The 72089-nt window shown below is 37.9% G+C and overlaps 1 long non-coding RNA gene across 7 annotated transcripts; it reads right to left on the bottom strand.

Annotated features, from left to right (window-relative positions):
• Positions 1-20818: 20818 nt before the first annotated feature.
• LOC140533549 (uncharacterized) lies at positions 20819-62035 on the bottom strand. 7 transcript variants are annotated; one of them, XR_011976971.1, is made up of 10 exons: positions 61959-62035; positions 54492-54571; positions 51804-51859; positions 50354-50432; positions 47821-47907; positions 36030-36192; positions 28604-28678; positions 23075-23180; positions 22208-22422; positions 20819-21539 (listed from the first exon to the last, which is right to left on the bottom strand). It is a non-coding gene; the product is annotated as an uncharacterized lncRNA (long non-coding RNA). The 7 variants fall into 7 exon arrangements; XR_011976973.1 differs by lacking the exon at positions 20819-21539 and having other exon boundaries at positions 21662-22422; positions 50354-50429; XR_011976968.1 differs by lacking the exon at positions 20819-21539 and having other exon boundaries at positions 21663-22422.
• Positions 62036-72089: the final 10054 nt, after the last annotated feature.

The following is a 72089-nucleotide window of genomic DNA, read 5'->3' as shown; positions in this document are numbered from 1 at the left end:
CAATTTCTTGGATCACTAAGGTTAATAAGGGTCAGAGGCTGGGTTTGAACCCAGGTCTAGCCCTCTCTATTATGTCATGCTCCCTCTTCAAACACCTGAACACAAATTATTGTAATATAATGTACAAACTACCATCAGTGGTGAAATAGGAGGAAATTCTACTAGATGGTCCCTGCCTACCTTTTAGTCCTCAATCTATTATCTCAATCTTCTCATTAAGATTCATGATTAATGCTAAGTGGTATAAGTAAATTTTAAAAAGTTATGGGAGTTCAGAGGAAGAACAGATCACCAGATAAGAGGAGACTGTTAAGTTGAAACTTAAAGAATACTAGTAGGCAGGAGCCTTGACATTTCAAGGTATGTCGTGAGCAAAAAGCCTAGAGGCAGCAAAACTAGGATGTTTGGGGTGGGAGATGGGGGGACTAGCAAGTGGTCAATTGCAACTGACTGTTCATCTACTAAAAACAAGTCTAGTCAATTCAAGAAATGTTTATTAACTGCTTACAATCTACTCTGGTACACAGTCCTAAGTAATTGGGATAAGAATATAAGGAAAAAAAAAGAGTTTCTGCCCTCAAGAAGCTTACCTTCTAATAGGTAAAAACAACATATAAGAGATTAGAAAAGTATGAGTGCAAAGGGGCCACATGATGCAAAGTCCAGAGAGTTAGAAGTAAAGCTGGGAGAAGAGTGAAGCAATGAGGATGGTAGGCTCAGGCAGTTCCTCAAATTGAATGTTCCAGGAAGAGCTCACCAATTGGAAGAGGGGACTGCAAGGAAAGAGGGATTTTCCAAGGTGAAAAGACTTCAGAGGAGGAGAAATCTTCCAGGATTAGTAGGGAGGGGAGGGAAACAATCACTTATAAAAATATACTATATAATGTATGTAGTGTGCTATATAATGTGCTATGTTCTTTACAAACATTATCATATAATAGAGACATACTGGGGCACAGTGGAGGGGTCCAGATAATTAGCAGTGAATATGGGAGAAGGGTGGAGTGAACATGGCTGGCCTGGGCACTTCTTCAAAATGGAGGTTCTAAGCAAGTAATGAAGAAGTAAAATTCTGGATATGAGGATGGGGTGGAAATTGACATCAACTGGCACTGTCCAGAAGTATAATGAGGTGTCTTAACAGGTAATGAGTTCTCTATCACTAGAAAACTTCAAGATGAACCTAGATGCCAACAATATTTTTTTTTAATTTTTATGTTTATTTATTTATTTTAACATTCATTTCCGAAAAATTTTGAGTTCCAAATTGTCTCCCCATCTCTCCCCTCCCCACCCCAAAACGACTTGCATTCTGATTACCCCTTCCCCCAAACTGCCTTCCCTTCTATCGCACCCCTCCCTTCCCTTATCCCCATCTTCTCTCTTTTCTTGTAAGGATGTCAACAATGTTAAAGAAGAAATTGCTTCTTGGTTATACCTTTGATGCATAACCACTGATATCTTTCCAACTCTGACATTCTTTGATTTCTGTCAAGCTAGGTAATCTAACCTTTCCACTATACCCACCCAACGCCCACCGTCAAACCACCCTATTATAAAATAACAGTAGAGCATGTAGAGATTCTTATCTTTTACCAGCAGCATGGACTGGAGCTTGAGTTCTGAAATAAAGTATTTCCTCCATCTCATTTCTTTATCTCCATCCCTATCTCTTTCTCTATCTCTATCCTTACACATTTGTGACATAACCAAGCAGAAAATGAAAAATTGCCAGTTATTTGAAAGACAGTCATAGAAAAGGAAATAACAGATACCAGACACGCCTTGATTTCATCCTCTGGGTAATCTGTTACAATAATGAGGTAGAATAGAACCGAGGACAACTGGTAGCCCAAATGGTCTAAACTACTGTAATTTTTCAGAAATTTTAGAGTCTTAATCACTGTCTTACTGTTCTGGTCCATGTTAGTTTGTTCTCCCTTTGTTTTGCCTGTGTTGATTCTTCAAACTGGGTTTAACAGCTCTAGCATTCTCCTGGGAGGCAATTCTTGATCCCCTGAGGCTCCTGCTATCCTTATTTATAATATTAATGATAACTGTAACCACCACCTGGGTAGTGCTAAAAAGGGCATTATCTTAGAAAAGTAAAATTCATTGCTAGTTTTTTTTCCTTTTTTTTGCACACTGTTATGCATGACAATCTTAATGGGGTGCTTCCTACCAACTGGTTCACAAAATTCTTGTCATTTTTTTTACCAGATTAAATAAAACCAGTCAGCAGAGTGTGTAAAGCATAAATTACAGATGGCAGTGGGGCAAAGACATTGTGTGGTGAATAAATTAAAGTCTTCAATTATAAGACCAGAAATGGAAGCAAGGGGAAGGAAAGATGAGCCAGCGAGAGAAAAATATTTTCAGGTGACATCTGAAATTAGATGAATACATGAGACACCAAGACCCACAGAGGCAGAAATTTCTGCTAAGTAGAGAGTTATCCCCACTACAGGAAAGAATTTTGTTTGTTGACTAGTTTTTGTGAATGAGTATTTACAAAGAAATATATGTTGCATGTTTTTTTTTTCTTCTTTCATTGGACTCTGATGTCCTAAAGAGGATAGTTTTATTCTTTTTGTTATTAAGTGACTTTAATTGGATTTAATTCATTTGGATTTTGGTAGAAACCTGAAAAAGTTATACATGTACCAGTGCCTTCTATAGAAATACTCTGCTCTCCTGTACTCCCCACAGTTGGGAGGTTAGATGGTAGTAGACTCAGATAGCCCAAGGTGATGAAGGATAGGAAAGGCATAAGAGGGAATGGGTCACTGCCAGGGTTATGGGAGCATTAGTGTGTACCTATTACAGAGATAGAGGACTGGAGTGAAAAATGGTGTAGAATGGGGTCATGTGGAGCATGGGACTACCAATCATCATGTTTTCATTTGGGGAGGGGAAAGCCCTGTTTATAGAATTAACAGGTTGTGTGCATTGCCTGATTAAAAATGTATAAAGAGTCTCCATGGTATGGTTCAATTAAAGTCTTCTATTAACTTCACATTAGCCTTGAATTAAATTGGAGTTCTCCTTAAGGTTTGGAGACCTAGACTCTTCTAGCAGAAGAGTCAATGAGGAAAGAATAAATTCAGTCTTTTTCCAGCCCACGTTCCCCTAAGTTTTAATGGAAATAGGTTGAACACAAGGTCTATGCTTATAGAAACTATGTTTAGAAAATGTATTACCGCAGGGACAAAGGATAGAAGTTTTCTTTTCACCTCGTGCAGCAGTACAGTGAGCTGCACAAAGTCTAGGTCACTATCCTAGGGTCTATCCTTGTCTATTTGACCTTGACTAAACTCTTTGCCTTCCTCCTTTTGTTTTCTTTACATGAGCTTTACTTTGAGTGAATGGAATACTGTAGTGATAGCTATATCTTTGAAAAGCATTATAGATGGACAGTGAAATGGACCCTACTTAGAATTGTATAAGTAGGTGATGTTGGACCACAGTTACTAAGCTGCAGTTCTGTCAATGCTCCCAAATAACTCATTACCTTGAAAGTCCAGCTCTTTATCACTAATATTCTCCCTGTGATGCTATGTCATCATGAATCATGAAACCTTAGAAATCATGGAATAATTAAAATTGCAAGTAAGTCAAGTTAACGGGTGAGAAAATATACTATTACAGAGAACTTTTGGATTTAGATTTTATTCGGACTTTCTCTACCACCTGAGTCCTCACCATGCCCCAGCTCTGCGTTTGAAAGTTTTGCTCCAACCCTGCCATTCATACATTGGAAGTAGCCTCCATCCCTGTAGCAGCTCCCTCTGAATGGTCCTTCCAGAACTATGTAAGGAGGATGCTCAGGCCAGCCATGTCTCATTCCGCTCCAATCAATCAGTCAATAAACACTTATATGTGTCAGTCACTGTGCTAAGCTCAGTTTGTGCTCTGTACTTCCTTTTCCATTCCTCCCCTCCCACTCCCCATTGGTTATCACCACTCTCTTTTTAGTTTCTCTTATATGTTCTATCTTCTCTTACTAAATGTAATGCTAATGAAATGAAATATCTTCATCATGCGTTAATGGGCCTGCCTATTAAGGGAAGCTTGATTAAGGGAGGCCTACACCTTTTGTTAATTTCCAGTGCACTGATTCTCAAGGGTTGTGATGCCCTCTGTCTCTGAAAAATACGTAAATACTCTGAGGTGAAGTTTTATTTTGGGGCTTACTCATTGGAAGTGTTTGTTTGGCCAGATGAGACTACGGGCAGCCACTAAGGAGCCTCCCTGTCCCCCTTTGAAAACCCAGATGTTGGTGATTCTTTCTCTGGTAACTAGGTATGTATGGTCAGACTGTTATCTGTCTGTTTATCTGTCAGACAGTTGGAAGCCCTGTCTGTTGGTTGATCTTTCTTTCTCTGTTTTCTCTGAAGTTCAGGGTGCTGACTTTTTCCCCTGAACTAAGTGAATAATATATATGTGCTTGATTAAAGTGATTATTGATCCCTCAAAAGTTGCTTTCCTTTTAGAAATGTAGATCTAAGAACCTGTGATAGCAGACCCTCCTGTGTATGTCCGTGTGCTTGCTTTTATGCTAGAATGTATGCTTATTGAGAGTAGGAACTGTTTTCTACTTGTATATGTATTTCTACCACTTGACACAGTGCTTGGAACCCAATAAGCCCTTACATACTAGTTAGCTCATTGACTAACTATAGACAAAGAGGGAATTTGTTTTGTTTGACTATGAATATTTGTTACAAGAAACTCATGGGTTTTTTGCTCAATGGGGATAATGCAAAAAAATAAATTTCTGTTATTTTTTTAAAAGGAGACGGAATCTTTTTTTAAAAGATTCCAACATCTACAGATGTTGGAATGTCACACGCATTTTTAGATGTGATCACTGTATGATTAGTCTTATTTAATTGTACTTTGTTTCAAGAGATTTGCAAAGTAGGAATAATCTGTAAATGTTTGAAATGCAAAAACAAAACATAAGTGAAATGTTTTTAAAGGAGAAAAAGCTAATAATAAGATATATGGTAGTTATTGAGTCTACTGGAAGACAGGGAGATAAACCATTGGCTGAATTCTCCACTGCTGTTAAGGAGGCTGCTTGCTCTTCAAGTTTGTTAGGGGCTAGTACACTTGGTATTTTCTAAGCCCTGGGGATACCTGGAAGCTAAACTCCACACAATATAGATACAATGTTACACAATAAAGAGCAAGAATTTAACGGGAACCATGAGGCACATGAATCATGGGAGAAATTATCGGTTCAAAAATTAGAATTTGAAACTAGTATAAGTTGTAATCTATCAAATATGTGAATACCATGTAAAAAGTTTTAGCTCAGTACAAACAGATGAATTTATACTTTACAAAACTATTGCTATATAATGAAGATGGAAACCTTAACCATAATCCCTGAAAATGACACATTTATTCCTGAAAGGAAGATGGTAATGGTTAGTTAAAGCAGGTCTAGCAAGGCCTCCCTTGACCCAAGGCCAGGTGAATTTCCCAGCTCCTAGAAAATTGGAGAAAATAGAGAAAAGGAAGATGGTTGATTCCTCTTCTGCATTCTGAAGGAATGTCCTTCTATCATCCACCTCCATCCCAAAGAATAGTTGAAAAGATACTCTGTTGCCTATTACCCCAACTTTCAGAAGAGACAGAAAGAGATAGACAGAAACAGACAGAGACAGAAGTGGGGTGGAAGAAAGAGGGGGAAGAGAGGTGATGGCTGTGCTTTGTCTTTCATTTTGGAAGAGAACCGTGACATCAGAAAGATGATGGGACGACTTGTGACTGGATCAGATTTGAGTGAGGCAAGGCTGTGCCAAGTCACCAGCTTCACTTTCTCCTCCAAAACCATTTGGGCCCAGTGGCCAGATATTGATCAGGATGAACAGGGATCATCCAGGCTGCAGTGGGAGATCTTGGCCTTTTTAACCTAAGGTCTTGTCCAGTTCTCATTTTGTGTGAGGCAGCACCCATTCAATGGATAGGCCTGTTTAAGAAGTAATTCACTTTAATCAAAAACAAACAAAAACCATCCAAGTGGGAGGGGAAACTCTCAGGATTACTGGCCAAAGGGGAAAAAATTACTATTTACAATGACTGAGCCAGGAGGGACCAAAACATACCATTTCAGTAGTGCTTGGGCAGGAACCTAGAGACAGAGAGAGAAAGGTAAAGAGAGACAGAGATGGAGACAGAGAAACAAAAAAGAACCTTCTTCTCCCCCAACCTGAGGAAAAGGACGCAGAAAAAGAGAACAAGCCTCTGCACCTATACTCAGCCAGAGAGGGAAAAAACAGTGACAGCAGAACCAACAATCTGGCACTTATCTTGTGTTGTTAGGGCTTTTAGAGGACTTCTTAAAGCGGGAAAAGAAAAAGAAACTTTTAAAAAGTACAAAATAGAAACAGACACAGAACAATATAGAAAAATACTAATCGTCCAATTGAAGGAGTGACCGTAAAAAAAAGAAGAAAAAAGTGTGGAAAACAAGTCAGATATTCTAGATTTCATCTTCTTCCCTTCTAAAGGAATTGAGTCTCAGATCTCAATGTGATGGATGATAACAAATTTTTGTAGTTCACAGTGGGTCTTCTTTTTAGTATTTTATTTTCCCCCAGTTACATGTGCAAACAAGTTTTAACAACTGTTTTTAAAACTTTGAGTTCCAAATTCTCTCCCTTTCTCCCTTTCCATATCCCCTCAATGAGAAGGCAAACAATTCAATATAGGTTACACATGTGTAGTCATGTAAAACATTTCCATATTAGTCATGTTGTGAAAGAAAACATGGACAGAAAACTCAAGAAAAATAAAGTAATAAAAAGTATGTTTCAATCTGTATTCAGACACCATCAGTTCTTTCTCCGGGGATGGATAGCATTTTGCATCATAAGGCCTTCAGAGTTGTCTTAGATCATTGCACTGTTGAGAATAGCTGTCATTTATAACTGATCATCTTACAGTATTTCTGTTACTTTGTACACAATGCATTTCACTTTGCATCAGCTTATATAAGTCTTTCCAGGTTTTTCTGAGAGCACCCATTTCTTATAGCACAATAATTATTCATCATAATTATGTACCACAATTTCCTCAGCCATTCTCCAACTGATGGGCAACCCCTCAATTTCCAATTCTTTGTCACCAGAAAAAAGTTGCTTTAAATATTTTTGTACATATAGGTCCTTTTTTAAAATCTCTTTTGGGATACAGTGGTAATATTTCTGAGTGAAAGAGTGTGTATGTTTTTATAACCATAGTTCCAAATTGCTCTATAGAAAGATTAATCAGTTCACAACCCCACCAACAGTGCATTTTTCCCACATTCCCTCCAACATTTTTTCATTTTCCTTTTCTGTCCTGTTAGTCAATCTAACAGGCATGAGGTAATATTTGATAATTGCTTTCATTTGCCTTTCTCCTATCAATAGTGAGTTAGAATATTTTTTCATATGGATATAGATAGCTTTGATTACTTCATATGAAAACTTCATATCTTTTGCTCATCTATCAATTGGGAAATGGCTCTTATTTTTATAAATTTTACTCAGTTCTCTATATGTTTGAGAAATGAGGCCTTAATCAGAGAAACTAGATTCAAATCTTTTTTACAGTTACTGTCACTAACTGTATTTTCCTCCATTCTAGTCACCATCACTATTTGTTCTACTCTCTCTCCTTTCACTCAGCTCCTCCTCAAAAGTATTTTGCTTCTGAATGCCTTCTCACCCAGTCTTCCCTCCCTTCTATCAGCCCCTCTTATCCCCTTCCCCTCCTACTTTTCTGTAGGATAAGATAGATTTCCATATCCAATTGAGTATGTTATTCCCTCTGAGCCAGTTCTGATGATAGTTCACTCACTTCCCATCGTCGTTTCCCTCTTTCCCTCTACTGTAAAAGCTTTTTTCTGACTCCTTTGTGTGAGATAATTTATTCCGCTTTATCTTTCCCTTTCTCCTAGTACATTCCTCTCTCACCCCTTAATTTTATTTTTTAGATATTATCTCTTCACATTCAACTCATACCTATGTCCTTTGTCTCCTACTCTAATAATGAGAAAATTCTTATGAGTTATAAGTATCATTTTTCCAATGTAAGAATGTAAAAAGTTTAACCTTAGTAAATCCCTTATGATTTCCTTTTCCTGTTTACCTTTTTATGCTTCTCTTGAGTCTTGTATTTGAGAGTCAAATTTTCTATTCACCTCTGGTCTTTTCATCAAGAATGGTTGAAAGTCTACTGCTTCCTTGAATATCAATTTTTTTTCCCTGAAAGATTACACTCAGTTTTGCTGGGTAGGTGACTCTTGGTTGTAATCCTAGCTCCTTTGCCCTCTGGAATATCATATTCCAACTCCTCCAAAGCTTTAATGTAAAGGGTGTCAAATCTTGTGTTAACCTAACTATGACTACACAATACTTGAATTGTTTCTTTCCAACTGCTTGCAATATTTTCTCCTTGACCTGGACCTCTAGAACTTCTTTAGAATATTCCTGGGAGTTTTCATTTTGGGATCTCTTTTAAGGAGGTGATTAGTATAGTCTTTCAATTTCTATTTTGTCCTCTAGTGTATTAGGGCAATTTTCCTTAATAATTTCTTGAAAGATGACCTCTAGTTTCTTTTTTTGATCATGACTTTCAGATAGGCCAATAATTTTTAAATTACTTCTCCTGGATCTATTTTTCCAGGTGAGTTGTTTTGTCAATGAGATATTTCATAGTCTTCTTTTTTCATTCTTTTTGTTTTATTGTTTTTTGATCTCTCATAAAGTCATTAGCTTCTATTTGCTCAATTCTAATTGTTAAGGAATTATTTTCTTCAGTGAGCTTATGAAAAATAAACCTTTTCCATTTGTATAATTCTACTTGTAAAGGTTTTTTTTAAGTTTTTTTTTTTCTTCAGTGAATTTTTGTGCCTCTTTTTCCCATTTGGCTTAGTCTGTTTTTTAAGGTGTTATTTTCTTCGATATTTTTTGTGTCTCCCTTACCAAGATGTTTTTTATCATTTTCTTGCATCACTCTCATTCTTCTTCCCAATTTTTCTCTGCCTCTCTTATTTGGTTTTCAAAATCTTTTTTTAGCTCTTCTGTAGCCTGAGACCAATTAATATTTTTCTTGGAGACTTTGGATGTAGGATCTTTGACTTTGTTATCTTATGCTCAGTGTGTGCTTTGATCTTGTCACCATAGTAATTTTCTGTTGTCAGAATTTTTTCTGTTGTTTGCTCATTTTTCAAACCTATTTCTTGACTTTTAACTCACTATTAATGTAGGGCTCTGCTTCCAGAGTAGAGGGCACACTGTCCCAAGCTTCAGGGATTGTGCAACTGTTTTCAGAGATACTTTGAGGGGCCTGTAAGTTTTCAATTCCTCCAAGGTGATCTAAGAAGAAGTGTTTGCTATTCTCCTGGTCTGTACTCTGGTCTGTGAGTGACCACAAGCTCTCTTTTCTACCCAGAAACTGTGAAGAGGGTTTCCTCCTCCACTCTGGTCACAAGCTCTGGTGTGCTAGTGCTCCTTGTCATCTTGGGACTGCCAATCAGGACTATAATCCTGATCTGAGTATGGACAAAGCAATATAGTCCTGCTTTTGTGCTATCAAAGAGACCCCTGTAATCTTCTGACCAATCGTTTAACCCCTTTACTGTCTGTGGGCTAAGATCTCTGGAAGCAGCTGCTGTCACCACTGATTCAATGGCTCCCACAGCCTGCTCCTGGTTTGCTGGCACTTTGTCTGTGCCAGACAGCCAGTATTGGGTTTTGTTCTACTCTCACTCAGGTAATACAGACATTTTCTATGACCTCCTAAGTTGTCTTTGATTGGAAAATTATTTAACCTTATCCTTTTGTGGATTCTGCTGCTTCAAGAATTGTTTTATGGCATTATTTAAATATGTTCAGAGGAGTTTTGGGGAGAGCTCAATCAAGTTTCTGCCTTTTCCTTGCCATCTTGGCTCTACCCTCTTACAGTGAGTCTTCTACTGCTGGATGATGATGCTAACAAGAATACCACAAAGATCATCAAGGACATATTTCAGATGATAACACCTCCAGTACAGTCAACTGTTCTTCATCTCATGTCAGGATGATTTGTGTAAAGTGTCTAAGAGGCCATAAGGCTCTTGCATGCAATCTGCCTGTCCCATATTCTAAACTGATACCAAGGGTCTTCCTGTACCATTACCCAGCTACCAAAATCTCCCCCTTTTTCAGAACCTGAGAACATCCATTAAAGGGATGATAACAAATCTTTGGTCCCCACTTAAGGACTGCCCCCTTCTTTCACATGGAGCTAAATAAAGACTTTCTTTCAGGGACTCAAAATTACCAACCAGATAGCTAGGTTGTTCTCTTTCTGCCAAAGTACACATTTGTACTTATATACGGTACACATATAAGTACACATATTAAGCGCTTTTTCATCTTCCTCATCCTGTTAGAAAGCAAGGTACTTGCTAACTATGCTGTCCTTTGGTGTCCTAAAGTACTCTCTAAGAAAGTGCTGTTTGAACCATCCCAGAGGAAAAGAAGTCCAGCAATTATAAGGAACTTGAGCTATTTCTCCAGGATATAGAGTCCTCTGAAGGGGCAAGGACCTTGAATTTCAGACCACTCTGTATTGGGGAAGGATAAGGAAGGGCAGGAGAAGGTCATCTGAAACTATGTACAAAATCAATCCATTCTTCTCAGGTAAGACTTCCTGGAGACTTGATTCAAGAAACTACTGAACAAGACAGCCCTTCCCCTTCTTGAAGTAGTATTGATTTCTCACAAAAATGACTTCTGGTAAATTGGACATTTGAACTGGGTGGTCAGGTGCATAATGATGTAGGTGTTGATTAGCGGAGGCAAACCTCTTGCCCTGAGATGAGATAAGAGAGTCATTTTACCAGTTGGGGATAGATTGAAGGGCCATTTGGGCTAGGCAGACACTCCAATTGACATAAGGAGCCTAGTCCCACAGGGATAGCTGCCTTGTCTTTAGTTAGGGGACATCATATGTTCTCATTCTTAATAGAATATGACATCACCACTCTAACGTCTAGATGGCAATAGATGCACTCTCCAATCTCTGCTGTTCTTGTAACGTTTCCGCTCTTGTTATTTCACTGGAGAGCATATGATGTCTCCAATGGGTTCTGACCATACTCCACAAACAACTGTATGCAGGGGAAGTCATTGACTAAATTCCTCCATTGATCCTGACTTCAAAGGAGAAAGCTTTTGATAATCCACTCTTATTCTCTCCAGGCTCCAGACCACTTAACCATCCTGCATTCAACTGCCAAAATTATCTTATTAAGACATAGCTCTGCCCATGTGTCTTCTCTGCCTTATTGCTTTCAATGACTTTCTCTTGCATCTAGGATAAAGTGCAAAATGTTCAGCCTGGTATTTAAAACACTCTACAATCTGCCTTCAAACTACTTTTCCAGGTATTTCTAATTACTCTCCTTCATTTGTTAAATAGTCTATACAAACTAGTCTGTTAGCTTTTCCCCAAACCCAGTATTCCATCTCCCTTTTCCATGTTTTTTCATAGGTTACACCCATGCCTAGAATAAGCTTTCTCCTCCACTCAGTCTATTGGAATTCAAAGTTTCCTTCAGACTAAGATCAGTTACCACTTCCTTCAAAAAGTTTTTGATTTTCCCAATTCTCAGTGATCTCTTCCTCTTCTAATTACTTTGTGTTTTCTTATATGTGTGCAAGGTGTACACCCTTCTACCTTCTCCCTTCCTTCCCCAGTAGAATATGTATATGTTTAGGGCAGAAATTATTTCATTTTTCTTTGGATCCTTCCTCAACACCATATCTTGAACATGGTTGGCATGAAATATGTTTTTACTGAATTTAGTTGACATGAGTGAACATTGGAGCAGGCTACCCAAGACAGGCTCTGAAATCTCTCTTCCTGGAAACCCTTAAGGATAATGAAGACTGTCAAGTGTGTTGGATGGTTTGAGAGTTTTGATCCAGAACTGGATGACCTAACTTGACAACTTTCACTCACCCTAGGGCCCCAAAGCACAATGAAATGCTATAGGTTAAGATATTAATATATCAGTACTCCAAAGGATCTGTCACATTCTTAATGTTACTATTGCCCTCAACAATGTGGAACACAATCCTTTTCTAATGGTGTATCTCTCTGATTATATCTTCCTGCACTCTAATTCATCATTGGTAATAACTATAGCCTATTTATGCTCCTGATATACCTATTTCCCTTTGACTCCCCTACAATTATGATTCCTTGAAAATTTTGATATTCCAAGATTCAGAGATATGTAGGACTACACATTGGTGTTAAAAAGTTGGACTTTCATTTCAAAAAATTTGGGAGGGTTGAAAGTGCTACATCACTGCCCAAATGCAATCTTGCTTGTTCTAATCTCTTTGGTTATGGACTCAGTTCATTGTTCATCTGTAGTACCTGTCCAAACTATATGGAATTATGAACCATTTCTATGGTCCATCTGTATAACTGAATATCACAGTGTAGAAATTATGCACTTTTCATCCATTTTGTTACTTCTGTGTGGATAGTTAGACTGAAACCTTCTGGGTGATTATGGATTTCATTTATGAAGTTCTGAGAAATTCTAGGACTTGATGTAATCAGCCCAATGACATTTGTACACTTGGACATATTCTACAGGGAATCCCTCTTCCATTTGGACACTATGAGTATCTCTTCTATTATAGAGGCAAACAGTTTTGGAGATCATACATTTTCTTATTCTTCATATCATATTAAAATATTAAACTAGATTTAAAATGAAAACTAGTGAATAGTGGTGTTGTCCACACCCTTGTGAAACTCCCCATTGGAAAAAAAGCATTTAGCCTAGGCAATTCATATGTTGTCAGTTTATTTAAAATGCAGTCTAGGAAAACGTCCCCCTAAGCTCCAACCATGAATGCCTTTCTTGTGTGAGTTTTTCTGCTGCTTCCCAGAATTTAGCCTCAGGCCCTAGCATTACTGCATAATGCAAAAGAACTGGGCCTCCAGAACTAATCACAGGGAGGTCTTTTTCCCCCCTCTGTGGCCTTTAGGAAAGTAAGTTACTAGCAGATATTGGTGCTTAGGACAAATTTTCAGGCGCCAGAGAAATAACTAACCACTAACACCAGCCCCCAAATAAAACCCCAGCATCATTTGGGAAAAAGGTTTACTAAACACTTGAGGTCAGATTCCATGTATTTAGCATTAGTAAGTGAATAATTATTAATTAATCGGTGTAGAAACAAATAGCTACCTCCAGTTTTTCCAGAGACTATTCACTACCAAATTGTTCCCTCATTACTAGTAACAACCAATTTAGATGTGTGTTATTGCATCAGTTTTATTAATGCCACATTCCAAAGGCTACCATAGCAATAAAACTGCATACGGCTGTTGAAGGAGGTTTGCTGGACGTATTAATAATGCATTTTATGGTGGAGGTTAATATTCGGTGTCTCAAACTGAAGTGCTTTATAATCAGGACTGGCAAAAGAGAAAGCTTAATCAGTAATGATAACCCATCACTCTTACATGTTCTAATAATAGAGTCCTGCATCCCTCTACATCTTGTAATGATCTATGTGTGCACACTACAGTTGCCAAAATCTTATTATTAAACCATATTATTAATTATAATTTGCAAGATTGCTCAATAAGAAGCTTAGTTATATACTTCTACATGATTTATGGATCCCTTTGAAAAGGAAGCAGGTACCAGAATCTTTTTGTTTGTTCTAAATTTGGCTCTGGGTAAAAGGTGGGCTGTAAGCAAGTTTTCCCGGTGGCTATTTCAGCTAATTGGGGATTTGACAAGGTAGACTGTCCTATCTCCTACTATTTTTTTTAGAGGAAGCTAGGGAGGAAGGGAAAAGAGAGTGGAAGAATTGCTAAGAAATTTTCCTTTTTAAAAAATTTGTAATAAAAACTTTTAACTCAGGAAGTTATATACTTTGTCACTTTACTAGATCAAATAATAATAAAAACAACTAGAATCGACCCAGTTCTTTAAATTTGAAGAGCATTTTATAAATATTATTCTATTTGCTCCTCACAACATCCTTGGGAGATAGGTCCTATTACTCTCCCCATTTTTACATATGGGGAAACTGAGGCAGGTAGCAGTTAAGTGACTTGTCCAGAGTCACATGGCTATTGTTTGATACCTGATTTGAACTCAGGTTTTCCTGATTCTACCTCTAGCACTCTATCCACTATGCCACCCAGAAGAATAAGGAAAAAAAATATAAGAAACACATAAGAAAAATTAGATTATGAAAGATAATGCTCTGAAAAATACTCTAGCTAGGGGTCCCCTTATGGTCAGATAATCAATAAGCATTTATTAAGCACCTACTATGTGGTAGACACTGTGCCAAGTTCTGGGGATACAAAGAAAGGCAAAAGACATTCCCTACTCTCAAAGAGATTACAGTTTAGTGAGGGAGACAAAAAGCAAGCCAATATGTACAAATAATCTCTATACAGAACAAGATGAACCTTGTCACTGGAACCAGATAGCCCAGGAGGAGAAAGTGAGGCAGGTGACCTGCACAGCCCTCCCTCACTCAAAACAAAGTCAAGTGCAAGTCATGTCATTGTTTCTCTAATGTCGTGGTCTTCTTTGAAAATAAAGGATGAACACAACCTATGAGCAGATCAAGCTGCCTGAATGGGGACTCAGCTAGCTGGGTAACCCAGCTCATACTCTCCCTTCTGTCTCCCTTTCCCCTTCCTTTGGGGTTTCCTTCCTAAATGCCTGCCTGCCTTCCTTCCTTCCTTCCTTCCCTCCTTCCTTCCCTCCTTCCTTCCTTCCTTCCTTCCTTCCTTCCTTCCTTCCTTCCTTCCTTCCTTCCTTCCTTCCTTCCTTCCTTCCTTCCTTCCTTCCTTCCTTCTTTCCTTCCTTCCTTCCTTCCTTCCTTCCTTTCTTCTCAATTCCCAAAGCCTTGAACTCAGTGCACTCTGAAGCTGATAGGGCGGACAACAATAGATCCCTGCCCAAGCTCCACTTAAAGGCTGGTTCAGAGTGATTATCAATAGTAACAGATTTTGTTTCCCTCTCAGCTTGATTTGGCCATTTTTTTCTTTAGTTCATTGAAAGGACCATTCCCTGACACCACTTGGGGAGGTCTATCTGCTCCATGGGCATTACCTCCCTCTAGGTGAGTACCTGAAAAGGCCAGCCTAAAAAGACCAAGGTCTCTCATGACTGGGCCATCTGCAGTCATCCTGATGAATATCTGGTCCCTGAACTCAGATGGCCCAGGAGGAGAAAGTGAGGCAGGTGACCTGCGCAGCCCTCCCTCACTCAAAACAAAGTCAAGTGCAAGTCATGTCATCATTTCTCTGATGGCATGGTCTTCTTCGAATAAAGGACAAACACAGTAACAACAATACAGGACAAACAGGAAATAATGAAAAGAAAATAATTACAATAATAGAGAAGATAATAGGTATATAATAGATACAATATAATAATTAGAGAAGATAATAGAATTTTCGTTGGGGGGAAGTGTGGTCATTTATTTTGGGGAAGACACTATAATTAAGAGTGATTGGGAAAGGTTTTCTGTAGTGGGAATTTAGCTGGGACCAAGGGAAGCCAGGGCCACAAGGAAGAAGAGATGAGGAGACAGAGGGCAGTCAGAGAAAATACCCAGAGCCAAGAGATGGTGTTTCTTGTTTGTGGTACAACCAGGAAGTCAGTGTCACTGGATCAAAGAGCATGTGATGGAGGGGAAGGTGTAAGAAGACTGGAAAGGTGTGGGGGAAAGGGAGGGGAGGTTATGAAGGAGTTTAAATGAATTTAAAATATAATTCAACCTAAAAAATGGATTTCTAGGCATCTTTAGGATTATAGACAATCAACTCCTTAAAAATAGGTACTGTTTCATTTCTGTCTTTGAAACTCCAGCACCTAATACAGTTTCTGGCACATAGTAGGTACTTAAGAAATGTTTGCTAATTGATTGTTGAGGTATACATATGGCTAAAACGGACTAGAGAGACTGGGGTACGCTAGAGGGAGGAGGGAAGCTGGAAAGAACACAGTGCACATGTTCTGTTTTACTCAGAACCATTGAGATGTTAAGTAATTCCAGCCCAGCCTGGTGAAATACTAACCTGTAATAGATTTTTAAAACAATCTCTCTGTATTATATCTATAGCTCTTCAAAAAGCACCATACAGGGCTTTATATAAAATAAGGGTCCAGTTAAAACTGTTTGATAGATTAAAAGAAGAGAGCGAGATAGCTCTGGCAATCGCTAGGTAGTCTATTTCAAGCCCACAGGGAGGCATAAGGAAAGAGAACCTCGCTATCCCTGTCTTCATACCAATTCTGGAAAATCATGTGAGAGAGAGACAGAACTCTCCATCAGAACTGAAGTTAAAGTTACAGAGGGAGTTCACTGCTGCTTCATTTTGTCCAGAGCATCTCGAGAAAATCGCTCTGAAGAGGAATCTCTTTAGCTAAAGGTGGAACATGGTAGACATCTGTTGAAGGATTTTTGAATGGAAGAAAATCAAAATTTATGTCAACAACCTTCTCCCTCTCCCCCACTCCTTGTGTCCCTCAGCCCAAGTACACATCTTAATGAACCTCCCTAACTCTTTCTTAACCCATTCCTTTCTCATTTACCTTTGCAAGTAATTGATTGTCTAGCCCCTAAATGGTAATCACTTATGATATTTGATGAGTCTGGGGACACGTTGGTTCCAGGTAGAAGTCATACTCAGAACCATGTGGAAAAATAGGACCTTAGGGCATAATTTGGGAGATAAGTAGCATCCATTGGAATAAACACCTTTCATTCTCACACAGCTACCAAAGATCTTTCTATCAATAGAAAACATTCAGTTCAGTACCCAACCTTTACCTCCAATGTTCTTATATCTCCTGTCACTGGCTGGACTACTGGCTGACTGGACTGTCATTATGCCAGCTAGTGAAAGTTAAAACATCTCTGGCACATGATGACCATTGATAGATCAGTCAGCCAGTCACAGAGAGAAAGAGTGGCACTCTACCCTTGCATTTTTTATGTGTTCCATAAATGAAGCTCTATCCAATGCAATTCTTTCTCTAAGGTCCTAGTTACCCATAGAGTACAGACAAGCAGCAGAGAAAGTTAACACTTGAAGTGGCCAGGGTCAGGGGTCATCTAGAGGAACAAGCTGGCCCTCTGATAATTTCTTGTTTTAACCAAATTGTCTTGCTAGGTCATTTACTAAGCTTAGATGTTTCTGCTGCTGACCTGGTAGTGGCCTTTAAATTTCATCACAATGAGGAGAAGATGTAGTTATCCCCACTCTAGTTACACATCGGTTGGTCAGACAATCAATAAGTGGAAACACAATTTAAAAGATATTTCACTAGAAGTTGTGATGACTTAGGTAACCTGCTTTTAAGACAACTAACAGCTATACCAGTCTTATGTCTCAGGAAACGTATATTAGTATTTATCCTCCTTGGTACGTCTCAAGATGAGGTAGTCTCTCATTCTGGTTCAAGAATTTCCAAACTGAGATGTCATCAATTGACTTGTGTAATATTTTTTAATGAGGAGGCTATGGGCAATACATGGTACTTAATTGTTCCAAAGAGCTCGGCAAAATCTGAATTGGCAACACCCTTATTCTAGGACATCCCCTTCTAATCCCCTTGCCATGGCAGGGGGGAGGGGGAAGGAGAAAAACAAATAAGTAAGAGAAAAAGAAAATTTAGTGATGGAATACTCTGGAGTCTGTATTAGCAGCTGGAAGATTTTAATTTATTTTTATTATGAACTTAATCTTCAATAAATAGAAACCTTTCAATAGATAAAAGTACAAGAAACTATGAAATTCTGTTACATACATTTTAAAAGAATGTATACACGCATATAAATGTTAAACTTAACAGGATATTGACAACATTGTCCAGTTTGTGTCTCCCTTCTGCAATTCCCTTTCTTTTCTTCTTTGCATTTTAAATAATGTTTTATTGATTTTTTAAAAGGATCTATTACTACCTACTTATTTATGATTTGAATGCAGAGGACATTGAAGAATCACCTGTACTGCCCCAGTTAGCATGGTGAAGATTATAGGTTTACGTCATCTAAACTGCTTACAATTCCCAATACTTTTTCCCGATTCTTATCCAGCTTTTTGTTTCCATCCAAAGGGAAGAACCAGCATGAAATTCCCACAAAGGGATGACCGAGCGGTAATAATTGGGCTTCTTCTTGTCAAAATCACCAGACATAGGTCACTCCATGTGTTAAAAATGGCAGTAACTCCTTACAGTGAGAGAAATGAAATGGCTCTAAAGACAGGTCAGAGGATAAAATGGAGCGAGCAGATGAAAGAGGATTTGTGGGTGAAACATGGAGCCAATGTTTCCATTTTCCTGTCACTCCTGTCAGAAGGCAATTGCTCCTTTGTTCATGTAAATGACAGGCTTTTAACAGGCCGGCCTCAGCCATTAATTTTAAACAAAGGCTGTTCTCAGTTCCTCTCATGTGGGTCTCAGTGTGTCAGTGAAATCACACCAAGTTGAAACTCTTTCCATTGGGTTCCGGTATTGCCTCTCCCGCTCTCAGTGGTCTAGGTAGATTATTTTTAGAACAAAAGAGGTGTGGGTTTTCAATTCTTTGTATCAGTGTCTTTTTCCATTCATCCAAAATTCCTCTTCTACTAATCTTCATAATCTTCAGAAACATAGATTGTTAAAGCTAGAAGGTATAAAATCTTAGACTTGGAGATTTCTTCTGCTTGAGCCCCTTGTTTTACAGATGGGGAAATGAAGGCCAAGAAAAGCTAAGTACCTTTCTCATGGTCGCACAAGTTGTAATAGACAGAATTAAGATTCAAACTCTGGCCCTCTTACTCCAAAGCCAACATCCAACATTTAGTGAGTATTAGTCTAACCTTTCTTATCTTAAGAAGAGAAAATGAAGCAGAAAGAAGTAAAAGGATTTGCCCATTATTAGCTCATGAAAGCCCCAGGAAGAGAATCCATCTCTCCCTAACTCCTAATCTAGTTTTCATTCCATTATCCCATGATTCCCTAGATACGATATTCTTTGTTGAAGATGCTTGAGCACCTGGGCCAACCTTATATTCTGCATCCTCCCATTTTATCACACCCAATCTTTGAATCTCATTTCCTTAACTTAAAGGAAATCTGGTTCAAAGGTGATACCATTGGACAGTAATATAGGCCTCTGAGGAAACTAATTCATTCTGGCTTTATCACCACTTTCTCAAGTGAGCCTGGATCTTGGATGCCACAAATGTTGAGTGAAGAAGGGAAATGAGTATCTGCATTCTTCCTTCCTCCCCCACAACATACACATAGTCCATATCAAAGCACTAGGATAGATGCTGCAAAAATCAATAGACTGATGGAGTAGAGATCACAGGTCTCCCAGTTCCAGAAACAGAAATGGAGCCTAGAAGTATCTCAGTAATACCCATATACAAGAAACCACTCCAAAATATGTCAAATAAACATAACATGAAGACATACCACAAAGGTACCATTCTGTGCAGAGGTACTCATTCTCCTACTCCTGAAGAAGTTTAATAAATGATAATATGGAACTCACGAAAAAGTGAGGACCTGTCAATTTCCTCAGGCAGAGGTTCTTTTTCTTGTGCCTAAAGTGAATAATTATTCAGCTTTTTTTTTCCACAGGGGACTGTAGAACTAATCATAAATTAGCATCCTGAGTGTCCAAGACATTTTTATTTGTTTGCAATTTCTTTATTCGTTGTTACTAGACTATTTGCAAGTATCTCTGTGTGGGAAATATCTTCTACATACTTAATGTGAAAGATCCAGAGTCCAAGTTGGGTGCAGAGCTGGAATTTAGACCACAAGGTGTAACTGGACCCTCTTCTGTTTTGGATTGAAAGAGGAAGCATAAAATCAAAGAGCCAAGACAGATGGATTTTGCATTTTCAGAGTCAGCTAAGCTGAATGATTAGCCAGAAAAGGCGTCCCCATCTTTCCATTCACTCAGGTTCCCAACATTGTTGTTATCTTTGATGCCTCACTCTCCCATCTCGTTTTCTAGGCCATTGCCAAAGGTTATTTCTACCTCCACAACATCTCTTACACCTGACCCCTTCTTTCTGCTCACAGGGTTGCCAATGGCATTCAGGCTTCATCACATGTCTCCTGGACTATTGGAATAACTTAAATAGGTTTCAAGTTTCTCTCCTCTTAGCCACCCATGCATCCATGCATCCATCATGCATCTGCTAAAATGATTTTTCTAAAATGTAGGTCATTGCCCTACTGGGTAAACTCTAAGGTTCTCTATTGCCTCTAGGATCAACTATAAACTTTTCTGTGGGACTTTTAAAGTTTCAAAAAACCTGATCACAACCTAGATGTATTGTATATTAATATTTATTTACTAATAAATTCAATAATTAATATTTATTAATTAATATTATATATACATATATTCCGGATCTATTATACATCACAGCCATTTACATACTCTATAAGTCAGCCAAATTGGACTTCACATTAATTCTCACTCATAGAATTCCACTCATCTTCATGCTTTGTAATCACTGTTCCCCCTTCCAAGCCCCTTACTTCCCAGAAACCCTTATGTTTCTTTTCTTTTTTTTTCTTGAAACTCAACTCAAGCACTAACATGAAACTTTCTCTGATGGCCCTACATGCGAATACTCCCCAAAGCCCAATAAATGTTGTCTTATGGAGCATCTTATAGACCATCTTATAGAGCAGCTAAGTAGATAAAGCACCAGGCCTTGAATCAGGAAGACCTGAGTTCAAATTCAGCCTCAGACACTTACTATGAGACCATATGCAAGTCACTTAACCCTGTTTACCTCAATTCCTCCTCTATAAAATGAGCTAGAAAAGGAAGCAGTAAAACACTGCAGAACCTTTGCAAAGAAAACCCCAAAAGGTGTCACAAAGAGTCAGACTTGACTAAACAACAACAAAAAATGTTTTGTATATACTTGTGTGTATTTTTGTATATATGCACATATTGCCTCTCTCAATAAAATATAAACTACTTGAGGGCAGGGACTGCTTCATTTTAGTCTTTCCAGAACCCGGCAGAATAGCTGGCATGTAGTAGGTACCTAATAAATAGTTGTTGATAAACTGACTGACTGACTGACTGATTGATTGATTGATTGGGTCAGAGACAGAAGATAATATCAAGGTGAAATCAAGGTCGAAAGCTGAGGTTGAAAATGAGAGTGGAGATAAGACTAGAAATAAACGAGGTTTTCTATTGGAAATGTTTGGTGTGATCTAACTGGTCACAGGTACCTATTGCAGTAGCATATTCTCGTTGGCTCTGTTCTCCATACTCTTTGAATGCAATCAGGCAACGTATGGTGCCTCAACTGGTCCCCTTGGTCTTCTCAGAATCCACAGGGCTGGGGGGGGGGGCGGTTTACCCCATTAGATGGAGTCTCTTTTGTATCATTTCTGCCCTCATCAACCTCCACGGAACTCACAGAACAATGGACAAGCTACCTGGTTCAACAGCGACTTCCTAGGACAAAGCAGATTGGAACTCCTGGACTTATTGTGATTAATATGATATTGAAGGCTCTCATTATCCATTCATGTAAACTAATAGTAGGATCAATACAGTTAACAAGTCAATAAGAATTTGTTAAATACTCACATCTCAGGGTCTGTGATAAATTCTGGGGATACAAAGAAAGGCTAAAATGCTCCCTGCCCTCAAGAAACAGGGTTTATAGTCAAGGAAATGTCGTTATCTCCAATTTAACTTAAGCAGCATACAACAAAATGAATTCATTTAAAATATTTAAAAATTATTCAAGCTTTAAGGACTCTCAGAGGCAATGAAGACTAGGTTCCTCTTCTAGTGGAGTTCATTTAACTCATTTATGATCTTTTTGGTATAGTAATCAAACAATTTGATTGGGCCATTTGAAGATACAGGTTTTTAAAGTGCAACGGAGAAGTTAATGGTGTATGTGAACAAAACGAATAAGGAACTAAGAAGGTAAGGAGTAAGAGATTTTATCAAGAAAGGAGGATGGGCTGGTCATGAGCCAAGAGTGAAGGATGACAACTGGGCAGGAAAAGGCTCTTCTGGTACCCTAGAGATGAAGCTCCACTTTTCATCAGCATCTCTGTTTGGTTTAGATTCCATAAAACAGCAGGCCCCACCTGGGATAAGCTGATCACCTGAAATTTCATGATCATGGGGATACTCAGGACCTCGGTGACCTCTCTCCTCTGATTGGCGGGTTGGGTGTAGCACTAACTCCCAAAATCATTCTTTATAGAGAGTTCTGAACTTTCAGAACTTTCCAGGTGACTCTCCATCAGCGGTTCTGCTTGGCTTCCATTCCACAAAACAACATGTCTTCTCTCCAGGTGCTCCTTGGTGGGAAATCCCCCTATATAGACACACACACACAGAGCATTTTCAATTTCATTTTTTATGTTGTCTTCTGTTACCAGGTTGATTGTAAGCTCATTGAGGGCAGAAACTATCGTATTTTGTTGTATTTATCTGTATCCCCAGCACTTAGCACAGAGTGGAACATAGTAGGTGCTCAATAAATATTGATTGAATTGAATTGAATATGAACAAGAAGTGAAGAAGGTCTCCAGTATATTGGGCAAACCAGCTATGATAAACTTTTGCGAGAATATGGACAAGACTTTTACAAGATGGGCGGGCATGGATGGATTTCAATCTTTATTGTTGTAAGGAACTCTCAAAATGAATCACAGACAGACATATTTTGGTTCAGTGAATAGAGAGCTGGGCCTTGAGTTCCAATCCACCCTTAGACATTTACTAATTGTGTGACTCTGGGTAAGTTGTTTAACCCATTTGCCTCAGTTTCCTTAACTGTAAAATGGGATAACCCAAAAACACAGGGGTTATACAGAGGATCAAATGGGATATTTGTAAAGTACTTAGTACAGTGCCTGACACAGAGTAGGCACTATATATATAGCGTGCATGTATATTATAATAATGATGACATGTATACATATATAAAAGTACATTATATACATACATACCCATTTTCTTCTTACCCTTTGCATTATAGCTTCCTATTCTTCCACTTTGCTGAATCTGTTCTTATGAAGTTTCAAGCTGCAGTTTCTTCGACTGTAGAATGGGTAGCAAAACAATCTTGTCCTATGTAATTGTTGTAAGGAAAGTACATTTCAGACCTTAAGGCACTATGTAGATGTGATTTTTAAAAATCAAATAGACATTATTCAGCAGACTAGAGCACAGTTACTGAATATCTCATAAAAATAACCAGACGCAGAAACAGTAATTCAAGTCTTCTGATGCCAGAAAAGAATGAAGACACCCTTAAGAGTAGAAGATTTTCTCATGTTTTAAGCAACAAATCTGAAGGGAGTTAAAGAAGCAAGAGAATGCAAATTTTCCTTCCAGGACTCTAACGTTATTGTTTGTTCACTTAAAAAATAAACATTGCTTGGGTCTCCAATAAACTACTCTAGCCATGTGATTAAATTTGGTATTTATTGCCCCTTGGAGTGAAATGTTACTAAATAGGCTGTGTTATGTGATTTCATCCTAATTCAACTGGAAGGACTAATTTGTGCTGTTTAAAGGCAAATTTCTTCCTTTCATTGTGGGACATATAGTAAAGTAAATGAAATTGGGGTATTGGGATACAGAACATGAGACACTGACATTGGGATACAGAACATGAGAACAGTGGGAAGTGGCAGCATAACTAGATAACAGAGTGCTAATAACATTGATATTTCCATATGTTATTTCACTTAATCCTGGGCGGGGGGGGGTACTATTATTGTGGCCATTTTACAGATGAGAAACCTGAAGCAGACAGAGGTTAAATGACTGGGTCATTTAATGACTTTAAGTGATTTACCCAGGGTCATGTAACTTGTAATTATCTGAGGCTAGATTTGAACTTAGGTCTTTCTGACTTCAGGTAAAGCATTCTATTATTGTACTACCTAGGAATCGCAATCACTGGAAATCTTTGCATTGAAGCTAGGCAGCTCTTTGTCCAGACTATATTAGAAAGGAGACTTGATTATCAGAAAGTTACAAAGTGATAATAACTGACATTTTTGTAGTGCTTACTATATGCCAGGCATTGTGCTAAGTGCTTTCCAATTATTATCTCATTTTATCCTCACAACAACCCTGGAGGCAGGGCTATTACCATCTAAATTTTACAGATGAAGGAACTGAGGCAAGTAGGAGTCAAATGACTTGCCCAGGGTCATACAGTTCATAAGTGTCTGAGGCTAGATTTGAACTCAGGTTTCTCTGACTCCAGATAGTATTTTATTAACATGCCACCTAAGGATCCTTGTCACTGGAAATCTTTGCATTCAAGCTGGATGATCCTTTGTCCAGAATGGGGTATAAAGAACCCATCAGGGAGTTAGAGAATAATGCAAAGACTCCACAAACAGAGGGCAATACCAAACAAATAAAGAGTTGAACCTGTTTCTAAAGGGTAAGGGATTCTCTCTACTGATAACTAGCAGTGAAAAATTGCCATCTAGAATCTCCTTAAAGACCTCTAAGGATGAGAAAACCCATTCACCATCCCTTAAGGAAACCCATTCTACTTTTGAACAACTCCAATTATTAGTAAATTTTTTTCATATGGAACCTCAATTTGTCTCCACCTATTTTAACTTCTACCCAGGCTACTCACTCTCTGAAGTCAGACAGAATAAGTCTAATACCACATTCATATAGTAATCTTTTAATACTTAAAGAAAGTTACTGTCTCCCTAAGTCTCCCTAAGACATTGCTTCTCCAGGTAAACATTCCAGTTTCTTCAATGGAGTTTTGAGTGAGAAGAAAGCATAAAAAACTGGGGAAATCAAGGAAGCCTTCACAGAAGAATGGCAAGTTTACAGATCTAGCAATCCAATTTGGTTGGAACATAGAGTTCATGAAGAATTTTGTGGTTGTATCGTTTTCAGCCATGTCCCACTCTTCATGACACCATTTGGAGTTTTCTTGGCAAAGATAATGAAGTCATTTGTCATTTCCTTCTCCAACTCATTTTACAGATGAGGAAACTGAGGCAAACAGGTTGAGTAAATTCTTGCCCAAGGTCACATAGCTAGTTAAGTGTCTGAGGACAAATTTGAACTCATTCTGACTCTAGCTGAGCACCACATTGTTGCCCTGTATGAAGAAGAATAGTTTGAAATAAAGTTGGCAAGATAGATGAGTCATATTGCACAGGATATTAAATACCAGAAGGAACACTTTTCTTCCTAACGGCAATAGGGAGCCATGAAGGGGATCAGAGCACAGAAATATCCTGGTCATACCTGTGGATAAACATGATTGCTTACACTGGTAACTCTGTGAAGGATAGATTAAAAGGGAATAGAAATTTAAGTTAGAGTGAGAGAGGAAGGCTTGAAATAGGGCAGTGGATGTGTAGGGATAGAAAAGGTGATGGTTGTGGAAGTAGAACTGACAGCATTTGATAATTAATTCTAAATGGCAATAGGGTGAGAGATGAGGAAAGAGAGGGCTCTAGGAAGACTTCAAAGCTATCAGCCTGAGTGACTTTTGCAGGCTAGCAGTACCTTCAACAGAAATAGGATATATGCATCCCTTCTGTTTTTAATGTTTGTATGCAAGACACATTGTCGTATTTGATTATCTCAGCAAGAGAAATTCCATTTAGTTCCATTTTACAGATAAAGAAACTGAGGTACAAAATGATTAAGTCACATGACCATGTACAAGCAGTCTGGATTCAAACACTGTCTTTCTTGCTCTAAATCCCGTGTTCTTTCTACTACACCACAACAGCTTCTCTCTCCTCTTCTTTCTAGCTAATTGTTCACTAGGTACACTCAGGCTGATTCCAGCTAAGATATTTTTATCTCAGCTGAAGGTTGTTTAATGTCCTAAGTAAACAAAGAAACAAATAAAAAAATGAAGAAGATGATCAAAATGAGAAAAAGAAGACTGGGGTGGGAGAAACCTTAATAAGTCGTTAGGGATGTTCTGAACCTCTGTCTCTCTCTCTGAATATTTCTCTATCTCTTTCCCCTCCCTCACTTCACTTTGCAGGGATCCTAGCTTCTTCCTCTTTGCCTTCTTTTTCCTTGTCTCTATCCCTTCTTCTCTCCCTTCCCGCCCACCCCACATTTTTTCTCTTTCCCATCATAATTACATATGTGCATATGCTCATTTCTATCTACAGATGGCAGCAGCTTTCTAAAGCAATTGTCAATGTCACTTAGAGGGTTTGCATCTGGGAGATATTCTTAGGAGCCCTGGACAGTGCTGTAGGGTGTACTGTGGACAGAAGTTGTAGTAAGCTGTATTTGAGAGACTCTCCTGAGTGGGTGTGTGTGTGTGTGTGTGTGTGTGTGTGTGTGTGTGGTGTTGTGTTGTTTGTGTGCATAGTTAAGGTAGGGTCAAATCATCATCATCATCATCATCATCATCATCATCATCATCATCATCATCACCATCAACATCAGCATCAGCCATTGGAATAGTGCCGGGTGACAAAATGGAAAATTTTGACTTTTTCTTTGTAACTTTGGACGGAGACTCATTAAAAACAAGCTGTACCCCTTGTGTGTCTGTGCCATTGTTGCTTCTAACATATGCAAGCTCTTATCATTTTGCAGCAGCTTCCAAGCAAAAGGAAATCATTGCGCAGCCCACTCTGGTCTATAATCAGTTAAGCGCACATATCCAAATAGATGCCTCTCCCACTAAACCTTAAATAAAGATAATTTATGCTGAGCAAACAACAGGGAGTGCATTTGCCCAAATGCAGATGGCACTGCCTGATAGCAGTGTATTATAGGGGTCATTAAGCGTGAAGGTTCAATAACGTCACATCGAAATATGGTCTTTTACAAGACAAATAGCTGATACTAGCGCTATTGAGTCTGTCTTTCTGCATTCAATTTGGCTACTTTTCCAAATAGCTCTGCAGACTGTAAGTCCTAATCGAGCAACCAGAAAAGCTCAATCCACCCTATAGAGACACCCCCACATCTGTTCAGAAAGGATTTAATTTAAACAACCAAAAAAAAAAAAAAAGACTAGAGGCTTGAAAGAAGTAGAAAGTAGAATAAGTGATTTCCTTTAAAGCCGAGAACAGAAGCTTTGCACAGTGTCTTGGGATTCTACTATCAGACAAAAACAGCTTTCTAAAAAGCTTCACCCCTGAACCTTCCCATTCTACCCCTCACTCTCAAGATAAGGAACAGTGATAGATGAACTAGCTTAGACCTGGTTCTTCGTTTGCCTGCCTATGACTCTAATGGCTTTAACGGGTTTCTGGCTCAGTGTTATTCCAACAACTTTGAATTGGAGGGGAATTTTAGGATCGAATGAGCTATTTGTAATATTCAGGCACTTAGGCTAGTACCTGAAACATAGCAGGTACTTGATAAATGTGTGTTCCCTTCTCCCTCTCACCTTTCGAGAGGTCATCTAGCCCAACCCATGCCTCATTTTGCAGATGAAAATATCTAGGGCCAGAGGAGTAGGTTGACCTGTCCAGGCCTCCTGACCTTTAGTCCACAACATTTTCCTTTGAATTTGCACTGTCTTACAAGCTTCTTCTGTATGTTTTATGCTGGCAATGCCAGTGACCCACTGGCTCTGCCAGATCTTTACATTATAGTGAAACCCTGATATAATTTCCACCACCTTGAGAGTTTACAGGGTCATATGTCAAGAGGTGGAAGTCATCTATAAGGTCATTTAATCTATCCCACACATTTTACAGAGGGAGAAACTGAGGAAAATCTTGTAAGACAGCTCCCTGACTTCCTTCAAGTCCCAGCTAAAATCCCACCACCTACAGGAAACCTTTGCTAGTTCCTCTTCATTCTGGTGTCTCCATTCTGTCGGATATTTCCAATTTATCTTGTATATGAAGTGTTTGTTCAGAGTTCTCCTTTACCTTTCTTTTATCCCTCACACTTAGTACATACAGTACCTGAAATATTACTGGTTGATCATTCTTGAAGAGGACCAATGACTTCCTGATGCTAAGGTACAATGTGTCCAGCTGGGACTGATCGGACCACCATGAGCTTGGAAGACTCCACCATAGGTCAGACTCAAATAGTTCATAAGAACATTTAGTAGGCATATGAAGAATGTTCATTAGCTGATTAATTAGGTATTAGGTGGTATTTGAACTCAAGTCCCAAGATTTTGCGTTTGTCTCTTTCTTCAGCTTTCCATCTCCTTCCAAACTTCAAAATATTTTCTAACATGCCTCCTTGTCTCAACCAGTTGGTCAGTTCTGCAAGGGGGTTGCAGATATTCAATTTATAAAATGAATCCCACAAATTTAAGTTGATATTATATTTATTAGCTATACCTCACAGTTATCTTTTAGGTCGCTGACTGTTTGTTCAGCAAATATTTACTGAGCTCCTAGTATGTTTAGCACTGAGTTAGATAAATAATAACTCATATTTCTGTAACATTTTAAGACCACTCTTCTGTCAGAAATTCAAACAGGCAGGCCATTTAAATAATGGTATCTTATTTTACAACTGCAGAAACTAAGTCTTAGAGACTAACTTACTTGCCGATGATCACAGCTAGCAAAGCCAACCCAAATCTCTTCACAGCCAGTGTGCCTTCCTCTTCCTTCCGAAATCTTTGCATGAAGACAAAATTCTTTTAGAAAAATTCTAATTTCTTTTCTCTGTTCCTGTTTTTTTTCTTTTCTTTTCTTTGCCTTGGCAATAGTTAGCACAGTGCTTGGATCAAGGTAGGTGCTTAATAAATGCTCGATGACTGGTTTGGGGTCTTTGTGATTTTACTTAGCTTACAGTAGCTTGCCTGTGGTTTTTTGTTCTGTAACTGATTTGAAATGAAACAGAAAAAAAAATAAACAAATGTATATATGGAGGAGAGACAATAGAATAGAGCTGATAGAGGATTTCTCTTGAAGTAGGGAACACTTGGTTCAAATCTTACCTCTGACACAAAGGTTCCAAGACCTATTAGTTATGAAGCAACTCAACTTAAACTGTTAGGATCCCAGGCAAATCTCTGAGACTATAAATTACAGGCACTATATGAATGTAGGGCATTTCTATCTTGAGCCAGTCCATATACAAAGATAAAACCCTTCTATGTGTCAGTGTGTACACGTTCATGCATACATGTGCCCTACAACAAAACTCATCTTCATTAGTCTCTGAAGCTAAGCTTCGAGGTTTAGATTTTCAACTATGTTTCTTGGTAATCAGATTTTCTATCCCAGGAAATGGGTGTAATTCTCTACCAATACTGCAAAAAAACAAAATTGTTTTTCAGAAACTGACCCTGAGTAAGTGGAAGTCAATGCCAGCTCTGAATACAAATCTGAGAAGTTAGAAATCTCAATTGCTGTTTTTCCCCATGAAAGGTTTTGCAGCCACTAAACAGTTTATCTCCATGACAACCATAGGAGGTAGGTTTTTCAGTTAGAATTTTCCCCCTCTTCACATGTGAGGAAATTATAGTTAAAAGTGATTTGCCCAATGCCACACAACAGGTGATTTGATGGACCAGCCTTAGAACCAAGCATCCCTCGAGCTTTCCTGTGGGGTTAGGCTGCTCCCACAAAAGCAAACCAACCATGTTTTCATAATGTTAGATCCTCCAGGAGGCATTGAAAGGCAGCTTGTACATGAAAAAATGTGTGTCTCTACTTTTAGTAGTAGCAAAAAACTGGAAACATAATTGGTATCAATTATTAGGAAATGGTTGAATACAGTGGGGCTCATGAATGTAATAGAATATTATTGCGCCATTAAGAAATAACTAACATGAGGAATTCAGAGAAGCGTGCAACACTTGTATGGAGTGGTGGAGACTGAAAAAAGGGTTCAAGAGAATAAGGTAATTATTCCAAAAAATAAATGAAAATAACACCGAAAGCTATGGGAACTCTCATTAAGCGCAATGAATAATTTTGGTTGCGAAACTGCCAGGCCAGGTCACACTTCACATTCCAATTGACAGTCTGCTCCAGCCACATTTTTATCCTTTGACCTGCCGCTGACCTCTCCGGAGACCTAAGTCTGAGGGAATATGTCCACTCCACTTTGGAAGTCCTGCCCCAAGGCAGAACAATCTGACTGCTGAGTCACTTAGTGCAAACTCAGTCAGTCAATAAGCACATGAAGTGCCAGGCACTCACATCAGCTACTATATTTTAGCAATACCAGGCCATTGGATCATGCCATCCACCCTGTGCCATCTTATTACCATCTGAACCCCTGTAGTAAGATGAGAACATGCCAATTTACTATCCTCTGACTCTACACTCATCACCTCTGTGACTACTCAGACCACGACACCCTTTCCTGGCAACCACTCCCCTGCATGTGTTATCCCTCCCTGTTAAAAATGTAAGATCCTTAGGGGCAGGGACGACTACATTACTTTTGAATTTATGTCTCTAATGCTTAGTACAGTGTTGAAGTGTTCAATTAAGTATCTAATAAATTAAGTCTTTAATTAATGTGTTTAATAAATGTTTTTCATTCATTCATTGTCTAGGGAGAAAAGAGGTTATAATATACATCTATCTTCTTTATAATGAAATGAGAGACAATCGCAAAATTGTCCCTTTGATTTCTCTATATTAATTGGATAGGTTGAATGAATATACTATAATTAATATAATATAACTATATTATATTATATATGTATAATATAATATGTAAAGTGATATAATATAATTTAATACATTATGCATATTATGTTGCAAATATAAAGTAATTATATAATCATGTGTCATATAATATAATTGCATTATTTTATAATACATGATTACATAATTTAATTATATTACTATATTGTATAATATGTAATTATACAATATAATTATAATATAATATAAATATAATAATAGTATAATTTAATTGGAAGAAACAAAACTTTTTGGTGGTTCCAGTTTTGACCACTAGTAGCATCTACAAGTCAACATAGCATAAGAGCAACTAGAAACTGATTTAGCATACTATCTTCCACTCATATGGATATCTCCATGTCCTATATTCGAATTCCGTGTTTAGAGTGGTAATATCACCCACATGGGTGATATTACCAGTATACTGTTTACATCAATGAACAAAGATTCATTCAATGCTTACTATGTACCAGATAAGCTGCTAAACGCTAGATACAAAAGTCACCTCTGCCCTCAAGGAGCTTATGTTCTCTCAGGGGAGACAAAATGTATGTGTATAAGTATATGAATGAAGCATTTGTGCAGTGCTTACTGCATTGCAAAGTCCTGTGGTTAAGTGCTTAGGGCATACAAGTCCTTGCTCTCAAGGAGTTCATGTTCTAATGAAGGAGAAAACACATATGGAAAATTTTAGAAGGCAAGATGGAAGAGAGGTAAGAAGCGCTGAGGTGAGCCCCCTTCCACATAACTACTTTAAAAAGATCTAGAAAATTCCCTTGACTGAATTTTGATAGGGAAATCCAGAAAAACTCGCAGTGAGTCATTTGTCCAAACCAACTCAGCTCAGGGAGACAGATAAGGAGGTCCATGGACACCGGGGAAATGGAGATCAGGGTTGGGCCAGTAGCACACCTCATGTGAACCTTCTGGTGCTCAGAAAAAGGCTGTGTACCAGGGCAAGAGGAGGCCCCAGACCCAAACAAGGGTACTCTGCAGACTTTTATGAGGCACTGCAATAGTGACAGGTAGAAGCTGGCAGCTTTGTTGTCTGCTGCTCTATTCGAGGTCACAAAAACAAGACAGAATGAGGCATTCCTGGTTAAAGATGCTTGAGGTGGGATATTGAAAAAGGAGGAAGTTCAGAAGCAGCAGCAGCAGCGGATCCCAGACACAAAGAGAGTTCTCATCTCCAGCATCTAGCCTAGTCTACAAAAGATTAACCAGTGCAGGAATATCAGACCAAAGTGGATCCTAAAATTTTGTTTCTTCTGAACCAACAGAGACCTCCAGCTGTCTGAGAGCAGTTGAGCACAACAACAGAATCCTATTGCTCAGACCCAAACCCAAACTTGCAGAGCTCAGACCAGGGCTAGCAATCAGATTTTCCCTGGATCTGACTACTTTGGGAGCACTGAAAGCTTTCTGGTCACCAACAGACCCTGTAATACCATAATATTTAGCATCTCCAAGCAGCAACAGAACCAATTTAGACTTCCCTTCAGAAGTGCCAGACTTCATCAATTCAGGAATTAGACTGGAAGAATGAGCAAAAAAAAAAAAAATTACGCCACAAAGAACCAAAGAATGGTGGCAAGGAAGCTCCAGACACAAATCCAGAAAAGAAGCTTCAAGCAAACACTCAACTAGAATTCCTGGAAGAAAAGTAGTAAGAGTTTTTATTTCTAAGAGTTAAAAATATTTTTGAAAATGAGAAAGTATTAAGAAGAGCCATGTAAGAAAGAATTGGAAAAGGAATTAATATCTTGGCAGAAGAGGTTCAAAATCTTGCTCAAATAATAAGCTCCCTGAAAATTAGAATAGAATAAGTAGGAATCAATGACTCCATGAAGCAATAAGAAATATTAAAATAAAGGCAAAAGACCAAAAATGGAGAAGAAAATGTAAGGTATCTCATTGCAAAAACAACTGCTCTGGAAAAAAAAATCAGGAAGAAAAATAAGAATCAATGGACTCTGAATTATATCACCAAAAAGAGAATCCAGACCTCTTACTTCAAGGAACCTTAAAACTGCCCAGATTTTTTTAGAACCAAAGGGCAAAGTAGAAAGAGAAAGAACTCGGTCACTTCCTGAAAAAAAACTTCAAAATGAAAACTCCTAGGAACATGATGGTCAAAATTCACTTTCCAGGTCAAAGAACAATATAGCAAGCAGCTAGCAAGAATAACTTCAGCAGCAAGACAGAGTATGATGTTACAGGGGAGAAAATGGACCTTTAATGAGTGAACTTTGGAAAGTTCCTGAAGAAAAGACCAGAGCGTTGTAAAAACATTAAAGAGCAAACACAGGAGTGAAGATGAATGAAAGGTAAACATGAATGAACAAGGACAAAAAAATGGGGGGAGATTAGACAAGGATAAACTATTTGCATTCAAATATGGGGAGATGATACATATGTCACCTCTGGTCCTCATCATTATCAGAGGTCATAGAGTCAGTCTGATTCAACAAGGTCTGGGAGTGGTTCTGTGATGCTTGATGATCATAAGAATGGAAAGAGAGGGAAGAGGAAAACACCAGGGATGTGAGAAAGGAAAGGAAGTTTAGGGAAAATTATCTCAGATAATCAGAATGTGCAAAGTACAGAGGAGGAAGAGGGGACAGGGGAAGTAGTTGACACTTGAACTTGACCCTCATCTGAAATGATCAAGAGGGTACACAAACATACTTCACTCAACAGGGGAAAAGAAAAGAAAGGGGAGAATGGAGGAAGGGGTATTAGAAAGAGGGTATAATCTACTTTAAAGAATAGATATTTACTAGATGAATGACCTTGGGTGAGTCACTTAACCTTATTTGCCTCAATTTCTTCATCTGTAAAATGAACTACAGAAGGAAATGGCAATCAAATTTGCCAAGAAAACCCAAAATGGGGTCACAAAGAATCAGACATGCTTGAAAATAATTTAACAACAACCACGACAAAAGATTAAAGAGGGAATAGTCATAAGCATGAAAATCCCCACTCTAAAGATTAAAAAATATATTTATAGCTTTTTGTTGAGGTGACAGAAAATGGGAATCTGTGGGGGCATCCATAAATTAGGGAAAGGATAGTCATCTTATAGTTTCTAAGTGTGATGGAGTACTATTTTGCTGAACTCTTATCAGCATAATGACTAACAATAATTCCAAAGGACTAGTGATAGATAAAACATGCTACCCATCTCCAGATAGAAAGGTGAAGGACTAGCAATGCCGAATAAGACATATATTTTTGGATATGGGCAATGGGAAAATTTTCTTTAATTAGCCACACGTTTGTAATGGATTTTGTTTTGTTGTGTTTTCATTTGGGTTGTGGGGGAGAGATTGAGGTGGGAGTATAAGAAGGTAGATTTTGCTGATTAAAAGAAAATATTTTAAATCTTTTTTCTGAAGTTCCAATTGTTTAGTCAGATAGAAAAATTGTATCGTCCCCGGGGTATCAAAGCTAGATATATACAGAATAGATATAAAATGCACATAAGATAATTTTGGTGGGGAGCAGCTGCTCCCTGTATTTTACTAGCAGCTGAGGAAAACAAAAAAGACTTCATGTGGAAGGCAGTACTTGGGCAATCTTAAATGAAACAAGGGATTTTTAAGAGTTCGTGGGGATTGCAGAATGTCTCCCATTCCAAACATGATAGATAACCAGAGTTCAAATATGGACACAGAAGATGGAGAACTTACATGTGTGAGAAAGTAATATAGCCAATTGACTGGATTGTAAAGTACATGGAGGGGAGGGAAATATAATAAGGCTAGAAAGTTATATTGGGGCAAGGTTGTAAACTCAGAACTTTCTATTTGATACTAAAGGTAATAGGCAGGCAATGGGGTTTATTGAGTTGGGCGGTAACATGATCAGATCTGTATTTTAAAAAAAATCACTTTGTCATTTTAGGGAGGATCCATTGGAGATGGAGAGAAAATAGGGATGTATATATGGATCTGGGAATCATTTCATGCATAGAGATGATGATAAGTAAACTAAATGAGAAATAATAAAAAGAAAAAAGGGCTCAAGAAGGAGCCTTAGAGTACAGCCACAGTTATGAAGTGTGATATGGAAGGTGAACCAGAGAAGAAGACTAAGAAGGAGCAACCGTGTCAAATACTGTAGAGAGTTCAAGGGGATTGAGAAAAGGCCACCAGTCTTGGCAATGTAGAGAGCAAAAGTAATTAAATTTCATACAGAAATTTTTTTTACTTTTGTTTAAGACATCCTGAATAAATGGAACTAATAGTCAATCCATCAATTTTGTTGTTATTTAGTCATTCAGTCCTAGCCAGCTGTTCATGACCCCATTTGTATTTTTCTTGGTATCTTTGCCAAGTGGAGTGGCTTGTCATTTCCTTCTCCAGGTCATTTTTACAGATGAAAAAACAGGGTTAAGTGACTTGCCCAGGGTTACACAGTTAATAAGTATCTGAGGTTGGATTTGTACTCACGTCCCCCTGACTCCAAGCCCAGCACCCTATTCGCTGCGCCACCTAGCGCCTAGCCAATAGTATTATTGATAGGAATCTATCAATAGGCATATAGTAAACCCGCACTAAGTACTGGGAACTTTGCTATCTGTTGGTCATTAGGTTGGGCTAACAAATGAATTCATTCCTGAAAATAGCAAACAGTAAAATAAAAATAAATAACCATTAGTATGAGATCATTTAGGACCAAATCTAATCTTGCCTAAACAATAAACTACATATTGTTTGGAAGTTGCTTCTAAGCAAGGACGTGCTAGAGTCAGCTCAGGTGAGAACTGATGGTTAAATCTTCAGCACAAGCATTTACACCTTGGAAATGGGCAAATGCTACAAATCAGGGCTTTATTTAATGTTTTTTTAAAATTGTCTACAGTTAAGAAAATCCTGGGGAGAATACGAATAATGCAGCCTAAGTTTAAAAGTGTATCATGTCTGCTTTTCTTTTTCCTCGAGTCAGTTGTTAAACATTCACTAGCACACACCTGCTTTAAACCCTATAATTCTATGATCCTTAAAATGTATCCCATCACCAATGATGAGCTGTCTGAGTGAGGATTCTTTGGAGGCCTGGATTCTAATCATAATTATAATAGGGGATCATCTTTACATCTACCATTAACATAGCTAATTTTATCTCATCTGTACTCAATTCATTTTTTGCATGTATTTCTTTGCAATAGTTAGATCTCTTTCCCATCGTCCTGCTTCTCTGCATTATTAAGAGGAGTTATTCCAGGGCACCTCTCAAAACCTCGGCTCTAGTCCAATGTTGTTCACAATGTACTTGGTTCCCTTTTCCTCCCTCCCACCATTTGTAACTACAGTACCACGTTATGTGAAAATTGTCAGCATTCACTTTCATTTTCCTGGTGTCATCCTAGTTAGAGCAAAGAGCAGGTTTAGATCTTCATTCATTTGCAGTCCTCTGTGTTCATGCAGTGCCATATAATGCGAAGCCCCCGGCCACTCGAATCTCTTTCTGTGCAGACTCTTTGGACAACATTAAAATAGATTAGCAATAGTCAGAGTCACACATTGACCAGGGCAATGAAGGCCCACTTAATGTTTTTGGGTTCTTTTGCTCTGAAAGTGCTTTTCTCTTTGCTTTTTAAATCATGTCTTCGTATACGCCGTTCCCTGCACCAACCCCTGTAGCTTTCAGATCAAATAATGCTTTATCATGTGAAACACTATTGAATTATAGAACTTCTAAGGCTGTTTAGCACCCTCTGCCATACTTTGGCTGTGCCTGAGGTTACTGAGGCAGAATTTTCTTTTTTTTGTCACGTTTTATGCTACTTTTTCTTAAGAGCCTCATTCTTCTTCTAAAACATAAAAATGAGGAAAGGCACACTCTATCTTAACTCCACAGAGGCAAAAGGGGAAAAACAAAAATCCTTAAATAGTGTATAAAGCCAATTTAAAACAGAGCCACAGCCAGAGATTTGGCCAGACACAACCACAAGCCAGGGAAAGCAGGAAAAAATGCATCCTTAAATCAATTGTATACTTCATGATGTGACAATAAAAATAAGACATCAAAACTCCAATGAGTGGGAGGGGAAATTAGAACATCAGAGTTAACAGAGACCTCAATGGTACAATCCATGGGAATTGAGGCTCATTTTCTTTCTACTCTACCAGAAGATCATCTCTCCCTCATAGCACATGGAAGGGAAAGGGGTTCGGAAGGGTAAGGGAATAAGCATTTACATAATACATACTGCATACCAGGCAAGGTGCTAAAAGCTTTACAAACATAATTTTATTTGAACATTAGTACGGATGGTCCTTTGCTTTGCTGTGGGAAAGTATAACTGCTAGTGAAGGTGGGGAGGAAGGGAGAGAAGTTAGTCCATCTTGCAAAGAGAAGGAAAGAGGATGCCTTGGGACTTAGAGACTTTCTATGTGAGATAGAAAGAGAGAGGGATGGACAAGCTATTAGCCTCATAACTCCCCAGAAGCTAAACTTTCTTTTCAATGTTCCTTAGACTCTCTCTGAGCTCACAATCCTCTCAAGGTCTCTTGACTTTCTAGAAGCTATGGTAGGATTGGGGAACCTACAGCCTCGAGGCCACATGTGGCCCTCTAAGTCCTCAAGTGCAGCCCTTTAAACCAAATCCAAATTTCACAGAACAAATTTTAATAAAAGAATTTGTTCTGTAAGACTTGAATTCAGTCAAAAGTCCATACCTGAGGACCTAGGAAGGCCACATGTGGCCTCAAGGCCACAGGTTCCCTACCCCTGAGTTATGGGATCTCTGAAGAGATATGTGTGAATAGTTTAGTCACTTTTTCTTCATATAATTCCAGATTCTTTTCTAGAATGCTTGCATAAAGTCACAACTCCCAAGTATGTTTAATTTGTGCTTCTCATTATGAGTGATTTGGAGCTATCTTTCATGTGGCTGTAAATAAGTTTGCATTCTCCTTTCAAGAACTGTATCTGTAGTTGGGAAAAGTACTTGTTTTCACTTTCTTTCCATTTTTAGAATGATATGATCTGTTGTAGTTAGGTCAAGTATCCATTTGGAACTTTTTTAGTCAATCCTCAGTTGCTACTTTGGTATACAGTATAAAATGGGGATTTAAACTTTGTGTTTTTTGTCAAACCATTTTCTACTTTTTCTAGCAGTTAATGTTAAATGGGAAGTCTACTCCCAAATCATTCATGTTTTGTGGTTTATTGACAATTTGTCTACTGATTAAAATTGTTGCTAATTCTTGTTTATCAAGTCTATTCCACTGGACCATTTTTCTGGGTTTGTTTTATTTTTTTAACAGTTTTGCTGATTACTGCTTTGTTAAATTAGTTGAGGTCTGAATGTACTATCCTCTCCCTTCTTTTCTACTTTTTTCATTAATTCCCTGGAGATTCCAGACCAGGGTGGGGAACCTGTGGCCTCAAGGCCACACGTGGTCCTCTTGGTTCTCAAGTGCAACCCTTTGCATCCAAACTTGACAGAACAAATCCCCTAGACCTTTTGTGCCTCCAAACTAATTTAGCGATAATTTTATCTACATCAATAAAGCAACCCCTTGGTGGTTTGAGAGGCTAAATACCTAGGTTAATTTAGGTAATGTCATTATTTGTATTACATTGGAGTAGACTAACCACAATGAATGAAAATATCAGTTATTTATTTCTTTATTTCTATTGAGTATTTTATAATTTTATTTTTGTGTCTTGAAAGTGTCTTCATAGCTTCACTCTCATGTATCATATAATTAACTTGAATGAAATTTTTATTTCCATCATTTCTTATGCTTTTTATTGTTATTATGTAGAAATGCTGATCCTGCCACTTCCTGAAGCTACCACTTATTTCTACTAGTTTCTTTGCTGAGTCTCTGGGGTTTTCTAAGCACTATTACATCTCATTAATGCAGCTAATTTGATCTAATCTGTACTATTGATTATGCCTCCAACTTCTTTCTCTTAATGTAGCACTTCTAGAATTATGTCAAATAAGAGGAGAGAAAGGAAGAATTATTACACTTTCATTTATTGTGAATTTTCCACATTTATTTTCTATTGCAAATAACTACTAGCATTTGTTTATATACATATATATTTAAATTAAATTTTTATTTCCCTTTCGTGGTTAGGCTTTTTATAGCTTTTAGCATAAGTGATTATCTGAACTGTCAATGTCTTTTTTTTGAATTGGCTTTTATTTTTTAATATAATTGATTATATTGCTTTCCTAATGTTTTTTCTTGCATCCATGGTATAAATCCATATTGATTCATAGAGAATAGTTTTATAGTATTTTAATGTAGTCTTTTTTAAATAGAATTCTATTTAAAAATGTTTGAATCATTATTCATTAGTGAAAGCACTTTGTAGTTATCTTTCTCTGTTTTGTCCCTCTCAGATTAAGTTATTAGGACCATATTTGTTTCAGAAAAGGAGCTTGACAGATTGTTTTCTTTTTCAGTTTTTGAGGATGTGTGTAGCACAGATAATTAATTGCATTTTCAGGATTTGATAGAATCAACTTTTAGGAAAAGGATTTTTAAAAAATAGTCACCAAAGGGGCTACAAAGAATTTCACTGATATTCTATTTCACTGATATTCTGTTGTTTAAGATTTCTATTTGTTCTTTTTCTTTTTGTTGTTGGTTTTTTTTTTTTTTTTTTTTGGAAGGGGAAGGCAAGGCAATTGGGATTAATTGACCTGCCCAAGTTCACACAGCTAATAAGTGTGTCAAGTATCTGAGACCTGATTTGAACTCAAGTCCTCCCAACTACTTCAAGGTCAGTGCTCCACTCACTTTTTCATTTGAGTATTTTAAATTGTAAATTTGCGTAGCTAATCATTCATCTTCAAATTCTTGATTTCCCTCTGATACAATTATCTATGGGAAATTCTGATAATGCTTTTGATTTCTTCTATTCATCGTGAATTTACTTTGTTAATCTTTTCCTTCAAATTTGATTTTCTTCTTATAAAAATTAGAATGAGCTAAAAGTTTATTAATTTTTTAGTGGTTTTTTTTTTGAAGCTTAGTTTTCCTGATCATTTATAATCTTTTGCTTTACATTTTTTCTTTTGAGATTGATAACTTGTTAACTTTCTAGTTTTTAAATTGAATGTTTACCTCATTATTCTATTTTGCAAATATATGCTTTCAGAGGTACAATTTTTCCTGTCCATCCTGCTTTAGCTGCATCATAAAAATAGCAGAATGTTGACTGGTTTCTCTCTTTCACATAGGTTTTTCTTTGTTTCTATTATTTGTTCCTTGACCCTGTCATTATTTGGGATATCATTACTATCTTCATTTATATGTGTCTTTCATTTAGCTTCCCTGGGTTAAGTTAAATATTCATCATAAAATTTTTATTGTCATGATCTTTAGAATGTGCCTTAAATATTTCTTTCTCTTTAAGTATATGTATAATTAATTTCTCTACATCAGGGCTTGCTTTTGCAAATGCAAGCATTTTGCTGAAAAATATGTATATTTTAATGCTTCTATGAAGAAAATGTCATGGTTTTGAATCTAACTTCTTCAACAGACTGTTCAATTGTATGTTTTCCTTTTATCATTGAGTTAGATTTCTCCTACTTTTAGAGAAAATCATTAATTTCCAAAAATTATTGAGTTATGTCCAATGACTTTCTACAATTGCAGGTTATTTGGTGAATATATTTGATATTTTTGTTTTCTCATTGTCTATAATGTATTCAGATAAAATGTATTTTCCCTGTTTATGTGTTGACATTACAAATTCCTATTTTAACCTTGTCAGATAATATGATTGCAATTCCTGCTTTTTTTAATGCCTGACACATAGCAATTTTTTTTACCTTTCATTTTCATTCTTTATGTGTCTTTATTTTTTAAAAGTGTTTTGTATATGTAGCAAATTTGAGGGTTTTGCTTTCATATATGTGCTAACATGATTTATGTTTTATTTAGTTTTTAATTTATTCACATTAAAGTTATGATTGTTACTCTTCCCTATTACTGTCAAAAGCACACCCATCCTTCCAAACCTCCATGCTTGCAAAGTCATCCTCAATTTCTATTTCTCACCCCTCCCGATATCCAATCTGCTTTCAAAGTCTATTGATTTCATCTTTTGCAGAATCTTTCAAATATAGCCTTTTCCCTCCTCTGATAGTGTCACAACCCTGATCTAGGACTTCATCATCTCATGCCTGAACTAGTACAATAACCTGCCCTTCCCAAGTCCTTTCCACCCAAGTCCATCAGATTCAGCTGTCAAAGTGATTTTTCTAAAGCTCCAAGGAGGTTATATCACTCCCTAGTTGGTAAACTCCAGAGGTTCCTTATTGCCTCCTCCAAGATCAAATACAAAATCTTCTGTTTAGGATTCAAAGCCCTCTATCATCCAGTCTCTTCTCTCTACCTTCTTAACCCCCATATACTCTGCTGTCCAGTGACACTGGTCTTCTCACTGTTCTATGAAGAAGACAGACGAGACTAACCATTTATGAGAAGTCTTCTCAGCTCCTCTTAATTCTGTTCATGTACATCTTCCCAGGTTTCTCTAAGAGAACTGTTTCTTCTTCTTCTCTTACTTGATTTTCATAATCCTTGTTGAACTTTTTCATGGTCTGACACCACTTCATGTTTTTCTTGGAGGCTTTGGATGTAGGAGCTTTGACTTTGTTGTCTTCTTCTAGTTGTATGTTTTGATCTCCTTTGTCACCAAAGTAAGATTTTATGGTCTCAATTTTTTTTAATGATGGTCACTCATCTTCCCAGCCAAATATTTGACTTTCTAACTCTTTGTCAGGGTAGGACTCTGCTTCCAATGGGGGTGGCGGTGTTGGTCCATGCTTCAGGGGTTTTATATCTGCCACTTGATTCCCCACTGTCTGTGGGCCCAGAATTCTGGAAGCAGCTACAACCACTGCTGCTGCTGCTACCATTGGTGCTTCCTCCACACTGCCACCACCCAGCACTGGGGCTGGACCCTGGCCAGACTGCAGACTCCTCTTTCACTCAGTTCCCACAGAATTTTCCCACTGACCTTTTTTTGGTGTTTGTGGTTGAGAAGTCTGGAAACTGCCACAGTTTCCTATGATTCACTCCTCTGAAGTCTGCTCTGGCCAGTCTGTGCCTGTGCAGCCCAGGTCAGACTTCTCTCAGCTCCCTGCTCGGTGTAATATACCCTTCCTATTGACTTTCCAGATTATCATGGGATGGAGATTTGTTTCACTTTGTCATTTTGCGGGTTCTGTAGCTCTAGAATTTGTTTAGGATAATTTTTACAGGTGTTTGGAGGGATTTGGGGGAGAGCTCAAGCAAGTCCCTGCTTTTACTCTGCCATCTTTGTTCTACCTCTATAATTTTTTTAAAGAGAAAGAAAGGAAGGGTACTCTCCTAAAGGTGCCCACTTACCTATATAGAGTGCTCTTCTTTCTTTCCCACCTTGAACCCTATAAAAATGTTCTTTGATGGCTTCCCTTAATTTGCTCTTTTGGGAGATGCTCGTTATCCCACCTCCCTATCCCACTGGTTTCATTTTACTGTTCCTACCCTAATGTAGAATATAATCTTACATTATTGTGTAATGCAATCCATACCAAGAGACTAAAATAATCACTATCCCTTTGCTGTTCATAACCAGGTCAAGTAGCAGTCCATCTGTAGATTCCCTTGGTCTCTTTGGATCTCTGTTGCCCTAAAATCATCTTGGACCCTAACAGATGAGCTTTCATTTTACCTTGCCCAGATCCAGGTCTCCATCTCACTCCTAGATTATCAGCAAATCCTCACATGCTCTTGCTTTCTAGCCCCATTCTATATATTCTCTTCCCCCTAATAGAATGTAACTCCTTTAAGGGAAGGGGCAGTCTTATGTGCCTGTATTTGTATTGCTAGTGCTTAGCACAGTACCTGACATGGTGCTTGACTCTGAAAAACAAGCCTACATATGGTTGTTCATGCTGGTTGCATTTTACAGGGTGAGCTAGAGTTGAAGGAAGCTTTAAGTAATTCAGCTTTCAGATGTTCTATCATTAAATGTTTTCTGTCTTTTTATCTTTCACCTTGAATTACTCTATGTTTGGCATAGATTTATTTTTATTTTTTTTGAAATTTAAATTTTGGGGAAGTTATGCTAAAAACAAATAGTCTAACTTTTGGACAATCATATGTGCCAGATCATTGCCATGCTTCAGCTGCCTTCTTATCTCAGAACATTCTTCTCTCTCTGTGCCTCTCTTCTGCCTTTGGTGAGTTCTTCCCAGAACCCTCTTTTTAAGAACTATTCAAACTGATATTCCTCTATAGCTAAAGGCTTTTCTCCTGGATATCTGCAAAATATGTTACATGATATTGAAATCCTAAAATTTATAGAGATTTTCTCCAGTTACAATCTGCGAATGCAAAATCAATTATTGCTTTTTTTGTCTATATTCAAACATTTGGTGCAGCTTTCTCATATTAGGTCTTGCCATATGTTATTCAGTTTTATTTAATTTATTAAGGTTTTCTGGGAAACCTATGCTCCTTAAGTTAAATGTCTTCAAAGTCACTGACTTTACTTGTAGAAAAGTTCTGTGTTCTTTCAAAGTTATTGTCCTTTGCTTCTGTTGTCCAAATTCTCTCCCACATGTATTTTTGAATTCCAATTTGGCATTCCTCTTTTTGGAGCCTCTTCTCCCTTGGAGAAATTTTCCATTCCAAGTTTTAATTTGTCTCATTTTGCCATTTGTCTCACTTATTTCTTCTTCAAATACTTTGATTTGGCTATTTATCTTCTTTCTTCTTTGAGTATCTGGGTCTCACCCTAAAATCTTCTTTGAAAAGTTTTATTTTTCCTTTGGAAGAGACTGGAAATTCTTGATGCTAGTCAATGCTCTCTAGGACATCCACAAAATTCTCTTTTCAGCTGGGTTTTAGAAATTAATTTCATTTTAAAAGAATAATAATTATTCATCATGTATTAACTTTTTAAATTTTTACTCATTTCTTTCTGTTTCTTTGAGTCTCAGTATTGGCTGATATGATAATAATATTCATCATCGTCATCATCACCATCATCATCATCATCCTCGTCATAGCTAGCCTTTATGTAACAATTTAATGTTTGTAAAGCATTTGGCATGTATTGTCTCAAATATCCTCACAACAAGTCTATGAGGAAAGTATTACTAAAATTTCATTTTGCCCAAGATGTAGACTGATACCTAGCCTTTTTCTTTTGGACTTTTTGTCTTTTAGCCTTTTCTTAATTCCACCAGCCTCTCACTTCATCATTTATCTCATCATCATTCTGGCATGTACCTTCTATTCTAACTAGAACCCCAGGGCTAACCATCCTCAGCATCTGAGTTAGATGGGAGGGGGAAGGTAGAGAAACCCAGCTGGATATTTGGCTACATGAAACAGAGAGGGCTGATCACAGGTTTTTAGTCTCCTTTTTTATAAACAGAGAGGCGCTTTCCCTTGTGGTAAGCTTAGTACTGCTATAGCTCTCCCTAATTCCCAGTTGCACTCCTTTTATGAGTTTGGGCAGGATCAGTGTTTTCTGCTTCTTATGGGGGGGGGGGCAGTTCCTAAATAAAAAATTGCTGTAGAGGAACCTGGTAAAGTTTAACCCCACTTGGACCCTGAAAAACAAGCCTATAACTTTGTTCATGCTAGCTACATTTTACAGGGTAGGCTAGAGTCGGATAGGACAGGAGGAAGTTTTAAGTAATTCAACTTTCAGATGTTCTATCATGAAATATTTTCTCATCTTTTTATCTTTCATCTTTAATTATTGTACACTTGGCACAAATTTCCTTTTTTGAAATTTAAAGTTTGAGGAAGTTATGCTAAAAACAAATAGACCAACTTTTGGACAATCATATGATCCTTCCATTGTGCACTATGAATCTCTCACACTTAAGCAAAGTCCCAGTTGTGCTTCTTGCTAGTTATAGCTCTGGTGCAATGAGATATGTAAGTAAGAGAAGTCCAAATACATTCCTAAAGTATTTCCATTTTTATTGCACATATATAGGACTTATAAGTCTTTTTATCCACATTTTATGACAAGACTCAGAGCCTATCTAAGTGGCAGGTGAATATTTTTCAGCCTGATCCTTCCTTCTGAGTCATAGTACAACAAAATATTTTCTGAAGCCATAGGGCAGAAAACTCTTTCTCATTCCACTTGAAATCTTTCTTGATCCTCCATTCTGCTGGTGTCTTCTTTTTCCTCCTTTCCCTGATTGCCTTGGATCTATTTGGCACATAGTTATTATGTACAAGCTATTTCCCCTAGATACATTATAAGCTCTTTAAGGGAAGGAACTTTATCACTTGTGTATTCATGCACTAAACTCATAGTAGGCACTTAAATGCCTGTTGATTGGTGAATTTTCTGCTTGCCTTCTATCTGAGAATTCATCCTGCAAAGCTGTGTAAAAGCCACCAACCACAGTCTTCAAGATTCACTAGATAATAGTGATTAAAAGACCTGATTCAAGTGGATCAATGCTTTATTTCTGTTTGATATCATATTCATAGACCCTTAAACATTCTAAAGGATGTTAGGCATCATGTGGCTCTTTAATCTTATTTTACAGATGAAGAGTTTGAGACTGAAAAAAATGAAGCAACTTGCTCAAAATTACAAAGCTTTACAGCATCCTTAGAACCTAGGTTTTTCATTACCAAACTACTGTTTATAGTTATAGTATCATATATATATATATATATATATATGATACTATATATCATTATAGTATAATGTGTCTCCCAATACAGATATGGGCACTGAGGTCCTGGCAACAGTCAGATTCAATTCAATTAAACAGATATTCACTAAGGATCAAATGAGATAATATTTGTAAAAAAAAAAAAAAAAGTGCTTAGCACATAGTAAGTACCATATAAATGTTTATTCTATTCCTTTTCCCCATCTATTTTGTGCCAAGAGCTGTACTAAGCAGTGAAGATATGAAGATAAAACTAAAAAAGGAGTGCCTGCCTTCAAGGAACATACATTCTATGAGAGTATTCAATGTTTTTTTTCTGTTTAATAAGCAAAAGCTAATTTGGGAAGGGAAAGATCAATGACAATTAGGTTGATTTCCAAAAGGCTTCTTATAAGTAGACATATCTGAGCTGAGACTTGAAGGGCAATAAGAACTAGAAATAGAAAAATTCTCAGATAAGATTTTTTAAGCAATAAGAGATAGAGATAAAAATACTCCAAAGGGAGTATATTCCAGACTATGCCCAAAGACCTATAAAAATGTACATACCCTTTGACCTAGCAATACAACTTCTAGGGCTGTATCCCAAAGAGATCATAAAAATGGGAAAAGGACCCACATGTACAAAAATATTTATAGCAGCTCTTTCTGTGGTGGCCCCAAACTGGAAATTGAGGGGATGCCCATCAATTGGGGAATTTCTAAACAAGTTGTGGTATATGAATGTAATGGAATATTATTGTGCTATGAGAAATGATGAGCAGACAGATTTCAGAAACCTGAAAAGACTTACAAGAACTGATGCTGAGTGAAGTAAGCAGAACCAGGAAAACATTATACCCAGTATAGATAGAGTAAGTAAGAGCCACAGCATGTGAAGACTATATCTGATAAACTTAGCCCTTCACAGCAATGCAAGGACCTAAAATGTTTCCCACAGATTCATGATGCAAAATGCCATCCACATCCAAAGAAAGAACTGTGGAGTCAGACCACAGAATGAAGCAGACTATTTTCTCTTTTGTAATGCTTTGTTTTATTTGTTTTTTTCTCATGGTTTCTCCCATTCATTTTAATTCTTCTATGCAACATAACTAATGTGAAAATGTGTTTAATAAAAATGTAAGTGTAGAACCCATAGAAGACTGCATGCTGTCTTGGGGAGGAAGGGGGAGAAAATTTAAAATTTATGGAAGTAATTGTTGAAAACAAATTATTTATTAAAAAGGAGTATATTCCAGGCATGGGAACATCCTTTCTCACACCTCAGAGGATAAAAATGGAAAGTCAGTTTCAACGAATAGTAAGTAGTCTTGCTAAGCTGGAACATAGAACTAACACACAAATGGAATCATGTGAACTAGGTCTAGTAAAATAAGCTAGAGTCAGACTTTGCAAAATTTTAAACACCAAAGGAGGAGCTTGCATATATCTTCGATACATAGGGAATCACTGAAGATTCTCGGGCAGAGAAATGACATGATCAGATCTGTGACTAAAGACAATGATTTTGACAGATGCTTGGAATATGAATTGGAGATGGGAGAAGCTGGAAGCAGGGAGCGCATTTATGGGGCTATTGCAATAGCCCATAAATAAAGGGATGAGAGTCTGAGCTAGGAAGGTGGCTGGGTAAGTGGAGAGTAAGGCATTGATGAGAGGGATATTGTGAAAGCAGAATCAACAAGATGTGGGAACTCATAATTTATTCCTTGGAGTAACTCAGGTTGTCCTTGTGAAGTCACAGCTCTCATCACAACTCCTGAGGACTTCAACAAACAAAATTAAGGGGAAAGCATTTATTAAGTGAAGAGTACTGTGCTAAGTCCCAGGAATACAAATAGAGAAGCAAGACGATGCCTACTCTCAAGGAGAGAGATAACATACATGAAAATTTTCAGTTGTATATCAGTTGGAATGTCTTGTTGGTCCTTGCAGTGCAGAGGCAAAGTAGATTGATATGCATCTTTTTTTAAAAGTATTTATTTAATTTTTTAATTTATGGAGTAAAACACACATTTCCATGACATAATATAATTTTTAAAAAAGATGATGGCACATGTTATAGAGTAAGTATTGCAAGGTGTTTATGAACAATTTGCTATTCCATTTAAATATGTAATAGTTACCATGTAAATTTCTTTTTTTCCTTTTATTTCCATCCCCTCCATCGTAGAGGTGGTTACCATTAGTCACAAATATATATATGCAAAATCATCCTGTACATACTTCTATTTATCAGTCCTCTCTCTGGATATGTCCTTTAATTTGGGTATTTATAATAATCAAAATGACTTATTCACTCAAAGCTGTTCCTAAAATAATATTGCTGTTACTATGTATAATATTCCCTTGTTTCTGCTCATTTCACTGTTCATTATTTGGGGCAAGTCTATCCATGTTTTTCTAAGATCATCAAGCTCACCATTTCTTGTAGCACAGTGGTATTCCATCACAAATAGGCGGCTGGGAAGGATAGGAACCAATGCCTTTTCCACCTTGGGATGGAGGCCTAGAAGAAAAACTCCCAATTCAGAGATGTGTGTTAAACCCTGCCTTCCTATTATTAAAAGTAAATTCCAGTTTTGTAAAATTCACTAGCTGGAGAGAAAGGGAGAGAGGAAGAAATGAGAACCCACATTACAAAGCTGTCCTTTTATGAAGTATGGAGTAGCACGAAATCTAATGGAGTCAAAGGGTCTGGATTTAAATGTCAACTCTGCTGCTTCCTTCCTGTGTAAGCTTGGGTAAGCTAAATAACCTCCAAGGGCTTTACCTTGGAAATAAGGGAGAGGAAGGGACTGAATAATCACTAAGATTCTATTGGGCTCTAAATGATGTGATTCTATGTTCCAGATTAACTGGTCCTCATTTTGTCAGAATTTCTCTTGTGGTTCACAGACCTCCTTGCCCTTTATTAACCATTCCAACTCAACTTCCCACATGTGTTTCTTTCCTTTCAATTACTTATTGTATGCTAGATATCAAATCATTGACGGATCTTCCTCATGCCCTAGACCAAGTTCAAGTCAAATTCCTTTTGGGGAATTGGGAATGAGATTCACTAACTCTCAGTGTTCTGGAAACCTGCTTAAATGTAATGAGCTTTCCAAAATAATTAGCAGTGGCCCACAGATTTCCACCTTGGTTTTTGTAATATGTTAGACAAAATCCCATCTGGAACCCCTTTCTTACCCTAACCCCTCCCATTTTTAACATTGTTCTAATTTGCTTAATATTTCTGCCTTAGTGATCATAATTCATTCAAGAGAATGAACACACATACCAAGTCCCAGGTAACCACTGTTTGGGAACTCTGCGGCTCCTTTCAAATCCATTTTTTTTCCCATTATTCACTTGATAGAGTGCTGTAGCTTTTCCCTTGCCACTGGAATTCAGTAATTCCATTGTCTTCTTAAGGGATATGGTTGAAATTCCTGTAATATCTTTGGGGAGAATTAGCCCAACTAAAGGACAAAGGATTATGTTGAAAATTCTAATTAGGGGAGTGGGCTGAGGAAGTGAGCTAGGGAATTAGGGAAGGGGCTGGAGCATTAGAGATCTAGTTCAATGAGGAAGCAGACATGTCATGATGGAAAGAATGCTGTATGTACTCAAAGTTACCTGGGCTTAAAACCTGGCTTTGATGTTTATTAGCTGTGTGACTAGGGGCAAGTCGCTGAACCTTTCTGAGTCTCATTTCTCATCTGTAAATCAATCAACTAGCATTTATTAATAATACAATGATAATAACCTAGCATTATTAAGCACCAGCTATGTGCTAGACACTGTTTTAAGTAATATAAAGAAAGGCAAAAATCAGTGCCTACTGTCAAAAAGTTCACAATCTAAAGAGACAGACAACATACAAACAACTGTACAAACAAGATATATATGGGATAAATTGGAGTTAATCCAGTAGGGAAGGCAGTAAGATTAAGGACTGGGAAAGACTTCTGGTAGAAAATGAAACTTTAGCTCAGACTTGAAGGAAGCCAGAGAAGCAGGCAGAAGGAGGCAGAGATGAGGACAGAAAGCATTCTAAGCAAAGAGTGCAGCACACGAAAACATATTTGGAGTTAGGAAACAGAGTATCATGTCTGAGAAATTACAAAGAGGCCAGTGTCACCGTATTGCAGGATATGTGGAGGTTAGTAGGGTACACAAAATAAGGATAGTTGCACTATGTCCCTCACAGGGTTGTTCCGGTGTGGGGGATTGCTTTGCTAATCTTAAAGGGCTATGTAGGAATTATTAGAACTGGACAGAGCCTTAAGGAATTATCCCTTCAAATCAAGTCATTTTATAGACTAAGGAAACTAAAGCTCTAACAGAATGACTCTCCCAAGGTCACATAGGTAGAAAGTAGCATAGGCAGAAATTAAACCTATGACTTCTGACCCTAAGTCTGGCTCTCATTCAGTGCTCCATACATGCCTCTATACCTACCTACCCCTAACAATTGTTAAACGGTAAAATGTGACTAGAATGGATGAATGGAGTAGATTGTCCTATCCCCAACTCATACATGTAGAATTTAAGTGATTCATGTGCTAGACATGTGATGCAAAATTAATAAAGGAAGGCAATCTCAACTCTCAGAGAGCTTACATTCCAATAGAGTACAACACATGTACAGAATGATGGCCTTGGAGGGTTGTTTCAATCTGAGCAGTCACAGATTGGGTGGAATTGAGTAAAGTCATAGAGTAGTAGATTGTCATGTCCATTCTAGTCGTAATGGTAATGTTGATCTGACTACTCTTTCCAAAGATAGAATGAAGTGGGGAGGGGGGAGTGGAATTGGGGTAAAATGCATGTATACAGCAGCTGAGTAAACAGGTGGCAAGATGTCTGAGGAGGTTCTAGTTTCCTTGGGGATGCATGGATAGAATAGGATGCGTAGTCTGAGAAGAAGCCTAGAAATGGTAAGAACAAGCTGGCATTTGCATACTCACCAATCAGAACAGTTCAGTCCAGGTGGAATATCAGAGCTTAGGGGAGAGGATGGTCTCTAGAGGTCCTGTCTAGTAGCTGCTGTTCCAAGTATAGAGAAGAGGACAAACTTCAGGGCAAATGGTCATAGATCTCCATAGACCAAGTTACTTAGTGGTTGGCATGACGCTCCTCACAATTGCCAGGCTAACTGCCTTGTGTCTATATCCCATTTCCTCAGGACTGATGTAACAGCACTCGAGTCCAAATCTCAGAATCACCTTTTCCCAAGCCAATGCTAATAAATGAGCTTTTACTTTTTTGATCCAAGAGACTCTTGCAGTTAATATCTATTCTTGTGGAATAAGCTTCATTCAGGAAATAAGATCTTGGTTTGAATCCTGGCTTTTCAACAGACTACCTTTGTGACTTTGAAAAATGACTTGTTTTTTATATTACTTTACATGTTCAAGAAATGAGAAATATAGCACTCTCACTCCCTACCTCAGGAATGTGAGGAATTAGATTGCATATGAATATAAAAATGATTTGGAAATTTTAGTTAAGGTTCTGTATAAATATATAATATGGAATCACAATCTTCTCTCTTTATAATCTTAGCTATTACCTTTTAAGCTTTCTTTTCATTATAACCTTCTAAATGGGTCCCTCTTCTTTAAACATTCCTCTGAAAATCATCTCTTCTCTCAAGCACAATTTAGCAGGATTCCTCCACATTTTGACCATTTGCTTTAATTCCTATCAACTCTTTCACCTCAATCTACTCTTCATTTCTTCACCCTACCCCTTTTGCCAGACCTTACCCCTTTCTTCATCAAAAGCAGCAAATCACATAGCTATAGCTACATACAGTCACATGCAGGGTCAGGGGTCATAATTTTATTCATCTTGCCTCTTGGTGGTCTTTAAAACACCTTTTCCAACTTGTTTTTATTTTTTTTCATCCCAGATCATTAGTGTCTATTCCCATATTGCAATTCCATAAAGGACACTTTGAAATTACTCAGTTGTATCCCAATCTAAGTTCCCATTCATAAGCAAACATGGAGTATAAAGGGAGCTCAGAGAAAGGTACATTAGAAGGAATTCTCATAGAAATGCAAAATCATAGCTCTAAAGTCGAAAGCAAATAGAAATCTTGGCCAACCTCTTTATCATACAGATAAGCAACTGAAACCCAGAGAGGTAAATTACTTGCCCAAGGTGATACAGTTGGAACCATAGAATTTAGATCTATAGATAAAAGGGATATCAGAGGCCATCTACTCCAATTTCCTTATTTTACAGATGCGGAACATGATGAACATGGAGGTTAAGTGACCTGTCCAAGGTCACACAACTGCCAAGTTATCAACGGTGAGATTTCAATCTCAGTCTTCAGACAGCTAAGAGAGTATATATTCCATGCACCACAACACCTTCTAGACTAGGTGATCTTGGGTACCTGCTTACCTTTACTTCCAAAATCCTCTTTTCAATTCATAATTGGCTGATGGACAATGAAATAACTGTGTGAAAAAAATGACAGTTTCATGAATTAGGATCTGCAAAACACTTCCAATTTTCATATACATATGACTTTCAAAGATAATTCTCAAAGCATCTCTTGTATTATGCATTTCTGTTTCAAGAGAACAGCATGATTTCCTTTAAGGCATATTCTTTTGCATCATCTGTTGCCATGGTGATTTTTTTTCTGATCCCAACATGTGTTCTTATATTGTCTTTAATTTAGGTAGATTATAGCACAATGAGCAGCCCAAACTCCCACCTGGAACTTAACATCTGTACTTTGTGCTGGCATCTTTTTCTATGTGTATGATTTCTTGATATAATGTGTTCTTTTCTTAAACTTTCCATGGACTTGCTGAGGCCAATGATCACATTATCCCTGTGCCCCTAATGTTGTTCATAAAGAGAACTCTTCTCACCCCCATCAAGTGGAAATAATGATAGTCCTCCAAGGAAGCCATGAAGATGAGGACTGACAAAGAAGACAAGAAATGAACACTCTGCAGGGGGAGTTTCAGTTACTTTTTCAAGTTAGACATGTATAGTACTTAGCCCAGTATAAATGACAATTGTTTAAATATCTAAAAAAGGAATCACTCATTCATTTCTCATTCTACCAAATAATTATGTATAAAATACATAAAAATTAGAGAGATGGTTCAATGTATAGAGTGCTGGACTTGGAGTCAGGAAGACCTGGGTTCAAACCCAACCATACATTTTACTAACTATGAGACTGTGGATGTCACTTAACCTCTGTTTTTCTCAGTTTCCTCATCTGTAAATTAGACATGATAATAGGAAATACCTCTTAGGATTGTTGTAAAGACAAAAATAAGATCATATTCATAAAGCACTTTGCAAGCCTTATTCTAAAATGCTGATTGCTATTATCATCATCATTATCCTTTTCAGTGATGTAGAGAGAAACATTTAACTCAGGGTTAAACTAGTTAAACTGGATTCTAACCTAAATTCTGACTCATCCTAATATATGATCTTGGCATATAACTTCAGTTCTGTTGGATTTAGTATCCTTATCAGCAAATTGAGCCTCTTGGATCAAATCAATTAATCAATCAACCAGCAAACATTTATATTTGTGCCTACTATGTGCCAAGTATTATCCAGCACCCTGGGAATACAAATGCAATGAAGAAGGAATCACTTCTGAAAAGGAGCTATATTCCAATGATAATCTGAGGTCCCTTGCAGGTCTAAATATATAATTCTCTGATCGTGTACTAAGCACTTAGTTAGCGATAGCTAGCATTTATATAGTAGCTATTATGTTCCAGGCATTGTGCAAAGGGTTTTATAAATAGTATCTCATTTGATTCTCACAATGACCCTGGGAGGTAGGCATTACTAATGTCCCTGTTTTACAGCTGAAGAAACAGAGGCAAACAAAGATTAAGTGACTTTCCCAAGGTTATGAAGCTAGCAAGTGTCTGAGCCTAGATTTGAATTCAGGTATTCCTGACTCCAGGCCCAACACTCTGTCCATTGAACCATCTAGCTGCCTGTTATTATGACCACAAAGTGCTATAAGACATCTGAGTGAGGGGAGATTATTTTTGGCTGGATCTGGCAAAGTTTTATGTCAGAAATGGCAACAAGGATGGTGGGTGGAGGAAAGGAGTACATTATAGGAAAGGGAGAATGTGTGGATAAATGCACAGAGAGAAGAAAGGGGAGGACAAGTTTATTATTTTTTTTGTTGCGGTCTTAATTAGAGAAAGTAAAGGACTGAGATAAGATGGAAAGGTTGGTTGGAACTAGGCTATTCAGGGCCCTACATGCTCAACTAAGGAGGGACACAGACTCTGTTCAGTAGGCAATTGAGAGGAAGCCATGAATGTAATGAGTTTTGGAGCAAATGAGTAATAACATCAGAGATTTAAAAGCTTTCTCTGGCAGTAGCATTTAGGATGGATAAGAAGAAGAAAAGACTGAAGGCAGAGAGATATTGGAAGGCTCTTTGAATAGCCGAAGTTTGACATACTGATGGTCTTGATGATGGTAACAGCAGTGAGAATGAAAAGGAAAGGATGGATATAAGAGATCTTGAGCCTGGGTAACTGGGCAGATGATGGCATCATCAATAGCAATAAGGAAGCTTGGAGGAGGGCAAAGTTTAGAAACAACAAAGGATGAGTTTGGGTTTGGAAGTTGAGATTGTGTGCTAGAGGGTCATGCAAGTGATATATAAAGCAGGCAATGACCAAAGTCTTCCATAATTGGGCTTCTTTCCCATCACCATGCCCCATGTATTTTGCCTGTCAGAGAAGATAAGAGAGCAAATAAGATGGCAAGGTGAGAGAGGAAGAGTTAGGGGAATAATTTTCATCCACACCAAAAGTAGAATGAAAGGAAAGCCCTCTGGAAAAGAACACGATCTCCTCCTACTAATTCTGACTCATCTCACCCTGAGATTAAAGGATATTCCTATTTCTCTATTTGATAAAATGATTATGTTTTATTAAAATTTTTAAAGTGAAGGAAGGAATTTGATTCAATTGATTTTCATATAAAACATTAATTTAATAATTATAATAGTAGTGGTGGAGAATCCCACTCCCATTTCCTATATAGTTCTCCCTAGTTTATTTAAGCTTTGTGCCTTACTTGCTTATGACAGTGGACAGGGTCTGTATCTCTTGTGTTTCAGTTGCTGTTTCATAGGAAAGTAGCACACTGGTAGAAATCTATGAATGATACAGACAGAAATAGATTAAGAGAGCTCCTTTAATGGCAAAGAATAGCAATTCTGGATAGGATTTAGAGAAGACTATGAACATATGTGTGTGTACCTACACATACAACTAACCAGATTGGAAAATTATCTTCTGGTTGTTTGTCCATCATTTCTTTCTTTTTTTTTTTTTTGCTACATAGATATCAGTTATTATTAACTGCCACATTGGAGAACTGTTATTATTGCATCCCTTACTAGGATGAAAGTTTCTTTTTTTTTAAATTTTTTAAATTTAATTTAATTTTTTAATTTGTTTTCAACATTCATTTCCACAAGATTTTGAGTTCCAAATTTTCTTCCCATCTCTCCCCTCCCCCCACCCCAAAACTCAGAACATTCTAATCACTCCTATCACCAATCAGCCCTCCCTTCTAACATCCCTCCTTTCCCTTATCCCCATCTTCTCTTTTGTCCTGTAGGGCAAGATAAATTTCTATACCCCATTACCTGTATTTCTTATTTCCCAATTGTTCCTCAACAATTGTTCCTAAAACTTTGAGTTCCAACTTCTCTTCCTTCCTCCCTCCCCACTCATCCCCATTGGGAAGGCAAGCAATTCAACATAGGCCATATATGTATAGTTTTGCAAATGACTTCCATAATAGTCATGTTGTGTAAGACATTTCCCTCCATCCTATCCTGTCCCCCATTTCTTCTAGTCTCTCTTTTTACCTGGTCCCTCCCCAAGAGTACTGACTTCTAATTGCCCCCTTCTGCCATTGCCCTCACTTCCATCATCCCCTACCCTGCTTATCCCCTTCTCCCCCTACTTTCCTGTATTGTAAGATAGGTTAACATACCAAAATGAGTGTGCATTTTATTCCTTCTTTGAGATGAATGTGATGAGAGTAAGCTTCATGTTTTCTCTCTTACCTTCCCCCTTTTTTTCCCTACACAGAAAAGTCTTTTTTATGAGAGATAATTTGCCCCATTCCATTTCTCCCTTTGTCCTCCCAATGTGTTCCTTTCTCAAACCCCTTAATTTCATTTTTTTAGATATGATCCCACCCTATTTAACTCGCCCTGTACTCTCTGTCTGTGTGTTTGTGTGTGTGTGTGTGTGTGTGTGTGTAATCCCACCAACTACCCAGATACTGAAAAAAGTTTCAAGAGTTACAACCATTGTCTTTTCATGTAGGAATGTAAACAGTTCAACTTTAGTAAGTCTGTTATGATTTCTCTTTGCTGTTTACCTTTTCATGCTTCTCTTCATTCTTGTGTTTGAAAGTCAAATTTTCTTTTCAACTCTGGTCTTTTCATCAAGAATATGTCAAAGTCCTCTATTCCATTGAAAGACCATTTTTTCCCCTGAAGTATTTTATACTCAGTTTTGCTGGGTAGGTGATTTTTGGTTTTAGTCCTAGTTCCTTTGACTTCTGGAATATGATATTCCATGCCCTTTGATCCCTTAATGTTGAAGCTGCTAGATCTTATGTTATCCTGATTGTATTTCCACAATACTCAAATTGTTTCTTTCTAGTTGCTTGTAATATTTTCTCCTTCACCTGGGAACTCTGGAATTTGGCTATAATGTTCCTGGGAGCTTCTCTTTTTGGATCTCTTTCAGGAGGTGATCAGTGGATTCTTTCAATATTAATTTTGCCCCCTGGTTCTAGAATATCAGGGCAGTTTTTCTTGATAATTTCATGAAAGATAATGTCTAGGCTCTTTTTTTGGTCATGGCTTTCAGGTTGTCCCATAATTTTTAAATTGTCTCTCCTGGATCTATTCTCCAGGTCAGTTGTTTTTCCAATGAGATATTTCACATTATCTTCCATTTTTTCATTCTTTTGGTTTTGTTTTGTGATTTCTTGGTTTCTCATAAAGTCATAAGCCTCCATCTGTTCCATTCTAATTTTAAATGAACTATTTTCTTCAGTGAGCTTTTGAACCTCCTTTTCCTTTTGGCTAATTCTGTTTTTGAAAGCATTCTTCTCCTCATTGCCTTTTTGAACCTCTTTTGCTAATTGAGTTAGCCTATTTTTCAAGGTGTTATTTTCTTCTTCAGAATTTTTTTGGGTCTCCTTTGGCAAGGTGTTGACCCACTTTTCATGATTTTCTTGCATCTCTCTCATTTCTCTTCTCAATTTTTCCTCCACCTCTGTTACTTGACTTTCAAAATCCTTTTTGAGCTCTTCCATGGCCTGAGACCAGTGAATATTTATTTTGGATGTTTGGGATACAGAAGTCTTGACTTTTATGCCTTTCCCTGATGGTAAGCATTGTTCTTCCTCGTCTGAAAGGATGGGAAAAGATATCTGTTCACAAAGAAAGTAACCTTCTATAGTCTTATTTTTTTTTTCCCTTTTTTGGGCATTTTCCCAACCAGTTACTTGACTTTCGGGTCCTTTGTCAAGAGTAGGGTATACTCTGGGGATCTGTAAGATCTCAGTTCCTCCAAGGTGGCACACTGGTCTGGGAGCAAGAAGAGATTTTTGTGCCCAGAATCTTAGTAGAGTTTCCTCTTCACAAGCACCTCGCCTCTAGTTCTGTCAAGCCAGTACTGGAGGCTAAGATTCAGATAAGCTGCAGGGGCAGGGCCTCCATTCTGTGTGAGATAAAGATCAGCTGCTGCAGGGCCTCTACCCAGGGCTGAGGTAATAATCAGATGTTCAGTGCCCCTAAGGGTTTTACGTTCCAACAATGGATGTGGGCTGCTGTAGGGGCTACTGTGGGAACTGCTGCTGCCTGCCTGATGTGGCCTCTGAAGCAGATGCCTGAGGCCAGAGCTTTGGGAAGGCCCTTCTCCCTTCACAGCAAGCTGAAAAAACCCTGTCACTGACCTTTGGGCCTGTGGGTTGAGGGATCTGTGAACTACTGCTAGTGCGACTGGGGATTCTGCCCCCGAGGTCTGCTTTCATCCCCCTCTCAGAGCCCCGCAGCGAGGCCAAGGTTGAGCTGGGCTCCACTTCATGTCTGGTGTGACAGACGTTTCCCATGGGCCTTTCAGGTCACCCTGGGCTGGAAATCTCCTCCACTCTGTTGTCCTCCACTTCTGCTGCTCCAGAATTTGTTGAGTGTCTTTCTTTACAGGTATTTTGTGGGCTGTGGGGAGAGCTAGTTATATGTATGACTTTCTGCTCCTCCCTCTTGGTTCCACCCCCCCCATCATTTCTGAAGAGAATCAAGGACATGACATGGTCATGTGTTGACCTGCTCATGAACTGGATTTTGGTGAGGCAGACTTGAGCAAAATCAGTCTCACTCTCTTCTAGAAGCATAAAAGTCCAGTGGGAGGACAAAAATCAGGATGACTGGTGAATGCGCTGGTGGATACTGGTGGATACAGTATCTGACCAAACTCTAAGCACTCTTAGCACACTAAATGACCGTGGTATCTTTGATGTCTAATCAGACTCTAAGCACTACCTTCAACCACCCTCATAGCCCATGGAACAAATTATTCTCATCTTCCCATTCTGAGTCTCCACATGCTTGGGGTAGACATTTTCCTAATTCTCTGATGGGTTTGAGGTCTTTTGGTTATCTCCAACCTGGTTTAGCCATTCTGCAGATATGATTTTACTGAGATGTGGCTGTTGCACATGTTAACAGCTTCGTGGAGCAACAGGGGAGAGTTGGGTGAAAAGTTGGACACCAAAGGTGGATGAGCAACCTTGAAAGGGGCTCAGCAGAGGTACTAGTCCTCCCTTAACACCCTATACACAATGTTTGGATGGTAAGGCTATGACTAGGGTCTGTATTGATGCCTAATTTATATACAAACATGTGTGTATGTGTGCACATGTGTGCATATATGCACATGCATGAATTACACATACATACACAGATATAAATACATACACACTTTCCCTCCTATTTTTCAACCAGAAGAGGGAGGTATAAGGGAAAATATTTCGACATCCCATCTTCTGCACCTGTACAGGCTCCAGGAGTAGCTTTTAGGACCCCAAACTGAGATAAAAATAGATAGACATAGCTACAACTGGAAGAGACTTCAAAGATCATCTTGCTTAACCCTTTCATTTTACAGATGAAGAAAGTGAGGCCTAGAGAGGGGAAAGGACTTGTCCAAGGTCTCATGCAGATTATAAGAACTGAAGAGAAAATCAAATCCAGCCTTCTTTCCACTTTACCCTTCTACTTCTTGGGTAAACATTTTAGGGATACTGAAGCAGTTCCCCCTGCCTCCCAATACATGGATTCATATACTTAAAAATACCACCATTCAAATTTTATTCTCAAAAATCTGAACTAACCTAAAAGCTGTTCAATTATAATAACCAAGAAGGTTTAGAAAGTTTGGAAATAAAAGAAGTTTAGAAAATGCAAACATGAGTAACAATATGAGTAGACTACTGTACATATTGTCAGTTTTGACTGGCGTCAAGTTGATTTAAATGAAGTGCTTTTGTCTCGCTTTGAAAATGTCTACATCATATAGGATGGCTGACCGGAAAGGCAGAGGGATATAATCTGAAGAAGATATAAAAATAAAACATATCAGTGAAAATTGTTTTAGAGACCTTTAACTTTCTTGGCCTATTAAAAGCCTTGAATGCAGTAACATTTTAAGTTCTTTTCAATCACTTGCGACTTAGAGTCAATTAACAGTAACCTGAGAGCAGAGAGATCTTTATGGTAAGAGAATGGAGAGGATAATAAAATTTTAAAAATTAAAATTAAGAAAATAAAATTGTTTTAAAAAAAGAGAATTGAGAGCATAAAAACACTGACTCAAAGGAGATGAGAGGGAAGAGGCTTATTACGGGAAGACAAAGGGAGTCAGGGGAAAATTAAGATTGACAGCAAATATAGACCCTAGTCATAACCTTGCCCTCCAACCAGAAGATAACTGTCCAAGTTGGTTAGTAGATGATTTTTTTAACTCAAGATTTCTGAATTTCTATAAGATTAATCCAAAGCCAACATATGGATGGTTTGCTTTCCTAGACATCAATTAGCCTCTAACGAAGTTAAATGCTTACAGAATCTCATTCATTCTTCTGGGTTACTGATTTATCATTTAATGAACTGAAATAACTACTTTTTTGGCAAAAAAAAATGGCTTTTCAATAATATTCTTTTATTGTGAAACTGAGAGCAACAGATTTGGAATTAAATGATTTGTGTCCAAATCCTACCTTAGTTACTCCCTATCTGTGAGATCTTAGCTAAGTAACTTAAGTTTGGTGCTCAGTTTCCTCATCTACAAAATGATGGAGTTGGACTAGATGATTCCTTCCAGCTACAAATCCATGATCATAAGATACATAGGATATAACTTGGTAACATGATAAAGTGTAACTTAAGGGAAACCCCTAAGTTCTGTAAGAATGAGTACATCTTCCTCAGTATCAGAGCTCAGTATCAGAGCTTTACTCTGAGAGCATGCCCTAGGCACTAAAGAGAGCTTCCCCCCTCCCACAAACATTCCTCATTCACTGGTGTGGTGCCCTGGCCCCATGCCCACACACACATACCATCTCCAATATCAATATCGGGCTTGTGAATCCAGCTTTTCAGACAGATTCTTCTGAGCTGTCAGTCTAACAAAAAACTAATAACCAGCCTGTATTACATGTTGGTGATGTGACAATGGTGCTGATACTGTTGCTTTGGGAGAACAACAGCAGTGTTTCTTTGATTGCTTGTGGGAGCGCTTGATGGCAGAAATATAATTCCATTTATTAGAAGCCGATGGCTTTATAAAAATGTGTGAAACAACAGGCACTAGAGGCAAAGCTGAAGACTCTAATGAGGCCATGGGAGCTGGGCTGTAGAGAAGGCAAGACATTACAACTGGTCCTGTTTGCATGTCTTTTTAGACACAGATCAATCAGAACCTTCAAATCAGATTATCTCAGCCCATCACAGTGAGCCTTTTTCATCTGAAAGTAATGATGACTTTGCTTTTAACAAGGAAAGGAAGAGATGGGAAAAGGCATGTGCACTACCAAGACATTGATCAGAAGTCCAAAAGAGAATACAGACTCTTTTAAAGGAGAAAGAAAAAGTGATCAAAACATATAGAGCATCATATGGTTCATCCAGAATTAATAGGTAATGAGGAATTTTTCAGATAACTAAAATTTAAAAAAAGAAAAATTCAGACATTTTTGAAGGAGCTCTTTCTACTGTGTACCATATGGGCAATTCACATGGCACAGTAAAAAAAAAATACTAATTTTGAAGTTAGGGACTGTCTCTACCTGCGTAGGCCTTGAGCAAATCAATTAACCTCTCTGGTCCTCAAGTTTGCTCATCGTTCAAATGAGGAGGTCGGGCTATCCAGCTTATAAATCTTTGATTCTATTATCTCTGCCTTCTTAAACTATGATTCACCATCCCCATCTATAATATATAGCCTTAGAGAATTTCCTGAGGCTTAGAGAGGTTAGTGGAGATACTTAATGTCACATATTTAAGAGAGACAGGGTTTGAGGCCAATCTTCCTGACAGTCATTCCAGCAACCTCATCCACTTGGCAACATCCCTCTCCAACTAAGGAGGCAGGAGTTGGGTAGGAGAGCAAAAGAACCTTTCCTTACTGAATCAAGGCCATAATACCATGTGATGCTGAGTGTCTTCTTAATGACAGGGACTATGTCTTATTTAAATCTGTTTCTCCTCTATCCCTAGTTGCAACGTATCATGCATATCAGGTGCTTAATAAGTATTTGCAATTTTTTGTTTGGATTTTTTAATGAACATTCATTGGTGTGCAGTTGTTTGAGCTAGCTTCAGTTGTATCTGACTCTCTGTGACCCCATCTGGGGTTTTCTAGGCAAAGATATTGCAGTAGTTTGCCATTTTCTTCTCCAGCTCATTTTACAGATGAGGAAACTGAGGCAATCAGGGTTCAGTGACTGGCCCAGGATCAGAAAGTTAGTAAATGTCTGAGGTCATATCTGAACTCAGGAAGATGAGTAGCATACCTCCATCTCTATATTTTTGGTTTTGTTTTTGCATTCTCTCTTAAGGGTACACTCTCAATCATCATTTAAGCCTACTGATGATCTCCTTTATCTCTCTCCTAATTTTATTATGTCCAATTTGCTGTAAGAAATCAGATAACTAAACTTATTTAAAACCTGAAACCCTCTCATACAGGGTTTTCATGGCATCTGAATAAGCAAAATAAACAAATAAAACCTTTCAGCTTTAAGGTCTTAGTTTATGGTTACCTGAAGGCTTACCTCCAGATAAGGGAGGTATCACCACACCTATTCTTATATGAACAATGCCAGCTCTCCTGGGGTAAGTGTAGATCAGTGTAGTCCACATCTGCCCCCTCTGGCTACCTTTGAACAAAGTCATATTAACCTCAGAAGTCAATTAAGCATCTATCTGACAACTTGTGTCATAAGCTGTACCTTTTTTCTTTAATGAAATCAGCATGAAGGAATCAGCAGTGATCTCTTCCTTTGGAATTCTACCAAGTAGACTAGAGTGTTGAGACTGATGCTGATTAGAATTTCTGAGATTCTATCACTGTGACCTCAGACCAAAATCACTGTTTTCAAGATTTTTATGCAACTATTCCAAGTAGGTACACTGTGACCAGTCAACTTTTTCAGTCCTAGTCTGACTTTTTATTTTTGAATCTTCTGTGTTTTGATGTCCTAATATACTAAACAGACTTTTATGCCTTCCATAAAGGGGACGGGGTGGGGGCCAGTTAGGTGACTCAGTGGATAGAGCACCGGGCTTGGAGTCAGAATGACTCAACTTGCTGAGTTCAGATCCATTCTGCAGACAACTGAGTATCTGTGTGACCCCAGGCAAGTCACTTTGTCATATTGGACCCCAAATGGGGTCACCAAGCTTCAGACCCCCACTGAAATGACTGAACAATAATCGCTTTGCTGGATGATCCAAAATATTTCACTTGCAGGTAGATTAACAATCTATTCAATAGTACTAGTTTAAAGGATGTCACATTGTGTTCATCCTTCATTGCCAAGGAAGACCATGCCATCAGAGAAATGATGCCATGACTTGCACTTGACTTTGTTTTGAGTGAGGGAGGGCTGTGCAGGTCAGCAGACTCACTTCTCCTCCAGAGCTATCTGAATCCAGTGACTGAATCCAGATATTCACCAGGATGACTGGAGATGACCCAGGATGCACTAAGAGACCTTGGGCCCTTTAGGCCAAGGTCTGTGCAGGTACTCATTTAGGGTGAGATAATGCCCATTCATTGAATAGGCCTGTTTAAGAGGCAGCCAGGGCATGGCCCCTTTAATGAGTCCAGATAAAGAAAGACATCAGGCTGGGAGGGGAAAGAGCAACAGTTACTATTGATAATCACTGTAAAGATAGGAGGATCAGGAAAGGACAGGAAAAGAAAGGACAGAAAAGCAAGGGAAGAGAAGGGAAGGGAAGGGAAGGGAAGGGAAGGGAAGGGAGGGAAAGGAAAGGGAAGGGAAAGGAAGGAAGGGAAGGGAAGGAAAGGGAAGGGAAGGGAAGGGAAGGGAAGGGAAGGGAAGGGAAGGGAAGGGAAGGGAAGTGAAGGAAGGGAAGGGAAGGAAAGGAAAGGAAGGGAAGGAAAGGGAAGGGCAGGGAAGGGAAGGGAAGGGAAGGGAAGGGAAGGAAAGGAAAGGAAAGGAAAGGAAAGGAAAGGAAAGGAAAGGAAAGGAAAGGAAAGGAAAGGAAAGGAAAGGAAAGGAAAGGAAAGGAAAGGAAAGGAAAGGAAAGGAAAGGGCAGGGCAGGGCAGGGAAGGAAAGGAAAGGAAAGGAAAGGAAAGGAAAGGAAAGGAAAGGAAAGGGCAGGGCAGGGCAGGGAAGGAAAGGAAAGGAAAGGAAAGGAAAGGAAAAAGGAAAGGAAAGGAAAGGAAAGGAAAGGAAAGGAAAGGAAAGGAAAGGAAAGGAAAGGAAAGGAAAGGAAAGGAAAGGAAAGGAAAGGAAAGGAAAGGAAAGGAAAGGAAAGGAAAGGAAAAAGGAAAGGAAAGGAAAGGAAAGGAAAGGAAAGGAAAGGAAAGGAAAGGAAAGGAAAGGGAAGAGGAAGGGAAGGGAAGGGAAGGGAAGAAGGGAAGGGAAGGAAAGGAGAGGAGAGGAGAGGAGAGGAGAGGAGAGGAAAGGAAAGGAAAGGAAAGGAAAGGAAAAGAAAGGAAAGGAAAGGAAAGGAAAGGAAAGGAAAAGGAAAGGAAAGGAAAGGAAAGGAAAGGAAAGGAAAGGAAAAAGGAAAGGAAAGGAAAGGAAAGGAAAGGAGGAAGGGAAGGGAAGGGAAGGGAAGAAGGTGAAGGAAAGGAGAGGCAGAGGAGAGGAGAGGAGAGGAGAGGAGAGGAGAGGAAAGGAAAGGAAGAAAGGAAGGAAAGGAAAGGAGAAAGGAAAGGAAAGGAAAGGAAAGGAAAGGAAAAAGAGGAAAGAGAAAAAGGAAAGGAAAGGAAGGAAAGGAAAATGTCATATAATGAAAGACAAATATCTATCTAGTTAGATGGCACTATAGATAGAGTGCCAGGCATGGAATCAAAAAGACCTCAGTTCAAATAGAGATTCAGACATTTACTAACTATGAGCCCTGGGCATGTCTCTTAACCTCTATCTGTCTTAGTTTCTTCATCTGTACAATGGGGATAAAAGCACCTACTTCTTCAAGTGAATAAGATGAGATAATATTTGTAAATCACTTTGCAAACCTTAAAGCACTATTAAACACTTTTGTTGTTGTTATTGAGTCATGTCTGACTCTTTGTGACCCCATCTGAGGTTTTCTTGGCAGAGATACAGGAATGGTTCCCTGTTTTCTTCTCCAGTTCATTTTACAGATGAGGAAACTGAGGCAAGCAGGGTTAAGTGACTTGCTGAAGCACACAGCTAGTAAGTGTCTGAGGTCAGATTTGAACTCAGGTCTTCCTGACTCCAGGGCTGGCACTCTGTCCACTATACCACCTAGCTCCTCTATTAAATGCTAGCTATTGTTATTAGCTAATATCCAAGTATCTCCAACCCTTTTTCCATTACAATCAGACTTTGCTATATGTCTGTGAAACCTAGACAGTCTACCAGCATAATGCCAGAAATTGAACCACTTCCATTTGAATTGTCTTAGGAAGATTCTGAAGATCAGCTGCAAGATAAGACCAAATTATGAGGTTCCTCTCTCCAGCTAAACTGCCAAGTATTCAAATTCTACTGTAGAGAGTGCAACTCTGATGGGCTGGTCACACTGTTTGATGCCAAATGCATGCATCCCTAAAAGGCTATTTTACAGAGAACTCAGACAAGGCAAGCACTCCCAGGGAAATCAGAAGTGGCACAAGGGCACTCTCAAAATCTCTCTGAAGAACCTTAGTATTGATTGTGTGACACATGAGACATTGACCCAGACTACCCAGTGTGGCGTGCCTGCCTCAAAGAGGGCGCTATGTTCTATGAGTCAAATAGAATCACAGTAGCACAAAGGAAACATGAGGAGTGCAAATCTAGAAACATCTCCCTCCCAAATGTTCACATGGACTATCTGTGACTGACCTGGGGTAGAGCCTTCCAAGTTGGTATTAGAATGACCAGCCATGTTAAATACACTATTCCCTGATGCCAACTTCCTGATGGCATTCGTTTTCTTCAAGTAGAAACAACAATTAGACCTTAATGTTTATCAAATCACTCCCCCTAACAACAATCCAAAATTGACCTCTCTCTTCCAGAAAACCAAAAATCCCCAGGTAGAAATTATGGTAAATTGTGGATCAAGTATTCTTCAAGCCAAAATAAGGAACTTGGGACATTTCAATAGAAGTGTGACCTCGTTGATATGGGTGCTATTTCAGGGATGCAGATCTTGGTCCATCCATGCCTTGCATCCTACATAATTCTCGTCCATGTTTTCCATAATTTGAGATGTACGCGGGATACCCAAAATGCTTGGGGACTTCTAGCACACCTGGCATTGTGTTGATGCCAGTGGAGCATGTGAACTGCCCAAATGATCAGAAGAGAATGACAATGGAGTCAGAAAACTACTCAAAGAAACTTTTTTATATGTGGTGGAGGGGGGGGGTAGAGAAGCGATATTTAAGCCACTTGAGCTCATCTACTTGTCCTTGGGGCTCATCATTAGAGCCTCTAAGCACCTCTGCAAATAACAGCAGACATAACAGCAGCAACAATGATCATAGCTAGCATCTATATAGCATCTACTCTATGTCTGGCACTATGCTAAGGGCTTTACAAATTTTATTTCTTTTGAATCTCAAAACAACCCTGGGAAGTAGCTACTATTATTACCCCATTTAACATATGAGGACACTGAGGCAACAAAGGTTATGCAACCTTCCCAGGGGTCACCCCACTAATACAAGTCAGAAGTGGGATTTTAACTCCAATCTCCCTAACACCAGGCGCTCTATCCATGGTGTCACCTTCTGTTGTTTTTTAGTCATGTCTGACTTCATGATAATGTATGGGGTAAGATACTTGGAGTGGTTTTCCATTTCCTTCTCTAAATCCTTGGGCACCCTGTGCTGGGGTCAAAGGTATACCAGCAGATACCTGCCCATAACAATTTTGACTAGATTTCAGTTAAAATCACTGATTTGCTTTCAGAAGTGGGTGCTTTCTTCTAGTGACAGAGATGAGGACAAGGATGCATGTTTCATTAATAAATATATTTTAGAGTCTGTGACCTTGATCCCTTCGATATCATGTCACTCACTGAAGTGATAGTCTCCTTCTTGCATGTTAGCACATCTAAGAGAATCCGCAGGCACGTACACACTCTCCCCACCCCTTAGCTGCTGTCCTAATTAACATGCTACATTTGGCGTGCAGATTCTGCTAAGAATACAAAGATGGCTCAGCTGTGGGCTGGGGGTGACAAAGAGTCAACCTCTTTCAGAGTTCTTTCCATTGTCTTTTCTAGTCATTTATTTGATAGATACCATTTTGCCCTTAACATCAAGCACATGTAACAAGTGTGATTTAATTTTAACATGATCCCAAGATCTTTAAAAGTGAGCTCTTTATGCGTTTGCCACAAGATTAATCATTTTCTCTAAATAATAAAAGCCCTCTTAGAGGGACTTTTCTATTGGTTCAGAAAATACAAGCCACTCATAAATAACAGAATCTGACTCAGATTTGAAAGGGATCCTGTTATAGTCTATCAAGTCTAAGACATTCCTAAAAAGAGAAATAACTGTTACGGTATATCTGACAAGAGATCTTCCAGTCTTTCCTTGAAGACCCATGGCAATAGGAAATCTACAATATTTGGAGACAATCCTTTCCATTTTTGGAAAGGTCTAATGGTTAGGTTTGAATGTTGGTTTTTTTCCTAACACTAAGCCTAAATCTGCCCCTCTTCAGCTTTTCCCTATTGTTCCTAATTCTTCCCTCTGTGGATATTAGAATATATCTAATCTCTCTTTCCCAAGCTAGTCCTTCAAATACTTGAAGAGGGCTGACATGTTTTGTCCTTTCCCTTTCTCTTGCTCCCTCCTGCAGCCCCAAGTGTCATTTTCTCTGGCTAAACATCCTTAGTTCCTTCCATTGATCTTTCTAAGGCATGAACTTGATACCCTTCCCCATTCAGGTTTGTACTCTTTAAAAGTTTACCACTGTCCTTCCCAAAATACAGCTCCAAGAACTCAACATAATATTTGAGATGTGGCTTTCGCAGGGTAGAGTACAATATGATTATTGACTTCCTCATTCTGGAAAATATATCCTTGTTAATGCAGCCTAAAATTACAATAGTTTTCAGTGAATTGTATCACATTATTGACTCATATATGGTTTAGCGTCTACTAAAAATCATTTTTGCATGAATGTAATACCTAATTGCATCTTTTTCCAGGCAACTAGGTGGCACAGTAGAGTGCTGAACCTGGAGTCAGGAACACTTGAATTCAAATCTGGCTTCAAATACTTACCCTGTTTGTCTCAGTTTACTCATCTGTACAATAAACTGGAGAAGGAAATGGCAAACTCCTCTGGTATCATTGCCAAGAAAATCCCAAATGAGGTCACACAATCAGGAACAATTGAAAATGACTGAACAACATCTTCTCCATCTTATAATTGTAGTTTTAATACACATGTAAGAGTTTTTCATGAATCCATATTCAGCTTCTTTTTCTAGACTCACATCAGTGACCAAAGGGAAGAACTAACCCATCAAGTTCTTTTTGGATCATGATATTGAGAGTTATTTATCCCCCTAAGGATGTGCTGGAGCCAGTTTGAACCAGCTCTTGTGAGTAAATTTCTGATTTTTCAAAGTGAGCCTTTACATCTTGAAAGTCAGGTTTCCATAGTGTAAATCAAACTACAAATCAGGGCTTGATTTATCATTTTGCTGATTACACAGACCAAAGTTGCTGGCTCTCATTCCTGAAACAGATTATATTATAACTGGAAAATATTTATCAAAATATATAAAATACAATAAAACATGGATATGATATAAAATATAATTGAACATTAATATGTGGTTTTCTAAGTCAATATACAGCCTAAAGAGAATCTTATGTATGGATTTAGTGGGTCCGTTGCTATTTTCATTTGACACCTCTGGCATAGACTTAAGAAAGTGATGGAAAAATATTAATAATGCAGATTATACTTAAAAGTGTGTCATAAAAGCACTGGATGCTTTTTTTTTTCCAGAGCACCAGTCATTAAACATTTACCAGCATATCACTATGTCTTATGTCATCTGAAAATGAAATATTTTCCTTATTATTTATACAAAGGGCCCTCTGCAAGTCTCTCTTGAAAATCATTCTGCAGGACTAAAAGGAATAGATTTAATAAATATTTGTTGATGATGCTTAATGAAGAAGAATGATGATGATTGATAGTGAATATTCTTCCTCCTTAGCTCTGTCTCTTGGGTCTCCCTGGATTTCTCAAAGGTTCAGTATAGCCTACAAGAGGCCATTTCTGACTTCCCATGATACCTCTGCCTGTAAAATTAACATAACATAACATAATTAACATTAACGTATAGATTTAAATCCTAAAGATACTTTAGAGACCCTTGGGGCTAACCCCCTCGTTATATAGATGAAAAATCTGAAGTACAGATGAGTTAAGTGATTTGTCCAAGGTCATAAAAATAATAAGTCTTTGGGGAGGAATTTACACCCAGGTCTTTTTAACACTAATTCCAGCTCCCTATCTACTGTTCCATGACACTTCATATTTATTCAATTTTTTTCCATATTTTCTTCTCTGAATATGTTTCTTTTTTCCCTTTTTGAATGTAAGCTTCCTGAAGGCAAAACTTTTTTATCTTTCTATCCCTAACACCAAGCACAATGATTAGCGTATAGTAGATATTTAATGAATACTTGTTGAATTGAGTTGAATGGGCGTGTCCAGAGGACCTTGCCAGACGCAGGGAATCCTCTTTCCTTTAGACTCTGCATTGAGTCTTTTCTTATGAGAAATTGCAGAAAGCACATGGTAAATTTTAAAGAATATTAGATATGGAGTCAAAAGTCCTAGGTCTAAGGCACAACTCTGATACTTATTATCAGTGTAATCTTGGGCAAATAACATCTTCTAGTTCTAAACATATGACTATGAATTCTGAACTTTAATATCCTTCTCTATAAAATAAGGGATTTAGACCGGATATCACCTAAAGTCCCTTTCAGCTCCAGGGTCAATGATTCTATGACACAGGATATAATTCCTATTTGTGGATAATGTGATGGGAATATGAAGTCCCAGAACACTGATTCCCTCTTCTAAATGGGATTGATCATCCTCTTAAAGAAATTTAACATAGCTATCCACTTTGGAAAAACCAAGTGGATGAAGAATGCCTATTATGAAAACTACAATACGAATCAAATGGATGACTTAGCATCAAGTTGCTTCACAGATTTTCTAACATTTAAAGAAAATTTGTTCTTACCCTTACATGGTCTAATTTTCACAGATGACCACTAAATTCAGTTGTTCTAGAAAGAAAAATATACAAAGAAAAGGAGAAATAAAGGAGCTGCAGATTAAAGATAAAATGGACTAAGAATATTATTATACCATTATATCATTACAAAAGAAAATTTTTATTCTTTCACATGTAGAACCAAAAGATGTGACAATGAATACATTATATTACATTATAGATAATATGGCAGCAACCACTTCTATATGAAAATATTTATAAATATCAGTGATTAATTTTCTTAACATTTTAAATAGCTTTATTGTAAACTACATTTTTGCAGTGAAAAGAGAGAAAAGAAGAGGAATGAATGTGATAGATAAAGAAGTGAGAAGGAGAGAAAAGAAGAGGATCAATTGCATTGGCATTTTTTTCAGCCAAGGTACTAGGAGTTTATAGACAGAGGAAGTATTGAGGTTAGAGAGATAAGGGATCTTAAGTCTAACTATCAACTTGGAAAATATATATGAAGAGCAGAGAGGAGACTCATACTCTGAGGGCAGAAAGATTGCACAGAATGAATAACAAGATTCCCAAGGATTTTTAAATACAGAGATGATGAGCTAAAAAAATAAGCCAGAAAAAAAAGTTTAGAATCAGGAAGACAGGAAAATTAGGAGATAAGAAATATATGAATGTTTAACTGTAAAATGAAAAATAGGTCGAAAGATAACACTTAAAGAGAAAATAAATCATTCTAAGTTTCTAAAATAGATAACTCTGAGTTATTGCCATATAGTAGTGGATGGAAAGAAGTAACTTTACAGTATGAGTGAACCTTATAGCCCTCTTGATGTGGGAATTAGACAGTGAAACCAGTGGGTAGGAATTTCACATTAATGTATACTTTACAAAGGACTTCACAATTGAATTCTTAACACATAATCAACCACATAACAAGAACATTGCTGTCAATTCTAAAATAGATTAGAGAGTTAATAGAAAATGTGCTTTTTTGAACTCTGTACTGAAGTTTTTATAGACACTCTACTATGTTTCGATTTCATGCAGAGACATAGAACTCTAGATTAAACTAAACACTAGGTGGAAGCGATATGGGATTTATGATTGATGCCTGATGGTGACACGGTAAAATCACCTGTATGGTATGTCTGTTCAAAATCTTTCCTACATAACAGGGCAGATCTGTAACCAGGACAAAACAATCAGGACTGTGTCTAGGGCGCAGAAATTTGAAGGGTGCAAACATTTCAAATTAAAAAATTAAAATGTGCATTTTTTGGCAGCATAGAACTGAAATAAATGTAGATACCCATCAAATGGGGAATGGATAAAATCACTGAGAAACAGAAACGTAATAGAATATTACTACACTGTAATGACGAATATAGAAAAGCACAGAAGACATATTAACTGATGTAAAGACAAGTGAGCAGAGTCGATAATGACTAAGACAGTGTAAATGAAAACAGCAATGACTGAAACTGAATGATTTGAAATTCTAATGGCCAAGCTTGGCCACAAAGAAGTCAAGACAATGAGCAGTTATTAAACATCTGTGCCAAGAGCTGGCAATACAAACAGAAAAACAATGCCTGTCCTCACAGAACTTCCAAGGAGAGATATGAAAATGGACTGATTTATTGCAGAGGTAGGGCATTATAGATGTGGAACATTATATAATACTGGAGTTGGTTGGCATGTAGCTTAATTTTGCTGAATTGTGCTTTTTTTCTCTTTTAAAAATTCTCTATTATAAGAGATGGTTTCTGAGATTCTTAGAGAGAAGGTATATATATATATATTTGAAAATGCAAGTGATATTAAAAATAAACATTTTAAAAGAAAAATATCACATCCACAAAACCATAAGTGACATTGTTATCAGAACTAAAATTCTATTTAGACAACACAAGGAAGTTTAATATTTATTTTTCTCCCAGTAACAGCCATATCAGATTTTATTGCTTTTTAAGACAAAATAATTTTGTTTTCTTCTCATGCCACAAATAGTCTAGGGCTTGAGAAATAATATGGTTTCTTTCAGATCTCTGCCTCATTCTCCTGAAACCAAGTGTCTACAGCCAGAAGTTAGAGAGCAGCAGATTTGTGGATGATTCATGAGGTAGAGTGGGATTCAGCTTGGCTTTTCCACTGGCTTTACAGAGCCAAAAAGGAGCCCAAATGGGTTTGCTTTCACACGAAGCAGCTTTCACTAAGCGACACACAGGGAACAGACAAGCAGAAGGAAGAAAGATTGTTGGATATTTTTTTCTGAAACATCACCTTTTTCTGAACTGACAAATACCACCACTACCCAGGATCAATAAACTTTCTTATTAAGGTCCAAAAAATATGGCCAGACCTGGAACACGCAGCTTTGAAGATTAAGGAGCTCAGAATGTTGCCATGTAAGATTTATTTAGAAACTGTACCAAGAATTCAGTGACTTAACTTTTTGCTGATGCCAGAAGTATATTTGTTTAGAAAAGGAATCTTGGACTCTGTGGAATGATTTTCAATGGAAATATCTCAAAAGCTGTATTTGTACATCACGACAACCTGCTTGCCTTTTCTTCCTGCTGAATTGCATTTGAATTGGTTACTAGGTGGACACAATATAAGTGAACTTGATTCCTGA

Source organism: Notamacropus eugenii, chromosome 3 (assembly GCF_028372415.1).
Source record: "Notamacropus eugenii isolate mMacEug1 chromosome 3, mMacEug1.pri_v2, whole genome shotgun sequence".
NCBI lineage: Eukaryota > Metazoa > Chordata > Mammalia > Diprotodontia > Macropodidae > Notamacropus > Notamacropus eugenii.
Note: the sequence above shows the minus strand (reverse complement) of the source record. Positions and strands in the feature narration are given on the sequence as shown.